General features: G+C 43.5%; 2 protein-coding genes and 1 non-coding gene across 3 annotated transcripts; 2 read left to right on the top strand and 1 right to left on the bottom strand.

Annotated features, from left to right (window-relative positions):
• Positions 1-9,302: 9,302 nt before the first annotated feature.
• Positions 9,303-18,228, bottom strand: LOC122674196 (pregnancy-associated glycoprotein 2-like). The gene is made up of 9 exons (XM_043872355.1): positions 18,176-18,228; positions 17,437-17,587; positions 16,491-16,608; positions 16,280-16,401; positions 14,853-15,052; positions 13,809-13,925; positions 11,360-11,504; positions 11,174-11,272; positions 9,303-9,455 (listed from the first exon to the last, which is right to left on the bottom strand). The coding sequence occupies exons 1-9, from the start codon at positions 18,226-18,228 to the stop codon at positions 9,303-9,305; spliced, it is 1,158 nt and encodes a 385-aa protein (XP_043728290.1).
• A 19,673-nt stretch (positions 18,229-37,901) lies between these two features.
• On the top strand, positions 37,902-38,625 carry LOC122674294 (small integral membrane protein 15). The gene has a single exon (XM_043872513.1). It carries the CDS (start codon positions 37,994-37,996, stop codon positions 38,216-38,218), a length of 225 nt encoding a protein of 74 aa, XP_043728448.1. The 5' UTR covers positions 37,902-37,993; the 3' UTR covers positions 38,219-38,625.
• Positions 38,626-39,966: 1,341 nt separating this feature from the next.
• LOC122677540 lies at positions 39,967-40,073 on the top strand. The gene has a single exon (XR_006335827.1). It is a non-coding gene; the product is annotated as a U6 spliceosomal RNA (small nuclear RNA).
• Positions 40,074-72,089: the final 32,016 nt, after the last annotated feature.

Consider the following 72,089-nt stretch of genomic DNA (forward strand, 5'->3'; position numbering starts at 1 on the left):
GTAGATGGCTAGCGCCCATGGCAAGTGCATCTGCCATTAGTGACTGTAATAGTGTCACTCTAGATATGGGAAGATACAACAAGAGGGAATTTTTTCCTGGACCATAACAGACCCCGTGTGGTCTAGAGCCCCTTGGTTACTGTTGATAGACTTAGTCCAGTAACAGCACATTGAGTGGCCTACTGGCAAAGTCTTTGCCTGACCTCGAAATGAAACTTCCTAGCACCATGCGATGAAATGGTCATGAAATGCCTCCCAAAGTATGGTCAAATTTATGACCATGTGGGGCTTCCCTGGTAGCTCAGCTGGTAAACAATCAGCCTGCAAAGCGGGAGGCCTGGGTTTGATCCCTGGTTTGGGAAGATTCCTTGGAGGAGAGCATGGCAACCCACTCAGTAGTCTTGCCTAGAGAATCCCCATGGACAGAGGAGCCTGACATGCTGCAGTCCATGGGGTAGCAAAGAGTCAGACCCAACTGAGTGGCTAAGCACACATGCATGGGGCTCAATCTACAAATTGGCAGTTCCCACAGCGCTTGCCATATACCTCTTCCAGGAAGAAATACTGCAGCAGCAGCTGGTGATTTTCAACCTCCCCTGAAAGGAGTTGAGGGTAGAGAGCAGAAATGAGGCACTCTGGGCTCAGGAAAAAGGGGGCAGAACAGATCTTCAAATAGATACCCTGAGGAGGCAATTTTATGAGACCAATTCATAGAGATAGAATGAAAAATGATGGTTGGCAAGGACTTGGGGAAGGGAGGAATGGGAGTTAATGTTTAAAGGGTACGATGTTTCACTTGGACGATGAACGAATTCTGGAGGTTGATGGTAATGATGCTTGTACAACAGTGTGAATGTACTTAATGTCATAAAATTATACACTTTAAATGTTTAAAATGGTAAATGGTAGCTCAGTCAGTAAAGAGTTCACCTGCAATGCAGGACACTGGGATTGGATCCCTGGGTTAGGAATCACCTGGAGAAGGAAATGGCAACCCACTCCAGTATTCTTGCCTGAAAAAATCCCATGGATGGAGGAGCCTGGTGGGCTATAGTCCATGGGTTTGCAAGACCTGGACATGACTTAGTGACTAAACCACCGCCACAGTGTTTTACCATAATTAAAGGGTATCTCTTACGTATTTTTTACTTTTGAAGTATTTGTGTCTGTATATTTAGAGTGGATTTCTTGTTGGCAGCAGTAGATGAGCTTTGTATTTTTTAAAATCCAATTTAAAAATTTCTGCCTTTTAAGGGATATGACTATTACTGTAGTTGGATTTAGTTCTCAAGGCTCTTCTAGTCCACTTTCATGCTTCCCCAGTGGCTCAGATGGTAAAGAATCTGCTTGCAATGCAGGAGAACTGGGTTTGATTCCTGGGCCCCTCTGATCCCCTGGAGAAGAGAATGGCAACCCGATCCAGTATTGTTGCCTGGAGATTTCCATGGGCAGAGGTGCCTGCTGGGCTACAGTCCATGGGGTGAGAAAGAGTTGGACATGGCTGAGTGACTAACACATACATGTATTCCACTTTCACCCTCCAGATCATAGATTTTAATTTAACCTGACGATGTCAGCTAGGGCATTTTCCTTGCAATTCCCTCTGACAGGTGTGCTGTGACTCAAGGTTGTGCTCTGTGTCTACATGTTGGGCAGACATCTTGCCTGAACCTGCTTGCTAGGGTGCAGTTACAGTTGCCTGATGGTCATGCCTAGAGTCTGAGGCACATGGGACACTGGGTGATGGGGACCAGTGGGCAATATGTCTTTTTTCCTTCTGGCAATTTTTATTGTTACTTGTTTGAATCAATGTATTTATGATGTGCCTTGGTATAGTTTTCATATTTCTTGTGTTTGGGTTAATTGATTTTTTGTATCTGTGGTCTTAAAGGTTCCATCACATTTGGAAATTTTACATTGAGTTATTCTTCAGGAATTTTCTCTGTCTCTTATCTCTTGCTTCTTTGGAACTCTAGTTATACATTTTAGTATTCTTAAAGTTGTTTCAAATCTCCCTGTTGCTCAATTTTTTTTTGCCTGTATTTTAAAACTTTGTGTTTCCTTTTGTGTCAATTCTGTTGCTGTTTCTTCAAGTATACTGACCATTTCTTCTGTTGTGTCTAATCTGCTGTAATTTTCGTTCTGTATACTTCATTCCCAGAATTTTGATGGATCTTTTTAATATTTTCCATGTCTCTGCTTAAAATGTTCAATCTTCTTTAGCTTCTTGAATGTATGGAATATGATTGTAGTAACCATTTTAATGTCCTTCCCTGCTAATTCAGTTATCTGTATTTTTGAGTGTGTTTCTACTGATTAATTTTCCCCCTCTTTATGGATCATATTTCTCACTTCATTACACTTCATGTAAATTCTTGATTGGATGTTGGATGTTAGGAATTTTATGCTTTTGGGTGCTGGATTTTTTATTTTTAAAAATATTTCTGGCACTGTTTGGGGGACACTGTTAATATCCTGGAAATAGTTTATTTTTTTTTTTACAGGCATGCTGTTCAGCTTTGTCAGCTGAGAGGAGACCAGTCTTTAGACCAGGGTTACTTTTCCCCACACTCAAGGCAATATCCTCTTCAGCGCCCTCCTGATGTCCTGTGAATTATGAACTATTTCCACTGTGTTAGGTGGTGACACAAATTAGCTGTGGCTCAAGTTGAGGCTCAAGGATTGTTTCCTCTAATCCTGACCAGTACTATCAACGCTCAGCTGAAAACAGGAGTGGCGTCTCGAGCAGATTTCCAGGGTTCTCTCTGTGTAGCTCTCTCCTGTGAACTCTGGCTACCTAGAGCCCCAAATCTCTCTTCCCAGCTTGAGGAGACTGCCTGGATATATGCTTCCCATTCCAGGCTTGGAAACAGTATCTGGATTTGGCTCAATGTAGAGCTCATTCCCTTTGCACATCCCTCTGAAGAATCTGTCCTCTGCCGCCAGGTGTCCAATGTCTGAAAACTGTTGTTTCGTTTAATATGTCTGCTTGGGTGTTGTTTGAGGTAGGAGAGTAAATCTGGTTGCCTGCTCCTGTTTTTTCTTTTGTTGTTCTGTTGCTAAATCATGTCCAACTCTTTATGACCCCATGGACTGTAGCACACCAGGCTTCCCTGGCCTCCATCATCTCTCAGAGTTTGCTCCTGTTCGTGTTCATTGAGTTAGTGATGCTATCTAGCCCTCTCATCCTCTGCTGTCCTCTTCTCCTGTTCTCAATCTCTCCCCACATCAGGGTCTTTTCCAAAGAGTTGGCTCTTCAAATCAGGTGGCCAAAGTTTTGTAGCTTCAGCTTCAGCGTCAGTCTTTCCAATGAATATTCGGAGTTGACTTCCTTTAGGATTGCTTGACTTGATCTCCCTGCAGTCCAAGGGACTCTCAAGAGTTTTTTCAAGCACCATGATTCAAATGCATCAATTCTTTTGTGCTCAGTCTTCTTTTTGGTCCAACTCTCACAGTCATACTTGACTACTGGAAAAACGACAGCTATGACTATACAGACTTTTGTTGGCAATGTGTTGTCTCTGCTTTGTAATATGCTATCTAAGCAAGAGTCTTTTAATTTCATGGCTACAATCGCTGTCTTCAGTGATTTTGGAGCCCAGGAAAATGAAGTCTCTCACTGTTTCCATTTTTTCCACTTCTGTTTCCCTTGAGGTGATGGGACTGCCTAGCAGAGCAGAAGAGGCAGAATAATGAATATTTATTCCAGACTCAGGAGTCCATAAAGCTCTCTCAGGGACCCTCGCTCATCCCAGGCACACATGCCATCCCCATGGTGGGGTTATCATCTTGCTACCCGTTTTGCTGATGAGGAAACTGAAGTTATGAGACTTGATCAAGGTCACACAGGTAAAGTGCTGAGGAGCCAAAATGCAAACCCAAGACATCAGTCCCCATGTTGTCTGTTTCCGCTCTGCACCCAGAGTTTGGGGGAAGTGAAGAGCTGGCACTAATTATTTATGCTAAAGAAAGAGGGGAAGGGGTACCGCCCCCTATCTCTAGGTCTGCATACCTTATTCTAATCTGAGTGTCCTCATGCTTAGAAAATGCTTTGCTTTGCATTCAGTCTTTCCTTTTTCTCCCCTGAGTTTATGTTTATAGGATCTGATATCAGGTGAAACTATTTGTTGTTGAGCTGAACAGTCCCAGGGTAGATCGTTGTTGAGCAAGAGCCATCAATACCTTGCCTTTTTACCCTATTGACATCAGATCTGGAGAGTTATCCTGATCGAAGCCCTCACCAGCATCTCTTCCCCACTGGTACTTTCTGCAGCCTCCCCTTTGCAGGTAGTGACCAGAGGCATCACACTGGCCTCCATCTACCAGGTATTGTGTAGCTGCATGTGGGCCTTACTATCATCCAATAGATTGAGTTCCCAGCGTTTGAGGTACATGAACTGGATTTTGTAAAGATAGAAAGTAGCGGGAAGAAGTTGAAGGCAAGATTGCAAGCAGCACGACCAGTATCTGGAGACTTCATGACCCCTCCCCATGGTGAGAGGTTTAGCAAGGCCCAAGGTGTGCACAGAAAAGCATCTACTTCTGCTTCACTGACTATGCCAAAGCCTTGACTGTGTGGATCACAATAAATTGTAGAAAATTCTTCAAGAGGTTGGAATACTAGACCATCTTACCTGCCTCCTGAAAAATCTGTATGCAGGTGAAGAAGCAATAGTTAGGCTGGACATAGAACAACAGTTCAAAACTGGGAAAGGAGTGCATCAAGGCTGTATATTGTCACCCTGTTCATTTAACTTATATGCAGAGTACATCATGAGAAATCCTGGGCTGGATGAAGCACAAGTTGGAATCAAGATTGCTGGGAGAAATATCAATAACCTCAGATATGCAGATGACACCACCCTTATGGCAGAAAATGAAGAGAACCTAAACAGCCTCTTTTTGAAAGTGAAAGAGGAGAGTAAAAAAGCTGGCCTAAAACTCAACATTCAGAAAACAAAGATCATGGCATCTGGTCCCATCACTTCATGGCAAATAGATGGGAAAACAATGGAAGCAGTGAGCTCTGTGGGGGTGAAAGCTCAGAGGAGACAAAAGAAGGAAAGGAAGGAAGGAAGGAAGGAAAGAAGGAGGAGAGAAAGGAAAAGAGGAAGTTTCTTTCTCAGGGTTTGTTAGTGAGGAAACAGTGATACGTTTTCTCTTCTCGGTAACACAGATCAGCACCTTTTCCTTTCCTGCTTGGGTCCCAGTCCGATCTCCTTAGAGTGGGAGGTACCATCCCCTAAAGAGCTGTTGTCTCTGTACCTGTGGATGCTGTGTGACTTCCTCCCCACTTCCCAGCTGTCCCCACCCTGTCTTGGGCCTCATGCATCTTCAGTTGCTCCCATGGTGGCCTTGCTGTCACCTCTGTCGGTTCAACCCTCTGACTCCTGCCCTGGGATTTGAACCCAGGCAGAAAAGCTCCAGAATGTCCATGCCTGGCAAGGAGGCTGCACTGTGTTCCAACTGCTCTGCAAACCTGGGATCATGCTGTTTTGTATTCTGTTCTTTTCTTTCAATGTCCTATTGGAATGACTTCCCATAACATTAAATACAATTTTCAGGCAGTTGCCTGTGTGATCGTCTGTCTATGCTGTGGACACTCTATGTTGAACTGACCTCGGGATGTTCCAGATATTCTCTTTTGTAGGAGACTCTGAGGACTTCATTCTTGCTCATTTATGTTGGTGGCTGCTTTTGACCATCGCTTTAGTATAATTGTTAGTAGCAAAATTGCCGGGACAAAGGCCATATGTATATTCAGAACAAAACATCTCCAGAAAGATTGAGCAAAGTTACACTCTTAAAGAAGTGTTCCAGACCTATCTTTTTGCTATTTTTTTCCACTGTTTCTCTCACCTAAGGTATACATCTCTTTGATCTACAATTTGTAAAGGATAGAAGTGGAGAATGGGGTAAGATTATTGCTTTGAAGATCAGAATTTATCCTCATATTGGTGGCACAGGCTACAAACATAGAGCCTCAAGAACAGGAGGGGCTTCCCTGGTAGCTCAGCTGGTAAAGAATCTGCCTGCAATGTAGGAGACCTAGCTTCAATCCCTGGGCTGGGAAGATCCCCTGTAGAATGGAACAGCTGCCCACTCCAGTATTCTGGGCCAGAGAATTCCATGGGTGTATAGTCCATGGGGTTGCAAAGAGTCGGACCCAACTAAATGATTTTCACTTTCATTTTTCAAGAACAGGAGGCTCCTTAACAGACACCAGCTCCAGCCCCAGCTTTAGGAGAGCCCCAGCTTATCAGTCCCAGCTGATCTAGAGGGGCAAATCCTGACCTTCTCCAGTTCATATTATGGCAGTAGCTGTGCTGAGACCATGCGTGTCTCCCAACATGGATGCACCAATGTGTTCTATTGGAAGTATCTATAAATGTACCCATTCATTTAGTCAGCATGTATTACTTGTGGGATTATTATGTGTCTGTCTCCAATATGGATGAAAGAAGATCGGAGGAGACATCTTCCATCTGTACAATGGGGGACATGCCTTGCCAGGCTTGTGTGGAGACAGCAAGATCGCATATGTAATTGACCAGAGCTGTGCTTCTTACACTTATTGGTGATTTCTTACCAACAGAATCATGGCTTATGGTTCTATGAAGACTACTTGGAAAATGAGTTTGAGAGACTGTTCACTTGAGTCTCCATTTCGCTCAGTTTGTGATATTTACTGTCAAGGGGATCATAATCCAGTGTCACCTAAAGGGGCCAGGCACAGGCAACCTTGGACACAGGGCTGTTCTGCATAGAGATGGCAACCGCAAGGTAGACGGGTGTGTTTCAGGGTTCAATGACAAGCCTGAAGTCAATGACCCTCCACTTGCCCTCTGCCAGCCTTTCCATGTCTCCCTGAAAGGAAGCTCTCCTTGGCCTCTTACCCACAGCTCTGCCGTTTTCTCCATCTGGCCCTCTCCAGTGAGAGTTGTCTCTTTATCTGTCTCCATGACTTGGTGGTGGGTTCCAACCCATCCCTCTCCCCTGGGGTCCACCGCAGCACCTGGCACATATAGCTGCTCAGTAAACTTGTAGTGAATGAGATGAGGAAGAGATGAGGAATACATCTCTTTGACTGATGCTTGTCTTGTAGAGGAAAGGCCCATACTGAGAGGGTAACAGGTAGGAAGGCCAGAGGACCCCAAGTGGCAGAAGGAAATCATAAACTGCAAGTGGCAGATGTTTTTCCCTTCTCCGCACAAAATTCAAAGAGTCTTCTTTAAATTCTGTGTTGATGACGCCTGGTTCTACCTTGAACTAACCAAGTGTTTTTCTTATGGAAGTATTTTTTCCCCAAGCTGTGTTAATGAAACTATGTATTTACTTTGGAATCTGTCTTTCTTCAAAATGGTTTACATCTAAGACTAATTTTCTTTTTCTTTTCTCAAACCTTGGGCTGTAAATGGCTCATCCAACTAGTATTCCTGTTAATTGCTTTATGGCCAAAGGATGTCTCAAAAATGCGTGTTGTGGGAGAGGGGCATGTGAAACTCCCTCAGCGCTGAGGTGTCTGTTATCTGGTTAATAGCTTTCTAACAGACATAAAACACCTCGTTAAAAACTAGCAAGGGGGCACTCTTTCTGTCCCCTTCTGATGTCTATGTCAGAAGCTTTCCTTATCCCTATTATGCTTTAATAAAACTTTGCTACACAAAAAGCTCCAAGTAATTAAGCCATGTCTCTGAGCCCAGATCAAAATCCTCTCCTCCAGAGGTCACAAATCCCAGGGTAACACACAGCTCACAGCAGCAACCTTTCAATACTATGCATTGAGTTGGGTCTGTTTTCCACGTTACTTATTTTTTTGTTGTTTGTTTTTTCTCTCATCTTTTCTCTGCCTCTGACCCTGGTGTCCCCATCAGGGCCTCTGCCTCAGGTCTCCAGGTGAGAGAAAGTGATGCTTCCACTCTTATAGTGTCAATCCATGGCAACTCGAACCAAATGGTTTAGAGCTCTACCCTTGAAGGAAGTCAGAAAGGCTGACGGCTCTGTGCACCTTGGGTCCCCCATTATATGAGTGGCATCCTCCCCAGCAGCACTGGAGGCCAATGGAGGACCCCAGAGGAGGGGAATGGCTCAGAGATCCACACAGGCCTGAAACTTGGGAAGTGGGACTGGAAAGGACACAGCAGGTATGGGTTGTAGAGAGCTGGTGACTGGGGTGGGAGGAGGAAAGGAAACCATCTCAACTTGAAGGACTTCACCGAGATCCCCCTGGAGCAGAAAGCTACTGCCAGTGTTCCTCTGAGATGGGGAGGATAGAAGCTATTTTTTTTTTACCCCTTACCATCCCTCTGAAAGGGGGCTTCCCAGATGGCTCAGAGTTAAGAATCTTGCTTCCAGTGCAGGAGGCTTGAGTTCAATCCCTGGGCTGGGAAGTTCCCCTGAGAAGGAAATGGCTACCCACTCCAGTATTCTTGCCTGAAATCCTATGGACTGAGGAGCCTGGGGGCTACAGTCCATGGGGTCGTACAGAGTCAGATATGACTGAGTGTGCAGGCACTGTAACCCTATCCATCTGGATGGGAAGTGGTGGAGTTGGTGTTGTGGTCGTAAACTCTTCACTTCTTTGGGGCTGTCTTTCCCCAGTTTCAACTATGTGGTTCTGGAGGAACCAGTCAAGCACACATAACCATCACAGGCAGGGCCAGGTGATGAATTAAACCAGCTATAGGACTCCATGCCCCTGCCAGGATGCTTGGTCCAGGACTGGACACGTGATCAGATGTGGTCCCTTCAAAGCACTCCCTTGAACCCTGATGTCTTCTGAGCTTCTTTCCTTACTGGTTAGCTGCCTTAGAGAGATAAAGGCGTGAGACAGGCAGCTTGAAACTCTCACTAGGTGTAGAAACCTGAGGGAAGAAAGCTGTCAGGCTAAGAGAAGCAAAGAAGAGAGAAGGGGAAGTGTGAGGGTGTCAAAGTGTGAGCTGATGGCTTCTGATTTCTTGGGTACAGTCCCTGAGATCTTTGGATCTGCTCCAGTTCCTGCATCCCAGACCCCCTGTGTCTTTTCAATAAGTCTCTCCTTTCTTGAAGCCAGTTGGAGTTGGGATCCTTTTACTTGTGGTTCAGACTTGATTCTAGATCCTTCCCAATTTTGATGCACCTCCCCAACCCAAACAGAAGCAGCCATTTGTATTAGCTCTATTGAGATGAAATCCTTTATTCTTTTCTGAGGACAGGGCTTGCATAGCACCAAACACAGTTCACCAGCATCCCTGGGCGGGAGTGCCCTAGGTGTGAAGGTGTCTTTGGAATGAGCCTGAGTGATTCCTGAAGCAGCCCAGCATTTACACTGAGCGAGCCAGGCCAATCCTATTGTTTCCCCGATCAAAAACTGTGAAATATGCTCTCAGGAAGATGTCACCCAGGACCCAGGTCTCTGAGGGGCTTATGTTTTCTGTGCCCCCATTAAAGGTTATAAAGCAGATGTCTTCAGAAATCTGGGGGAGACAAAAATGCACATCAGTCAGCATGAGCACTTACCTGCCACCCCCCTCAATATCCAGAGCAGAGAGCTTTTCCATTTTTTCCCCTTTTTTTGGGAAGAATCAAGTGGCTCTCACAGCAGCTGCAGAAGTGAGGGTATAGGAACAAGAAGGGCCAAAACATGTGGTTGCCATGACAGAGGGGTATGGGGAGGGGAGGATTAGGAGTTTGGGATTATCAGATGCAAACTAATATATAGAGACTGTAAAACAACAAAGTCCTACTGTATAGCACAGGTAACTGTATTCAGTATCCTGTGATAAACTGTAATGGGAAAGAATACAAAAACGAGTAGGTATACATTTTCATATATATATAAAAAAATGAATGACTTAGGTTTAGAGCAGAAATTAACACATTGTAAGTCAGCTCTACTTCAAAGTACTTTTTTTTTTTTTAAAAGAAAAAGAATGGCCCATAGCTCCCCATCACACTCTGCTGTTTCTTTCCTTCTGACTCCTGCCCTCTTTTTTCCTCCACAGGGAATACCTATTCTTCTCCCCATTGCCCACAACCCATTCTTTTCCTAAAAAAATTTTAAATTTTGTATTGAAGGATAGCCAATTAACAGTATTGTGATAGTTTTAGGTGGACAGCAGTGGGACTCAGCCACACATATACATGTCCCCACTCTCCCCCAAACTCCCCTCCCGTCCAGGCTGCCACATAACACTGAGCAGAGCTCCTTGTGCTACATAGTAGGTTGTTGCTGGTTACCCGTTGTAAATAATATTGTCACAACGCATTCTTTATGCTGCACTCAGGCCGTCTAGGAAAACTTTCTGGTCCTACACTCACATCATTTGGCCACTCCAGGCTGGGTTGGGTGACTTACCCTGGTGCTCCCTTGGTCTGTAGCCCTCCTCACCCCTAATCTGCCCCTGGACCCCCTTGCACAGCCCCCGTGAATCCATTATACCATAGAATAGAATCCATTATAGATTTGCCTCAACCCAAGCAGGCTTCCTCATTCCTCCATGAGGCTGGGGGTTTAGAATTACTGCAATTCCCTTTCTTCAAAGCCTCCTTTGAGCCCATCAGCCTGCTCTGAACTCCCACGGGGAGCTGACATGAAGCCTCCACCCTGTGCCAGGGTGAGCAGCCACTGTGCTCCTTTATTCACCTTAGCATCCAACCTCCCCACAGAGGGGTCGGTACCACAACTCGCAGAGTGCGACGTTGTAGCCGAGTTCTAGCATAAGCACGTAATTTATGATCTCAATCTGGACACTTCTGTGTTGGGAAGGGGAGACTGTTAACCCCTATGGTTGGTCAGCACAACAGGACTGTCCTCAGCCAACCCACCTCCTCACTTGTATTTCAGGGATTGCTAGAGCTGACTTTCCGTGTTCATGCATCTGAGGTCTCTGGTTGAACTGAAGCTCTGGGAAACCTGAGGCCCTCAGTGTTCCCCTCTGCTTGTGACTCCCACCGCGCCAGCACGGGGTGGTGTCTCCACGGTTATTGCAGGAGGAGGGATGTCCCAGACTGCCCTTCACTCTCACGTGGTTGGTTTTGTGGGAGGCGCTGGCCCCGCCACAGGGGCTCAGCAGCATCTGAGGTGCAGCAATGATGTGACCAGGCCTGCAGAGGGCGCCCTCCTCCCAGCAGGAGCCCAAGGGTTCCTGTGAGTCTGAGATTTGGGAACCAGCCCCCAGGGTTGTCCCCTCACCTTCTGGATGTAGTATCTACGGGACACTGGCAAGTCCATGCCATTGATGGTGAAGATAACAGGAGGCAGGGTCATGGTACGGTTACACAAAATCAATCGCTGTAAAAGAAAGCAGGAGAGAGGTTGATCCAGGTGTTCCTTGGTGTGTGGGGAGCCCAAGAATGACTCTGTGGCATGACCCTTCACCTGCTCATTCTGGAGGGGGCTGGGGTTGATGCTCCTCTGGATGCTTCTGACTATGTCAGTTGGGCCAAACAAATATGGGCTCCCGACATCCAAAATGGCCTGACATCCGCCGGAACAAGCAATCACTTTTCTATTCATGGAGATGCTGAAAGACGGAGCGACAAAGCAGGCACTAGGATCACTCTGGAGACCCCCGTATCACTATCCCTTCCCTGACTCTTTCCTGAAGAGCTCTTTGGCTCTTGCCCTGACTCTGTTTTTCTTTTCTCTGGTCACATCATCTTTTTAACTTCCTTTCAGTTCTTACAGGCACCAGGCTCAGGGCCTGGGCTTGTGCTGGCGAGCTTCCTAGAACCTCATCCCCTTTGTTTAGCAAATTTCTCCTTATCTTCCAGGTTAATTGTCACTATGTCAGGAAAGTCTTCCCCGCTAGAGTAGATAAGGCTCCTGTCATTCTCAGACTCTGTAGACTCTTCCTCATGTCTAGCATGTACCAAGGTGGTAATTCACTGTGTGTGAACTTCATTTCATGTTGTTTCATGTACGTCTGCCTCACTAGATGTGAGGGCAAGTTGGATCCTCAGTGCCTCCCTCAAGTGCCCAGCACACAAGCGATGCACAATGTATGATTGTTGAATGAATGAATGAGCGGTAGTGGGGGAGACATAGGCTGCCTTGGGAGAGTTTGTCTCCCAGCACTGCCCCCTCACCCGGCTCAGACCCTGAGGTCCCTGCCAGGGGAGCATGAGCAGACCCAGGGGCCTCCAAAGAGCAGGTGAGCTTTGGCCTGAAGCTATCACAGAGAATCCCATCAATTCTCGCCCCTTGTTCTCAGGCCACGCCTGGATCCCAGCTTCCTGATCAGGCACAGCCCCTGCCCCACTGTGTGCCCGGCTTGGGCCACAAGTATCACTGGTTAGGTGGGGTGTCTCTTTTTATGCATTGCTCTCAGGTCTCAAGACTGCAGCCAAACTTGCTCCACTGTTGTGTAACTTCTCTCTGAGGAGACCAGTTTTCCCAGTTTTTCAGGACTTTCTCAGCTTTTCAGCTGGCAATTCTGTGTCCTGAGAACACCCTAGGTCCTGGGTGGCCCTGGTCAGTAGGTCATCTTAACACAATCCTGTTCAGGTTGGTGAAATTCCCCCTGATCCTCTTTTCACCACACTATAGAGTCCTCTAACCAGGCTCCCCACCTCACAGCACAGGAATGCAGCTCTCCCCCAGCTGCCCAGGCCTCTCTGGACCCTTTCAGGACCCTGGTCAGAGACCTGGACAGCAGCTCTGGGGCAATTATGAACCCATGGGTGGTGTGTGTTCCTGTGTGCATGTTTGCATGCATTTGTGTGTCTCTGTGTGTTTATATGTTTGCCTCTGTATGTGTTTATATGTGTCTCTGTATCTGTTTTTACGTGTGTGTGTGGAGCATATGTCTGTGTGTGACTGTGTGTGCATTTGTGTGTGTACCAAAAGGAGTACGTCAAGGCTGTATATTGTCACCCTGCTTATTTAACTTATATGCAGAGTACATCATGAGAAACGCTGGGCTGGAAGAAGCACAAATTGGAATCAAGATTGCTGGGAGAAATATCAATCACCTCAGATATGCAGATGATACCACCCTTATGGCAGAAAATGAAGAACTAAAGAGCCTCTTGATGAAAGTGAAAGAGGAGAGTGAAAAAGTTGGCTTAAAACTCAACATTCAGAAAACTAAGATCATGGCATCTGGTCCCATCACTTTATGGCAAATGGATGGGGAAACATTGGAAACAGTGAGAGACTTTATTTTCTTGGGCTCCAAAATCACTGCAGATGGTGACTGCAGCCATGAAATTAAGAGATGCTTACTCCTTGGAAGGAAAGTTATGACCAACCTAGATAGCATATTAAGAAGCAGAGACATTACTTTGCTGACAAAGGTCCGTCTAGTCAAGGCTATGGTTTTTCCAGTAGTCATGTATGGATGTGAGAGTTGGACTATAAAGAAAGCTGAGCACCGAAGAATAGATGCTTTTGAACTGTGGTGTTGGAGGAGACTCTTGAGAATCCCTTGGACTGCAAGGAGATCCAACCAGTCCATCCTAAAGGAGATCAGTCCTGGGTGTTCACTGGAAGGACTGATGTTGAAGCTGAAACTAACTCCAATACTTTGGCCACCTGATGTGAAGAGCTGACTCATTTGAAAAGACCCTGATGCTGGGAAAGATTGAGGGCAGGAGGAGAAGGGGACGACAGAGGATGAGATGGTTGGATGGCATCACAAACTCAATGGACATTAGTTTGGGTAAACTCTGGGAGTTGGTGATGGACAGGGAGGCCTGGCATGCTGCGATTCATGGGGTTGCAAAGAGTCAGACACGACTGAGCAACTGAACTGAACTGAATTGTATGTGTCCATGTGCATGTGTGGCAGCATCATTTCGGGTGGCCCTCAGAGGGGCAGGCTTACCGGTCCACAGTTATCTGCCATAAGCCGGCTTGGGTCACCGGTACCCACTTGAGAGCTCCCTTGTGGTAGGCATGTTCCACCCCACCAAGCATCAGCAAGCTGCTCTTCTGCGGCCAGCTGAAGAGAGAAGGAAGAAGGGGCTTGTTGGAGGAGGGTAACACCAGCCACTGTCTGAGCGCTGCACTTCTTCACCTGTCAGAGGCACTACTATGGTCTCCATTTTACACATGCAGAAACGGATGCTTGGAGAGCTTGCGTACCTGACCAGGGTCGGTCCCCATCTAATAAGTGTCACAGAAGAGGTTCGAAGCTGGGCAGCCTGGCTCCAACCAGGCCTGGCTCCGACCACCCATCCTTCTGATGAGGGCCTGGACTTTTCCAGCCACCTGGATGCTCAGATATACCCTCAGAGGACTTTATGCTGGAGGGGTCTGGCTTCCTCCTTGTCTAGCCTGTCATTTTTCAGGAAAGCTGATGTCTGAGGGAGCTAAGAACATGGGTTCAGTCTCACCTAGGGTTGGCTCTTCTTGCCTGTGACCTGTGCTGTCCATGGGACTTCAAGCTGAGCAGGCCACCCACCTCCACTCTCCCTGTCTTGAAATCCCTAATGTGTTTCGAACAAGGGGTTTCACATTTTCATTTTGTGCTGGCTCTTGCAAATTCTGTAGCTCGTCCTGGGTTCCCAGTGAAATGTTAGTGAGGAAGGAAACATTCCAGGCATCCTTCTCCTTCCATCCTTATAAAATTCATTAGCAAATCCTGTTGCCTTTTCCTCCAATATCCTGACACCTTCTATTGCTTTCCTTATTACCTCCACCTCCCTGGACAAAACTGCACCCTTGGACCCATGAGCATGGTTGTGTTCCAATGAAACTGTATTGATAAATACCCAGTGACGGGGCCAGTTGTGATCCTGGGGCCATAGTTCTCCTAGGCTAGACCATCTCACTGGAATATTCTGGATGAGGTAGTCTTTAATTTTTCATGCAATTGAAAGCATCTTCTAGTTAATTTGGAGAGAGGACTTGTCCAGCTCAGACTTACCTGCTTATGAAAAAGGCAAAGACAGGCTCAGAAATGATTCCGTTTTTATTCAGGGTGTCGAAGATGGGGGTGGTCCCTTGGATGGCGAGGCTGGGGTAGGCTAAGCCCATGATGCCATCAAAAGGTGCATGTTCCAAGGCCCCACTGAGCTGGTTCATGCTGAGGACAAATGTCTGTGACTTGGCAATAAGTCGCCCAATCTGTGAGACAGGAGAGTGTGCCCACGTAAAATATGGGAAGTGGGACTAGAACTGGGCATTGGGACTGTAGATGCCATTAGCACTCTAGAGAACTGAATCATCAGTTGATCTCAGATGGGGACATCAAGCTGGGACAGGAATTTGGGTTCCGTTTGTGTGGGGCCATGCATCTTAGCAATGCCTGCTTATCCTGCAAACACCATCTGAGTGAGTCAAATTGGTCTCATGTCTTCTGTACAGGTGGGGCAACCAAACTCAGGGCAGGACTGAATGGTTCCCCTCTGAGGATACAATGAATAGAGAGCAGAATAGTCTTCTCTTTGGCATCACTATGATCTGATGACAAACATGAACTGAATTCATTGCAGTGCATTGTGGATCCTGCGTCTGCACAGGAAGACAGAAGCCCATTATACAATATCTTTGGCTGGGTTCTAATGAACATTCTTCCTGGATATCAGGCTTTTGGGGATGTGCACACTTGTGTGTGAGTGCCTGTGTGCGTGTGAGACAGAGGGAGACAGAGGCCCAGACAGAGAAACACAGGGAGAGCATACTCAGGCACTGTGTGTGTGTGGGGGGGGGGGGGGGGGGCGGGGGCAGGACATAGTTTTTATTAGTCTCAAAGGCCCCCTAGAGTGAGAACCCTTTTATCAGTCCCATCTTACACCTGTGACCCCTGATTTCCCTGCCTGGATACCTGAATTGCCTGTGCTGCCCCAGGGGCCCCAGATCAGCTTTATCGTTTCCCCAAATCCCACACTTACTTGCGTCTTGAAGGACAGTCAAGCTCCAACTTAAAAAATACATGAGCTGGGCAAGGCCCTCACTCTCTACACCTCATGTCCCTCGTCTTTATCCTGAGCTAATAATAGTACCTCCTGCCTGGGGATGTTGCAGGATAAAACAAGTTATTACCATGAAAGTGCCCTGTAGAGCCTGTGAATATAAAAGGGGGTGCTTCATTCCCCCTTCTTCCTACTCCAGCAAAATGCACCTTGGGTCATGGAGATGCGGGTCCACACCCCAAGCCTCTCTCTGGGGTTCATTGTTTTGGGAGTTTGTGTGTCTGCAGGGGCACTGTCTCCCCAGGGACAGGGCCCTGCTGGGCATGTGGCCAGCCATGAGGGGACTTTCAGAAAGACAGTCCCTCCCAGCTGCATCTATTTTACAGGCAATGGTTGCTCCCAGGACCAGACCTGACTGAGCCCCTGGTTCCCACATTACCCGAACCGTGTCAGTGGCAAGAACTCCCGTTATGCTTCCAGATCCATAACTGAGTTTGATGGGTTTCCCCTCGTCAGATTGGAAGCTGCTGGACGTCTTAGGGTTGTATCTCAAGTGTTTAGCTGCCGACACAATCGATGGGTATCAGTCAGGTGCCGGGAATGGAGGAGGGGGAGGGGGAGGACAAGATGGGTGGGGGGCTGGTACTCACAGCAGGAGGGAGCTTGGCAGTGGATGAAGGAAACCCACAAGTCAGACGAGCTGGTGTCAATGATGACACTGAACTCTTGAGGCGGTGTTCCAATGGTGATGTTGATGATGTAGGCCATCTACAGGGGTCAGGGAGGGAGGTTAGGGCAGACTTGGCTGCCTGGCTACCCTCTGTTCATAGCGTTCTGCCTCCCTCTGGGCATCCCAAGACCTGAAATCACTTTCCAATCGCCCTTCCTCACAGCCTCTGCTCAGAGGTCCCTTCATCTGAGAAGCTCTCCAGTCTCTTCTTTAAGGCCAACCTTATCACCTTCTTCTCCAGGTGGCCCTCCTAGTTCACCCCAGGCCACTCCTGCTAATCTCAGAGCATGCCCTGTCAACAACATGAGGGTGGCCCTTTTCTTGATATGTATTCAATTTTTTACTCTCTCTGGCTTGCCTATGCATTCTTGAACAAGAGATAAGCATCTCCCCCTCCTTTAAAAACTAAACAAAGCAGTAGCTATAGTGTTAGACCTTTATGGAGTCACATGCATTAGGGGCTCAGTAAATTAGTGTCTTTTCTGGATCTGTGGAGGGTGAACTTTCTCTGCCTGGGGATTCACACTTGATTTGCAGTCGGCGTTATCTTTTGTTTGGCATGTCTCACCATTCATCTTTTATCAGTGGCTCACTTAGTTCAGAAAGAATAATCTCCCTGAAACTAATGCCACCTTTTTGACCCATAAATGGATGTTTACCTACCAGCTGGTCATTGCTGGGCCCAGTCACCACAGACCAAGATTTGAGGACGAGACTGCCTTCTCCTCTGGGAATGGGTTCCTGTTCCCCACTGCTTCTGCCTCCTGCAGGAGCCCCAGCCTCAACATCCCACCTGCACCTCCAGATGAGCCCCAGTGCTAGACCAGAGCCTCAGCTGTGGAGCACCATCCTCCCAACACACTCACATTCAAGAAGTTCCTCAGGGGGTGAGATGAGAAGTTGTGGTCAAGAGTAGTGTCCTGGGGCAGGCTATAAGATTGTTCCTCCAGGAAATGTTTTGCCATAATTTCTTCCAAGACTGTTTCTTGAAATGTCTTCATCTTTGTCATAGGGATTCTTTCACCGAGCATGGGGAAAAGGAAACAAAGAAATGTCAGTAACCAGGTATGACTGTTGTATCTGGCATTGTAATGGCGTTGTGTATTTTCCAAGCATTTTTATGAGTGTCACCTTTTATCAGAATGCCATGCAAAGACATGTCAAAGACCTAAGTCTGCATACAGGTTCTGTTGTGTAATCTTGGGTAAACCAGATGACCATTTGGAGCCTACACAGATGAAGACCCTGACACATACACACAGCAGAGGAGAGAGAGCAGAGAGAAGACCTAAAAGCAAATGCAGGAGAAATGCTTTTCTGTAGCACCACACCGACAGCTGCACAGGTCATGCACTGAACAATTCCCAGGAGTGCCATTTTTATATGGGTCATGATGTGACTGGTACTCCCAGAGTTATGCAACTCTGTAGGCCTGCCCCATGAATGAGGCCCATGACAATATTCTCATCAATAAGTGAGAGCTGAAATTTAAGACTGCCAGAGAATGATTACTTTCTCTTCTAACCCTGATGGATGGAAGAATAAGAGGACGAAAAGAGAAATCCCAGAAAGAGAGATGATGCCACTTACAGTCCCCATACTTACATGACTATGCACTCTGAGAGGGCCACCAGCCCGAGGAGCACAGGCCACTTCATGCTTCTTTCCTGGGTCCTAGTATTCAGGGAAGTTCAGGTTCTTAGCATACAATGGTGGCCAAGAGCTCCTAGCTATATATGTTCTGACCTGAGATAATTGTCCCCTTTAGGCTACTAATGGATCTGATAAAGAATACCAAACTCTTGATAAAATCTTTATCTCTATCATTTTCTGTGGACATTGGATTAGACAATGTTGGGGTCCTTTAATGGGCCAGAACCTTGTGGTACGGAGTCAATGATAAGAAAGTAAAAGAGAGAAAGAGAGAGAGAGAAAAAAAAAAAGACCCGGGGACCTAAGCTCTGATGGAGCAAAGGTACTTTAATGATTTTAAAGAAACTTCTTTCGGGAATGATAGAGATCAGAAAACCGAACATACATCAACCGTTACCAAGGGAACAAGGGGTAATGTTAGTCACAAGGTCAGGAGGCAATCCATATCTCAAGAAAGGGGAACGGGACTAAGCAGTTTTGTCCTAAAGAGAATGTTTACTAAAGGAGACCCAAGCCTGCCTCACACAATGACCTCAGTCCCTGGGAGCAGTGTGCTGTTCTACTTGAAGAGGGACAAAGGACTCATGAGAGACAGCACGTAGAAATCCTCCCGTCAAACATTCCCTGACAATTCCCCCTTATTTATTTATAATATTTGTAAGAAGAGTTCTGACCATCAGAGTTTATTCAGTTTTGACAATCTTTGCATGAAGGCAACAGTAGACAACAAATATAATTGTTAAGACAATCACCAAAATTATAGTTCTAGACCCAATGCTATGAGTAAGGCTTTGAAACCATCTATGTGGGTCTAGCCCAGATAATTGATCAGCCAATTATTTAGCTAAAGTTCCACTTCCTACAAAGAGATGTTTTGACAAAAGCAAAAAACAAAAACCAAACAAACAAAAAAAGAAGTTTTGAAACATTAAAGGACACGTCCCCTCCTTTGCCCATCTGATATCAAGACGGGTTAACTAATCAATGGAAATCTAAGAAACTAATCTTACAGGGAAAAGATATGCTTCTATTTCTCCAGATGGATCCAACGAGCTCACATGACTTCCTCTTCAGAAGACTCAACCTAAGGGGGCCCCCAGCATTCAGACTAGAGATGAAACAGCAAAAAACCCAGGAAGAAAGAATTCCAATATAAGCCATGGCGACATTAAAAATTTCCAAAAAACGCTGCACCCGACATCATCAACCTTATGATCTCCCTACTTGGGGACAGATAAATACCCTTACTAATTAAACTGAAAATCTGATTTCTCAACAGGGAATGCCTCAGAATCCTGAAAATATTTTTCTTCACTATGCTTGCTTTGCTTGCTTTTGCTTCCCCCTCTCAGGCTGACCTGATTGATCACACTTACTGGGCTTATATACCTAACCCCGCTTTTTTATTGTAGGTTGTAAAATGGACAGATATAGAACCAATCATATCCACTAATGAGTCAACACATATGCCCCCTCCTTGGAACTTGGAGGGGCCCTCTTATCCTGAAGAAAAAGAAAAACTAATTAATATCGTTCTAGGTTATGAAATCCTTCCTTTGTGTATGGGCACAACAGAATTATGCATAAACATTAGCCGACAAACTTAGGCCTTCCCCTGCCTCCAAAAGAGGACTTTCTGATGCTTCTTGGATTACTTACTGCCCTTTCTTTGTCCATGAATCATGTTTATACTACTAAAACTTTAGGAAAAGAATTAAAGAAAAAACAAAGAACACTATGCAAAGGGTTTACAAATAAGAACTTTAAATATATTCCTGTTCATTGGGACAAATGTCAGGCCAAATCAGGAAAATTAATGTTTATAGCTAATCATACAGTTGTCAATTGGGGATCTCATAGTATGTGGTTATTGAACTGCTCAGATGATATTAACAATACTATGTATGATTATATTACTCAAGTAACATGGAAGGTTATTAATACTACAATGGAACATTACCATGACAGAGGACTTCTTGGCTAGCTTGACGATGGAATGGCCCCCACCTCATCCTCGAATCATCCTTGATAAACAGATTGGGCCTAAACAATGGGACATCTGAAAACTTGTTGCAAATACCGAAGAACTTGGGACTTGGACCAGACATTTCACAGGGACCAATCATAGCTATAGCAATTATTTCTTTTGCTATAATCAATCATATTTTATACAAGCCTATGTTCCACTTCCTTTTGTTGTAGCTATAGTATATTGTTAATGATATATTCATGAGGGAATTGCTGTCACATAGGAAGTAAAGCCTTGGCTACAAAATTTTGACAAATACTAGGACTGTTATGGAGACGGCAATGGCACCCTATTTCAGTACTCTTGTCTGGAGCATCCCAGGGACAGGGGAGCCTGGTGGGCTGACATCTATGGGGTCACATAGAGTAAGACACGACTGAAGTGACTTAGCAGCAGCGGTAGCAGGACTTTTAAGCATATCTTGAGGTAACACAGTCTACTGAAATCTTTTATGAGGCCCGATATGATTAGGATAAGGGAGAAAGAAAGTGAATTTCTCCCGGTCTAAAGGGTGTAAAGGTATATTAAAAAAGCAATCTTGTGAATCAGTAATAATAATGTGCCAATTTTGAGGAATAGTAATAGGTGATGGGATCTCTGGTTGCAATGCACCCATAGGTTTCATAAAAGAATTAACTTTTTTAAACTCTGTTAAGAGACACCATTTGTTATATTTCCTTTTTATAACAAAAATAGGAGAGTTCCAAAAAGAGCAAGATTCTTCAATATGTTTCAATTTTAATTGTGTGTTTATAAGTTCTTTAGTAGCTTGTAATTTTTCTTTCATAAGGGGCCATTGCTTTGTCCAAATAGGCTCATAATTTTTCTCAGTTATTTTAATAATTGTTTTGTTTGTTAAATGAGCAGTGGCCCCTAGGAAAAATGTGGAATGTATATCTGAGTTTGCCATTGCATAAGTAAGTCCCTTCCTATTAGATTAAGGGGTGCATCTATCACGTAAGGTCTTAATGTTGTAGGTTGGCCTTTTGGTCTATCATATGGGTAGATTTGAATATTTTGATAAATTTCTTGTACTTTGGTTTGAGAAATTCCTGCAATTTTGCAAGAGACCTTTTGTATAGGTCAGGGTTTGGGCCACAAGTGTTTGGAAATAATAATAATATTAGATCCAGTGCCGAGGAGACCAGAAAATCTTTTACTATTAATTTTGATATTTATATTTGGTCCGACATATTTAAATACCAATGATGTCCATAAGGATTGTTTTTGATCTGTATTGCCAAATATGCCTGTCCGTACATTATTAGAGGAGTTAATAGAAATGTAAGGCAAAAGAAGTAATTGAGCAATTTTGTCCCCCCTTTTGAATTGCCATAGAATCTGAGCTGACATCATAATTTGAATTTCTCCTTTATAATTTGAATCAATTATTCCAGGGTGAACAGTAATTCCTTTAGAAGCCAAATTAGATCAGCCAAGTAAAAGACTGAAGGTTTGTGGGGGCAGGGGTCCAAAAAGTCCAGTAGGTACTCTAGAAGGGACTGCTTAAGGGTAAAGGAAAAAATCTTTTAGGGCTGGTATATTAATGGCAGCACTGCTGGATATTGAGGGTTTGAGGGAAAAGATAGAATTTGCCCCTGGTTTTTGTTGTAGGGGACCTGGGAGGTCCCCTGTTTGGAGTTTCCTGGAATAGGTTTTCTTTCAATATCAAATTTAAATTTACTGTCTTTGGCCAGTGCATTTCTCTATGGCAGCAAGGGCAAATTTTTGGAGGTTTTTTATTAGCCTTCTTAGAGCAGTCCCTTTTTAAACAGTTTTTATCTCCACATGTAAAGCATCCTTCATTTCCCTTTTTAAAAGGTAGTAGCCATTGTTTCAGCTAGTATTTGCATCTTTTAAGTTTTTGATCCTAGATTGTGACAAGCCTTCAAATAATCAATAATAGTCCTAGTCTCACAAATTGCAGCTATAGCTCTTTGACATTTCTGATTTGCATTCTCATAAGCAAGTAATTTCTCTAGCTGTTTTTTGGTTTCTTCTCTGATTACAATATGGGGAATAGCAGCTTCTAATCTAGTTTAAAAATTAGCGTAACTTTTCATTAGGTTCCAACAAAGCAGAGACTTTTGGAGTTGCGACTGTTGGCAGAGGAGAAGCATTTGGAGCAGCCAGGGCAGGGCTAGTAAGAAAATTTTGAGATATTTTGTATTGTTTTAATTGGGCCTTTTGTAAAGTTTAATCATTTAATTTATATTTATGTAATAAGTGTTCTGTCTGTTGCTGAATATTGGAAGGGCTAGAATGTACCTTGAAATGGCAGAATTACAGCTTTAATAAGAGCCCATAGGGGCTAGAGATCAATTGGAATATTTTTTCCTTGTTTGGCTGCTCATTTGACATTTTCTTTGACCCGGAGCCATATTTCTAAATCAAAACTGCATTTATCAGGAAACTAAGGATTATGTTCAACTACTGTTTGAAGGCAAGCCTCTATTCATTGGCATGAAACCAGAAGTCCCTGAAATTTAAACAAATGGTGAAGTAAAGTAGAAAAATAATGGGGCTGGCCAGCCGTTTAACCCATGCCTTAGTACTTACCGACCTCAATAGGTCCCTGAGTCACTCCGCCTGATATGCCACGTACACCAGTGTCCCTATTCGGGCGCCATTTGTTGGGGTCCTTTAATGGACCAGAACCTTGTGGTATGGAGTAAATGATAAGAAAGTAAAAGAGAGAGAGAGAGGAAAAAAAAGACCCAGGGACTTAAGCTCTGATGGGGCAAAGGTGCTTTAATGATTTTCCTATGAGTATATATAGGCTGTGGCACAAGAAACTTCTTTCAGGAATGATAGAGATCAGAAAACCGAACGTACATCAACCGTTACCAAGGGAACAAGGGGTAATGTTAGTCACAAGGTCAGGAGGCAATCCATATCTCAAGAAAGGGGAACGGGACTAAGCAGTTTTGTCCTAAAGAGAATGTTTACTAAAGGAGACCCAAGCCTGCCTCACACAATGACCTCAGTCCCTGGGAGCAGTGTGCTGTTCTGCTTGAAGAGGGACAAAGGACTCATGAGAGACAGCACGTAGGAATCCTCCCGTCAAACATTCCCTGACAGACAATTCTCAGAATACAGAGATTTCTACTGTAACTTGTTCTTTGAGGCTTGAATGAAAAATTAAACTAAACAAAGAATGAGGAGATAAGCTGCTGCCAGCTTGGAGATAAAACACTGATAATAATATGATAAAAGTAAATGCTGGGGCCCATGCTAGACATTCATGATCTCATGTGATATTCCTAAGATGTATGTGGCTGTCCTCAGTTGGAGAGGGGATTGCTAAAAGGAAAAGAAGTCACTAGCAAAGTGAAGACTTTAGGGGCAGCCCAGTGACATATGAGTGGCTTTAGGTAGTGGGACATTGGCACAGATCAGGGGCACCTTTGATGCCAGTCTGTATCAAAGATCTAGGCTGGAGTAGTACTGCAATTGCATGGTTTCAGTATTGGAAGAAATGTGATGCAGGCATCCACCAGATTCTTTATATCATCCAACAAACATTTAAGGGGAACCTTGTGTGCTGGGGTCTGGGTAGGATGTTGGAAAGTCAAAGTCGAGTAACACACAGGTGTTCATTATCCTAAGGAGCTAGCAGTCTAAGTCATTTCTCACAAACCCCTGGCCCAAGAGAAATGAATGATAATGTTCAGTGGGCATCCTGGATACCTGGCATGACAGGCCTTTCTACTGGGAGCTGCCTCTCCTCCGCTCCAACCAGCAGCTTCCAGGCTGGAAAGCAGGGTGATTGGCTCCGTTTAGATTGACTACATTCAGAGAAGTCTAGATATTTGTGTACTATCTCCTGACTCAAATACGGACAATCTTATCTCTATCTCTTTTTTATTTTGGTTTTCAAAAACAAAACGAGGTAGCTACAGTTGGCCTCTGGGCCAGATACCTGATGGTTGTCAAGTGGAGTAAAATTGAGCTTTTGTTCTCACCCAGACTGTTCAAGGACAAAGCTAGTGGGAAAGCTGAGCTCTACTAAAACAAGGAGATAAGGTGCCCACTCCTGAGGTCAAGGAAGATTTACCTGTCTGCACATGCACAAGAAGGCTTCTTGGGTGGAAAAGAGAGGAGACCTCACCCCATAATAAGTGTGGACATGCACCCATAGGCCTGTGCAGTGGGATCCATCTTAGCAAAAAGTCGTGAATGCATCTTGGGGAGGGTCCATGGACCAGTTAGGTGTGAAGAAAGAAAGAAGAAAACTGGCCAAGGGTAAACAAAGGCCCAGAAGGACTGTCCTATGTAAATGATTTCCTTCACCTCCATACGGCACTCCTTCTCACTCAGGACACCCACACTCCTCTTTGGGTATCGTCTCTGCCTAGTTTTTGACGCACTGCACTCCTCTTCATTAGAGAAGATGCCCATGTCCTTTCCCTCTCTGTGGGTTTCTCTGACTGCTTCTGAGGCGAATGGAACAACTGTTTTCCCACGGGCCCTTCATACATTGTGTCATGTCTCTGATAATAAAATTTGTACCTGATTTTACAGTTTTTGCCTCTTTGAAACATTCTTGCTTTCTAACAGGGATAAGAGCCAGGACCACATTGCTTCTAACCTCTAGCTCCTGGTGGCCTAGTGGCTAGGACTCTTGGTGTTTCTTCCATTACCCAGGTTTAATTCTTGGGCGGGGAACAAAGTTCTCTCTTCAGGACCGCTCACTACTCTTCCTCTGAGATCAACAGTGGGAGCCAAATGTCAAACAACTGTGTGCTGAATTCAGACTGCATGCTATGCAGGTTTTTATTTCTGCCCTAGAGGTGGGAGTAGTGAGGGGACAGAGAGGGGATTCAATTCAAGTTGGTTGACTGAATAAGAGACTGGATGCATATTACCTTTGTTAATTTTCCTTCCATTTGTAAAGAAGGATCAGCAGGGTGATGTAAACCAATAAATTTAATAATATCCATTTGTTGGGGACAAATGGATAGAATTCTACTTCCCTAATAGGTTCCATGTGAAATGAGCACAATTGTGCGGTAGTTTGAACATTCTTTGACATTGCCCTTCTTTGGCATTGCAGTGAAAACTGACTCTTTCCAGTCCTGTGACCACTGCTGAGTTTTCCTAATTTGCTGGCATATTGAGTGCAGCACTTTCACAGCACCATGTTTTAGGATTTGAAATAGCTCAGCTGGAATTCCATCACTTCCGCTAGCTTTGTTCATAGTGATGCTTCCTAAAGCTCACTTGACTTCACACTCCAGCATGTCTGGCTCTAGGTGAGTGATCACACCATTGAGGTTATCTGGGTCATTAAGATCTTTTTTTATAGTTCTTCTGTGTATTCTTGCCACCTCTTCTTAATATCTTCTGCTTCTGTTAGGTCCTTGCCATTTCTGTCCTTTATTGTGCCCATCTTTGCATGAAATGTTCCCTTGGTATCTCTCATTTTCTTGAAGAGATCTCTAATTTTTCCCATTCTATTGTTTTCTCCTATTTCTTTGAATTGTTCACTTAAGGCCGCTTTCTTATTTCTCCTGGCTCTTCTTTGGGACTCTGCATTCAGATGGGTAAATCTTTCCTTTTCTCCTTTGCCTTTCACTTCTCTTCTTTTCTCAGCTATTTGTACAGTCTCCTCAGACAATCAATTTACCTTGTTGCATTTCTTTTTTTCCTGGGGATAGTTTTGGTCATCACCTCCTGTACAATGTTACAAACCTCTCTCTGTAATTCTTCAGGCACTCTGTCTATAACATCTAATCCCTGGACTCTATTAGTCACTTAAACTGTATAATCATAAAGGATTTGATTTAAGTCACATCTGAATGGCCTAATTGTTTTCCCTTCCTTCTTCAATTTAAGTCTGAATTTGCCAACAAAGAGCTCATGATCTGAGCCAAGTCAGCTCCTGGTCTTGTTTTTGCTGACTGTATACAGCCTCTCCACCTTTGTATGCAAAAAATATAATCAATATGATTTTGATATTGACTACACAATTGTCCTCATTTCCCATACTAGCAAGGTAATGCTCAAAATCCTTCAAATTAGGCTTCAAAAATACATGAACCAAGAACTTCCAGATGTACAAGCTGGATTTAGAAATGGCAGAGGAACCGAGATCAAATTGCCAACATCCATTGGATCATAGAAAAAGCAAGGGAGTTCCAGAAAAACATCTACTTCTGCTTTATTGACTTGCTAAATTCTTTGACTGTGTGAGTCACAACAAACTGTGGAAAATTCATAAAGAGTTGGGAATACCAGATCACCTTACTTAGCTACTGAGAAACCCATATGCAGGTCAAGAAGCAACAGTCAGAACTGGGTATGGAACAATGGACTGGTTAAAATTGGGAAAGGAGTACATCAAGGCTGTATACTGTCAAACTGCATATTTAACTTATATGTAGACTACATCAAGGGAAATGCTGGGATGGATGAAGCACAAACTGGAGTTAAGATTACTGGAAGAAATATCAACAAACTCAGATACACATATGACACTTACCTTAATGGCAAAAAGCACAGATGAGCTAAAGAGTCTCTTGATGAAAGTCAAAGAAAAGAGTGAAAACCTGGCTTAAAATTCAACATTCAAAAAGCTAAGATCATGGCATCTGGTCCCATCACTTCAAGGCAAATAGATGGAGAAATAATGGAAACAGTGACAGATTTAATTTTCTTGGTCTCCAAAATCATTGTGGACAGTGACTGCAGCTATGAAATTAAAAGATGCTTGCTCCTTGGACGAAAAGCGATAACAAACCTAGACAGTATATTACAAAGCAGAGACATCACTTTGCCAACAAAGGTCCGTATAGTCAAAACTATGGTTTTTCCAGTAGTCAAGTACACATGTGAGAGTTGGCCCATAAAGAAGGCTGAGTGCTGAAGAATTAATGCTTTTGAATTGTGGTGCTGGGAAAGACTCTTGAGAGTCCTTTTTACATCAAGGAGACCAAAACAGTCAATTCTGAAGGAAATCTTTGGATATTCATTGGAAGGACTGATGCTGAAGCTGAAGTTCCAATAATTTGCCCATCTGATGTGAAGAACTAACTCATTGGAAAAGACCTGATGCTGGAAAAAATTGAGGGCAGGAGGAAAAGAGGGCAAAAGAGGATGAGATGATTGTATGCCATCACTGACTCCATAGACACGAGTTTGAGCAGACTCCAGGAGACAGTGGAGGACAGGGAAGCCTGGTGTGCTGCATTCATGGGGTTATGAAGAGTCATACATGACGAGTGACTGAACAGCAGCAATAGGATTCAGGCCTTGCAACTTTTTGTCTGCCAAATCAAACCCAGAAAGAGAAAACTGCAAAGTGTCTAATCAATCAAAGAACACACAAACAAAATACAAACCACTCAGAGCTCCTGCTCAGCCTGAGATGAACAGGGTTACCTCTTAGACTGTTATTCCATGCAAAGTAAAGGCGATGGTGCTTCATGGTTCCTTCTACCACTCCCGGGGCCTGGGTGTTTCTATGTGAGATCTGTCCAAGCCTGTCCTCTGCATAGAATATTGGGAGGCTCTCTGGTCACTAGGTTTGTATAGATGGGGCGCTGGGTCTTATCCCTCATTTTTGCACATTGTTAACATTCAGCTTTGGTGGTTCAGTCCCTACAGAGGGGATTTGATAGTGTCTAACACATGACACACACATATGCCCTTTAACTTAGCAATTCTACTTCTAGGGATCTATCCCAAAAATACACTGGCAAAAATACAAGTACCATATGCACAAGCTCTTCACTACAACACTGTTTGTAAAAGCAAAATATTATAAATATACCCAAACTGACCTTCCACTGGGGAGTATGGAGTAAGGCACAGGGCATCCCAGCACCTGGGTATGATGTGGATGGAGGGAGGAGTGGGATGCGTGAGACCCTCAGGGTACCCTGTTTTTAGTTTTTTGAAAAAGAGGTACCAGAAAAGTGCTTACAGTTGTTGCTTTTACATACACATATATGTCTATTTTCAATAAGAAAAAGGGGAAGAATAAGCCTAAACCTACTGAAAATATAATATATGGATGAGGGCCAGGGACAGAAGTGATTTTTCTTGTTTTATAGTTTGACTTTGCAACCAAGAAAACGCGTTACAGGATCAAAAATAAGTAAATACATCTGTAGAAGTTGAGAACAATTGACAGCAAATTAGCCTTAGTGTATCAAGTTGGTGACGACTGCACAGAACAAAATGTTATTTCAGTTCAGTTCAGTCGCTCAGTTGTGTCCGACTCTGCAACCCCATGAACCGCAGCACGCCAGGCCCCCCTGTCCATCACAAACTCCCGGAGTTTACTCAGACACATGCCCATCGAGTTGGTGATGCCATCCAGCCATCTCATCCTCTGTCGTCCCTTTCTCCCCCTGCCCCCAATCCCTCCAAGCATCAGGGTCTTTTCCAATGAGTCAACTCTTTGCATGAGGTGGCCAAAGTACTGGAGTTTCAGCTTCAGCATCAGTCCTTCCAATGAACACCCGGGACTTATCTCCTTCAGGATGGACTGGTTGGATCTTCTTGCAGGCCAAGGGACTCTCAAGAGTCTTCTCCAACACCACAGTTCAAAAGCATAAATTTTTCGGCACTCAGCTTTCTTCACAGTCCAACTCTCACATCCATACATGACCACTGGAAAAACCATAGCCTTGACCAGACAGACCTTTGTGGGCAAAGTAATGTCTCTGCTTTTTAATATGCTATCTAGGTTGGTCATAACTTTCCTTCCAAGGAGTAAGCATCTTTTAATTTCATGGCTGCAATCACCATCTGCAGTGATTTTGGAGCCCCCAAAATGAAGTCTGACACTGTTTCCACTGTCTCCCCATCTATTTCCCATGAGGTGATGGGACCAGATGCCATGATCTTAGTTTTCTGAATGTTAAGCTTTAAGCCAACTTTTTCACTCTCCTCTTTCACTTTCATCAAGAGGCTTTTTAGTTCCTCTTCACTTTCTGCCATAAGGGTGGTGTCATCTGCATATCTGAGGTTATTGGTATTTCTCCTGGCAATCTTGATTCCAGCTTGTGCTTCTTCCAGCCTAGCATTTCTCGTGATGTACTCTGCATATAAGTTAAATAAGCAGGGTGACAATATACAGCCTTGACGTACTCCTTTTCCTATTTGGAACCAGTCTGTTGTTACACATGGACATCACCAGATGGTCAACACTGAAATCAGATTGATTATATTCTTTGCAGCCAAAGATGGAGAAGCTCTATACAGTCAGCAGAAAGAAGACCAGGAGCTGACTGTGGCTCAGATCATGAACTCCTTATTGCCAAATTCAGACTTAAACTGAAGAAAGTAGGGAAAACCACTAGACCATTCAGGTATGACCTAAATCAAATCCCTTATGACTATACAGTGGAAGTGAGAAATAGATCTAAGGGACTAGATCTGATAGACAGAGTGCCTGATGAACTATGGATGGAGGTTTGTGGCATTGTACAGGAGACAGGGATCAAGGCCATCCCCAAGGAAAAGAAATGCAAAAAGGCAAAATGGTTGTCTGAGGAGGCATTACAAATAGCTGTGAAAAGAAGAGAAGCAAAAAGCAAAGGAGAAAAGGAAAGATATTCCCATTTGAATGCACAGTTCCAAAGAATAGCCAGGAGAGATATGAAAGCCTTCCTCAGCGATCAATGCAAAGAAACATTATTTAAGTGGCTCTAAAACACAGAATTTGACTCTACATTCACAGTGGAATGTCTTCTAATGGCAAAGACAATAAAAAAATACTCTCTCACATCCAAAAGAAAACCAAAAACAAAAAAGCAAAATATTTGAGACTATCCACCACCTTATTGTTGGTGATGTTGCTTTTGTTATTGTGAAAATATCATATATGTGTTATTGGTTAAAGCAAGTCAGTAATTAGTGCTAATGTTCTGAAGCAAGATTTTCAGTGGATAGAAAAAAGTTTCAAGTCTAAAATGCAAAATGTTAAGTAAGGGCCCTATAGCCTAAAACTTGATAACATAAGTTTGTACCATTTAATTATTTTCCTTATTTTTCTTTTCTTTAAAGAAATCTGTACTTCCTGGCTCTGACGACTGAAAAGCCTAAGAAGGGATGGCGACTTGGTTACAGTGACTATCCAGAGGTCTATCATGGGGCCTCTAAATTCCATTTCCCACCTGAGGGTCCATGGAGTTTTGAAGAGATGACTGATTTCAGGACTGGGCCGGGGATTACAGTGACTATCCAGAGGTCTATCATGGGGCCTCTAAATTCCATTTCCCACCTGAGGGTCCACGGAGTTTTGAAGAGATGACCAATTTCAGGACTGGGCCGGGGAATGAACAAGATAAGCCTGAGAATCTTGAAGGACCAGAAATTTGAGGGCCTTCAAAGATTAGCAAGAGTTGAATAAAAAGTTTAGGAATCCAAAAGTGAGACAATTTTAGCATCAGATCAAATCGATGTTAAAAATATTAAATATTAATTTAAACAATTAAATTAAATGTATAAAATTAAACATATTAAATATATAAAATTAAAATATAAAGCAAATTAAATATATAAAACAAATTAAATATATAAAAATCCAACATTTCCAAGTGTTAAAAGATAATATCTAATTTGTCACTGTGTCAGATTGCTAAGAGTACCAACTCACTATTCTGGGCACTGGTTTTCCAGTGCTATCTTTGTTTGTGTGAAGCATATTTCATATAACTACAAAGATTTGAAAGAATGTTCTTATTCATTGAAGGAATCCAGGAATTAAATTCTGGATTGGTAGAAAAAAGAAACCTCTGTTTTGCAACATCCTCATGAACCAGTGGGTCTTGGCCAAGATCATCCATGGATGATAAAACCATAAGTGAAAGTGAAAGTTGTTTCTGAATCTCTGCAACCCCATTAACTTTAAAGTCCATGAAGTTCTCCAGGTCAGAGTATTGGAGTGGGTAGCTTTCCCTTCTCCAGGGGATCTACTGAACCCAGCGATCGAACCCAGGTCTCCCACATTGCAGGCGAATTCTTTATCAGATGAGCTACCTGGAAAGCCACAGAATACTGGAGTGGGTAGCCTATCCCATCTCCAGCAGATCTTCCCAACCCAGGAATCAAATCAGGGTCCCTTGAATTGCAGGCAGATTCTTTACCAGCTGAGCTACCAGAGAAGCCCATAAGCCCATAAGACCAAACCATAAGATGAAAGGTCAAAGGGGAAGTATAATGCATGCATGAGGTTGGCAACATCAGGACCCTCTCTATCTCAGCACACATCAAAGTGAGGCAACTAGCAATTATGTCTTTTGAAGTGATGCCACAAGTAATGTATGGAACTACAAATCTTCCAATACAAATATTCCAGTTGGAACTACAAATATTCCAATAAAATTTGTTGAACTCAAGTCTGCATCTAACTACCAGTTTTTAAGAATTACAACTGGAGAAGGCAATGGTACCCCACTCCAGTATTCTTGCCTGGAAAATCCCATGGATGGAGGAACCTGGTAGGCTGCAGTCCATGGGGTCACTAAGAGTCAGACATGATTGAGCGACTTCACTTTCACTTTTTATTTTCATGCATTGGAGAAGGACATGGCAACCCACTCCAGTGTTCTTGCCTAGAGAATCCCAGGGACGGGGGAGCCTGGTGGGCTGCCGCCTATGGGGTCGCACAGATTCGGACACGACTGAAGCAACTTAGCAGCAGCAGCAAATAAAGGAACAGAGAAGCAGTCCTCTAAATCAGCAGTCCCCTAAATCAGCAGTCCCCAGCTCTTTCAGCACTAGGGACTGGTTTCCTGGAAGACAATTTTTCTAGAGACCTGGGTGCAGGGGGTAATTTCTGGATGATTCAAGGTTATTATATTTCTTTTGAATTTTATTTCTATTTTTGTTATGTTGTGATATATAATGAAATAATTATTCAACTCATCATAATGCAGAATCAGTGGGAGCCATGAGCTTGTTATCCTGGAATGAGACTGCCCCATCTGGGGGTGATGGGAGAGCAATGGGAGCAGCTGTAAATACAGATAAAGCCTCACTCACTGGCCTGCTGCTCACCTCCTGCTTTGTGGCCTGGGTCCTAATAGATCAAGGACTGGTACTGGTCCTGGTATTGGTGTTGTGGACTCCTGCTCTCAACACAAGACATAGGACTTTCTATGAGACAAACCACCTAACTCCTCCCACATTTTAAACAAATAAATGGTTTAAAAAGGAAGGAGGAGACTTTCATTTATTGAAAGTCCTAGAACAACCAAATATAACGTACAAATGTTCATCCTCTAGATCTAGATTCGAATAAATAAACTGCTAAAGATTTTTTTTAGAAGATTGGAGAAGTTTGTGGTTTTCATTCTGTCTGCCTTCTGACGGATAAGGATAAAAGGAAGCATCACTATGAACAAAGCTAGTGGAGGTGATGGAATTCCAACTGAGCTATTTCAAATCCTAAAAGATGATGCTGTGAAAGTGCTGCACTCACTATGCCAGCAAATTAGGAAAACCCAGCAGTGTCCATAGGACCTGAAAAGGTCAGTTTTCATTCCAATCTCAAAGAAGGGCAATGCCAAAGAGCGTTCAAACTAAAGCATAATTGCACTCATCTCACATGCTAGCAAAGTAATGCTCAAACTTCTTCAAGCTAGGCTTCAACAGTATGTGACTGAGAACTTCCAGATGTTCAAGCTAGATTTAGGAAAGTCAGAGGAACCAGAGATCAAATTGCCAACATCCGCTGGATCATTGGAAAAGCTAGAGAATTCCAGAAAAACATCTACTTCTGCTTCATTGACTACAGTAAAGCCTTGGCTGTGTGGATCACAATAAACTGTGGAAAATTCTGAAAGAGATGGTGCTGGGAGCCAACACACGAGACCCTACCCCTAACAAGGCCATAAGGGAGAAAACCTGACGGGCAAGGCGGATCAGGTTTTCAGGGATTTCGAAAAGCTGCCCCCGGCACTCACCTTAAAGATGATCTGTCTTTCTGATGCCTGCCTCAATAGACTACGCCCTAATTTCTGTGACACAGGCAGGAAGGCCTTCCCTGATCTCTTCCCAAATAAGAATCAATTTAGAACTTTAATCAATAAGTTTCCCAGGTGGTGGTATTTTATGAGATTATTCAGGGTGAAAGGAGTGTTTTAATTTAAACTCCTTTGCTGGTAGTTTGTTAGCCAAATGCATTTATGCTCTTGGTACTAATATGCATGATTGCTTATAATATCCTAATCATAAAATAGCATAAAGAAGCTGATTATATAAAAGCCCTAATAGACATAGAGCCTTTTTAAGGGGTAAAGGAGTCCTATTAGAAAACATAAGGAAAATTATTCTATAGGTGGTTATTGGGTTGAGATTTGCTTGCTGTGTTTTGCTTTTAATGTGCTAAGGTAGTGTTATAGAAACCATTGTTAATATAGTTTAAGATCTAGAGAAATAAGGACTTAGCCCTAGTGTGGTAACAATGAGATTGTTGTTAATTGTCAGCCAGGAGTGCTAGGCAGAGGCTGCCTCACTGAAGCCGCAAAGTCTGTATGGGGTAAACTTCTTAGATAAATGCAACTGACAACTTTTGCAGAAGGGTTAATTTTTGTGTTAGCAAGGATATAATTCTACTCTGTACTATTTCCCTATAAGACTGCTACCATTCAGTTAAGGTCACCATAAAAACGGAAAACAGGTTTACATTCACCTGACCTGCATAAAATGTTAATGGCCCCAAGGCCAGAAGATCATGTGCTAAGAATTACTATAGAATTAGAAAGCAAAAAATCCTACTTTTCCTAAAAAACAAAATTATGTAATGCTAATCCTGTGTAATCATGAGTAAGCATCTTGTACCTTGAAACCATTCTGTGAAAGGGTATAAAACCGGTTGTCAAAAAGTAAAACACAGACTTGGCCCTATCAAGGCTAGTCTCACGTGTCTTCTCTCTCTCTCGCCTATGCCGTTCATCCTGAGGGTACCCCCTGGATCCTGCTGAGGCTGGACCCCGGCAAGTGGCGCCACGAACAGGGAACCCGAAGGTAAGCCCCCCACTTTTCAGTTTTCGGGATGGCTAGGACCTCACTAGGGCGCTGCAGGCCCCCCTGCATAAGATAGGTAGGGTGAGGAAAGTGGGTACGTTTCAGTTTCCTTCTTCCCTACAGATCCTTTCCTTTTTCTTCTTCTAATTACTAACAAAAATGGGTAACAGTGAGTCAAAAGAAAGGCAACTTTTTATTGGAGTGATATTGCAACTATTGAACAAGAGAGGTATTAAAGTGAAAAAGGCCAACATTCAATCCTTTTTCACATTTGTACAGGAACAATGCCCTTGGTTCCCAGAAGAGGGCACCGTTAACTTAGATACATGGGAAAAGGTGGGAAAACAGTTAAGAGATTATTATACTTTAAATGGACCGGAGAAGGTGCCCACCGATACCTTCTCCCTGTGGGGCATGATTAGAGATGCCTTAGATCTGACTCACGAATCCGAAAAAGTAAAAGTTAAGGGAAATGAAGACGATGATGGGTCCCAACCGAACTATCAACAGTTAAGACAGATGTTAGCTGCTATGAACACTGATAGTCATCCAGAAGGTAGGGATGAAGAAGAAAAACAACTTTCACCCCAAGATGAGGGAGATTTAGAAAAAGCAGAAACTCGTTATCATTCTGATAAGGATTGGCCTTTTTCTGCCCAAGACGCTCCTAAAAGTTTAAGAGATAATCTCCAACTAGGCCTTCTGTAAAATCCAATTCTAAAAACCCTAAAGTATCCGTAGAACGGGATAAAAGAGGCATAGAGCGATTTCGACCCCCCATGCCTCCCCTTCCATATAGGGGTAAAGACCTTTCCTTAGGTTTTTCACAAAGAAGGGTGCTTTCAAGGCCTGAGGATGATTTTGACCCCTATCTTGAGGCTTGCTTTCCTGTATTATATGATACAGATGAAGAAAGCCCCACTTGGGAACCCCTTCCAATTAAACTGATTAAGGAACTCAAACAGGCTTGCTCCTTATATGGAACTACAGCCCCATATACCTTAACATTATTAGATGCTTTGGCAGCTAGATGGATGACCCCATATGATTGGAGGGCAGTTGCTAAGGCTTGTTTATCTGGAGGACAGTATCTACTTTAGAGAACTGAATATGAAGATTTGGCCCATAAGCTAGCTAGGGATAACTATAAATATGGTCCAAAATATATTGTGCAAGAAATGCGGGCAGGAATTAATGAATTTCAATCAGTTAGAGATCAAATGAATTTAGATAGAAAAGCTCTAGAACAAGTGACAGCTTGTGCTCTCTGGCATTCCTTGCCTCAAGGAAAAGAATTAACCTCTTCCCTATCTGACATAAAACAGAAACCAGAAGAGCCATATGAAGATTTTATATCTAGACTTATTGAAGGAATCCACAGGGTCACTCCTAGCGATGGAGCAGCTGAGATCTTAATAAAACAGCTAGCATTTGATAATGCAAATTCTATCTGCCAGACCTTACTTCACCCTATAAGAAAGTCTGGAGATATAGGAGAGTATATTAAGCAGTGCGCAGATGTAGGGCCAGCAATGATGCAGGGCGTAGCCATAGCTGCAGCTATAAAGGGTAGCTCTTATCAACAAGCAATACATTCCTTCTTTGCCGGCAAGGACAATCCTCACAAGGGCCACTCAAATAGTCAGGGACAAAATACTAATCGAAATAAAACCTGTTTTTCCTGTGGTCAGATGGGACATTTCAGCCGTGCCTGCCCTCAAAAGGCCACCAATACTCCTTTGCTAAATTCTACCTCCACAGTTATGGCCCCCAATCTTCCTAGGGCCCCCTGCCCTCGCTGCCAGAGGGGATACCACTGGGCCAAGGACTGTAGATCCAAGTTCCCTAAAAACGGAACCTTGTTAGTTTCTGGCCAACAGTCGGGAAACAGATTGAGGGGCCAGCCTCAGGCCCCGACAACTATTGGGGCAACGACATTAAACCCATTCATACCCTTCGTCCCATCACAGAACTCATCAGAGCAACCCTAGGGAGTGCAGGACTGGACCTCTATTCCACCGCCACAACAATACTAACCCTGACTCCCCTGCTGTGAAAATTCCCACTGGTGTTCATGGCCCTTTGCCTAGAGAAACGATGGGACTGTTAATAGGCAGGAGCTCCACGTCCTTACATGGGATCACAGTGATTCCAGAAGTCATAGACTCAGACTATACTGGTGAAATTCAAATAATGGTGTCTCCCCCCACTAAGACTATTCAAATCTATAAAGGACAGAGAATAGCTCAGTTGCTGATGCTACCTTGTCATGCTGACATAAGAAAAGCAGCTTCAGCTGCCAAGCGTCAAGACGGGGGATCTGATTCAAGTGATTATGCCTTTTGGGTTACACAAGTTACTCTAAAAAGACCTATGAAAACAATCCTAGTTAATGGTAAAAATGTGACTGGCCTGCTAGACACGGGAGCAGACGTTTCCTGTATTGTGGGCAATGACTGGCCTAGTGCTTGGCCAACTCAAACCACAACTAATGAGTTGGTCGGCATTGGGAGAGCACCTTCAGTGACAGAGCTCACAAATTTTACCTTTGTATGTAGATAAAGACTGCGAAGGACATTTTCAACCTTATGTGATTCCTTCATTACCTTTTACTCTTTGCGGGAGAGATATTCTTGCTCAGATGGGAGTTTTGCTGTATTGCCCAGATGAAAATGTGGCTGCACAGATGTTACAGATGAATTATAATCCTTTTATGGGTCTGGGTAAAGATCAAGAGGGACAAATTGAACCAGTTGTCCCAAAAATAAAAAGAGAGAGACAAGGCTTACTATATCCAAATTTATAGGAGAGGCCATTGTTCTCGCTGCTGACCCCATAGTCTGGAAATCTCCTGATCCGGTGTGGGTGGAACAATGGCCCTTAAATTCAGAAAAACTTTCAGCAGCATGACAATTAGTGGAAGAACAATTAAAGGCTGGACATATAGAGTCTTCAAATAGTCCATGGAACATGCCAATTTTTGTAATAAAAAAAAAAATCGGGGAAATGGAGACTCTTGCAAGATCTAAGAGCAATAAATGCCACTATGGAAGATATGGGAGCCTTACAGCCTGGCCTTCCCTCGCCTGTGGCTGTTCCCCAAGGTTACAATGTTATAGTGATTGATCTTCAAGATTGCTTCTTTACTATTCCCTTAGACCCTCAAGATAAAAAAAGGTTTGGGGGGTCTGAACCCGTCGTCCCTGGCGAGATGTAGGGGAGGCGGGTGGTGGTCGGTGCCGCGGTTTTGCCCCGGTGCTCAGCGGAGGTGGCCACGGTGCCGGCGGCCCAGGGTGTAGCGGGGATGACCTCTGATTCCCGGGGACCGCCGGCTCTTCGAGCCCCACCGGGCCCGCGCTCGCCGAGGCGGAGGGTCGGGGAAGCGTGGCCCCCGCCGCGGGCCACCAGGTAGGGTGAGGAAGGGTGAGCGAGGGGAAAACACAGGAAAGGACAGTGCGGATGGCTGTGAGGTGCCCTCACCTTCAGGCGCCTTGCGGGTCTGATCCGAAGATCATGCCTGGTGGATCCTTTTCGGAAGGAAGAAGAATAATATTTATTCCTTAAAGTGTGGAGGGCGCTTGCACCTAGAGTCCGAAATTGAGGTGCACGGGAGTATATAGAATTTAAGCCTTCTCTCAGAAGTGTGTTGGTAGAGTTAAAAAAGAAGACAGCTAACCAAAAGTCATCTGAAATTGTGACTGGCTGATAATCCCAGGACAAAATTAGAGATCACTACTCAAGCATAAGCCTCCACGAAGATGTTTGATTTAAAGGCTTGGGCTGAGTATGTTGTGGAATGGGCTGCAAAGGACCCATATGGCTTCCTTACAACAGTTATTTTGGCTCTGACTCCATTGTTTCTAGCAAGTGCTGTGCTGTCTTGGAAATTGGCCAAGATGATTGAGGCCAGGGAAAAGGAGCAAAAGAAGAAACAAAAACGTCAAGAAAATATTGCAAAAGCTAAACGACTAAAAAAGGATTGAAGGAATGAACAGGCTGTGTGTCCAGAGGAAAATTGTTCAGAAAATTATGCATCTTTGAAAGGACCCATTAAGGTTTCTGTTTGGATCTTATGACAGTATTACGAAACGAAGTCTGAGTCTATGGAAGAATCATGTCAGTTCTCACCTGTACTGTAGCAGCTTTTCGGCTTCAGTATAGAAGTCTGTTGACAGTTACTGTAAATTGGCATTTATTATGCTACAGATTCTTTTAACTGACTTTCATTTGCCTTTTTGCAGCTTATGTATGAATACTAAAATGAAAACATCCTGTGAAGAAAAGTGACTTTAGATTATGAACTCTATTCAAATAATGGCTTAAAATGTGGTCCTGTTCTGGACAGAGGAGATTAAGAATGTAAAAATCAAGAGCTGTTCTGAGCAGAAAAGCATGGTTTGGCTTAAAAGATACATGGTGTATTAATTACATCTCTTATCATTATTTCTTGGAATAGAATCATTTCTCATTTCCTCAAAGCAAAATAATATTATTCAATGAGTACTTCTCTATTTTCTGTATTTTTCTTACTTTAGCTTTTGAGATAATGGTAATTACCAGATAGTCTGCATTTTTAAAAATCTAATCTTATAAAGAATTTTCTTGTTATCTTAATTATGTAGAATACCACCTACCGGATATAATCATTTTTCTACTTATGAATACTGCCATTTTCTTAGAGATGACTTGAGTAGAGGAACAGTATGATTTAAAGCTTAAGAGCAAAAATGCCAAACCTGTAGTACCTTGGAACTAGTTTATTCTCACTTGTTGCTAAGTAGAAATGTGAAGTAGTTAACATGTCTTATCAGATAATTTGCTGATTATATAGATACCACTTTTGTTTTTTATTCTATTCTTTGTTTTAATTCATGTGGTGGTGATGTCCTTTACTTTTTGATCAGACAGGTTCATGGTGAAAATTAAAATTTCAACTTTCTTTTAAGGAACTTTTAAAGAGTTACAGTTATGTCATGTGTCATAAATGATAACAAAAGTCTTCACATTTGGAAAAATTTTGTTTGCATTGTATTAATTGTGTGAAAAAGGTGTAAATTATGTCAAAATGAGAATGTTCGAAATAAAGAGGTAAAGGATATTTCCTTCAGTTAAATAGTATAGTTGGAACTTTTTCCTCTTTAACATGGCTTTTTTAAATGCATGGTTGATAATTTTGTTTTCAATAATTAATATCTTATTAATGTTTTCCTCACCTCTGATAATGAATTTTAAATTGCAAAAAATTGTCCAGTAGCTTTAATTTAAAAATGAAACTAGATATTGAAATAAATTTGATACTTTTTTATAAAGAGAAAAAAAAAAAAAAAGGTTTGCCTTTAGTCTTCCCTCAGAAAATTTTAGACAACCTCATCAGAGATTTCAATGGAAGTTTCTTCCCCAGGGTATGAAAAATAGTCCCACGTTGTGTCAAAAGTTTGTGGACACTGCCCTACAAGGTATCAGGGAGAAACATCGGGATGTCTATCTAGTCCACTATATGGATGATATATTGCTAGCACACCTGGATAGGGTTTATTTACAGGAAGTTTTGATTAAATTACAAGAGACTTTGAATCGCTGGGGCCTAAAGGTGGCCCCTGAAAAAATCCAGGTGAATATGCCTATAACATATCTGGGAAGAATCCTAAATAATGAAACAGTTACTCATGTACCTTTGCAGCTTAGAAAAGATAATTTGGTTACTTTAAATGATTATCAAAAGTTGTTAGGGGTGCTCGCTTCGGCAGCACATATACTAAAATTGGAACGATACAGAGAAGATTAGCATGGCCCCTGCGCAAGGATGACACGCAAATTCGTGAAGCGTTCCATATTTTTTTGGGAGAAAATAATAGCAAATGAAGAAACAGACAAAGGATTAATCTCAAAAATATACAAGCAACTCCTGAAGCTCAATTCCAGAAAAATAAATGACCCAATCAAAAAATGGGCCAGAGAACTAAACAGACATTTCTCCAAAGAAGACATACAGATGGCTAACAAACACATGAAAAGGTGCTCAACATCACTCATTATTAGAGAAATGCAAATCAAAACCACAATGAGGTACCATTACACGCCAGTCAGGATGGCTGCTATCCAAAAGTCTACAAGCAATAAATGCTGGAGAGGGTGTGGAGAAAAGGGAAGCCTCTTACACAGTTGGTGGGAATGCAAACTAGTACAGCCACTATGGAAAACAGTGTGGAGATTCCTTAAAAAACTGGAAATAGAACTGCCATATGACCCAACAATCCCACTTCTGGGCATACACACTGAGGAAACCAGATCTGAAAGAGACACGTGCACCCCGATGTTCATCGCAGCATTGTTTATAATAGCCAGGACATGGAAGCAACCTAGATGCCCATCAGCAGATGAATGGATAAGGAAGCTGTGGTACATATACACCATGGAATATTACTCAGCCGTCAAAAAGAATTCATTTGAATCAGTCCTAATGAGATGGATGAAACTGGAGCCCATTATACAGAGTGAAGTAAGCCAGAAAGATAAAGAACATTACAGCATACTAACACATATATATGGAATTTAGAAAGATGGTAACAATAACCCTATATGCCAAACAGAAAAAGAGACACAGAAATACAGAACAGACTTTTGAACTCTGTGGGAGAAGGTGAGGGTGGGATGTTTCAAAAGAACAGCATGTATACTATCTATGGTGAAACAGATCACCAGCCCAGGTTGGATGCATGAGACAAGTGCTCGGGCCTGGTGCACTGGGAAGACCCAGAGGAATCGGGTGGAGAGGGAGGTGGGAGGGGGGATCGGGATGGGGAATACGTGTAAATCTATGGCTGATTCATATCAATGTATGACAAAACCCACTGAAATGTTGTGAAGTAATTAGCCTCCAACTAATAAAAAAATTAAAAAAAAAATAAAAATAAAAAAAAAAATTGAAAAAAAAAAGTTGTTAGGGGATATAAATTGGATTTGGCCCTTTTTAAAGTTGACTGCTTCTGATCTTATGCCTTTGTTTGACATTCTTCAAGGGGATCCAGACCCCACCTCTGCTAGAATGCTGACACCTGCAGCCAGGGAAGCCTTAATGAAGGTAGAAGAAGCTTTAGATAAAAATTATATTAAGAGACTAGATTATAGTATGGCATGGCAGTTTATAGTGTTGCCCACAGCTGTGGCCCCTACAGGGGTGCTATGGCAGGAGGGTCCCCTAGAATGGTTGCATTTACCTGTCACAGCCAAAAAGGTTGTGGCCTGTTATCCAGGATTAGTGGCTACTTTAATAATTAAAGGGAGACATAGAAGCATTGAAATGTTTGGAAAAGAACCATCTGAAATCATAGTGCCTTATAATAAAGAGCAACTAAATGCCCTTCTGTTATTAAATGAAGACTGGCAGATTGCCATTGGTAATTATCCGGGATAAATTTTACACCATTTACCTGCTAGTCCTTTATTAAATTTCCTCTCACGACATCCGGTAATATTTCAAGAAAGGTATCAAGTTTCCCCTATCGAGGGGGCAATGCTGGTGTTTACGGATGGGTCTTCTAATGGAAAGGCTGCTATTGTCACCCAGACTTCAAAAAGGGTCTTAAATACTGGGGAAATGTCAGCCCAGAAAGCAGAATTAACAGCCGTGATAGAGGCATTCAAAGAGTTTTCAGATCAGGCTTTTAATTTATTTTCTGACTCGCAGTATGTAGTTAGGTTGTTCCCTCAAATTGAAACGGCTGTTTTACCGGAAAATAAAACCACAATTTTTATATTGTTATCTACCCTTCGACAGCAAATTTGGAAAAGGTCAAAGCAATTCTATGTTGGACATATAAGAGCTCATTCTAATTTACCTGGACCCCTTCATACGTTTAACCAAGAGGCAGATTTGCTAACCCGAACCATAGTGACCAGTGCTTTTGAGGATGCTAAAGCCTCACATGCTATGCATCATCAAAATGCAACTGCCCTTCGATATCAATTCTATATTCCTAGGGAATCTGCACACGAAATTGTTAGGACATGTCAACTTTGCCCTACTTCAGTTCCCACTTTGCCTTTTGGGGTAAATCCCCGTGGCTTACTATGTAACGTGCTTTGGCAGATGGATGTAACACATGTTCCTTCTTTTGGAAAACTATCCTTTGTGCATGTTACTGTAGATACCTTCTCCCATGTCATTGTGGCTACTGCTAGAACGGGAAAAACCTATAAAGATGTAGTTCAACATCTTTTTGCCTGTTTTTCCTATTTAGAAATGCCAAAATCAATCAACAGACAATGCTCCAGCTTATACATCTAAGTCCTTTAAAAATTTCTGTGCCCAATTCGGTATATCCCACTCTACAGGAATTCCTTGCAATCCCCAGGGACAAGCAATTGTAGAAAGGGCACATCAGACACTCAAAACACAAATCTCTAAATTACAGGAAGGGCAGTTCAAATAGTTCTCCACTCCACATTTTGCAGCATGCCCTCTTTGTGCTCAATAACCTTAATGCTGATCAAGCCGGTTTAACAGCTGTTCCGTCCCTGGAACCCAGAACAAAAAGATATGAAACCTTTAGTAAAGTGAAAAGACCTCCTTTCCAGACTATGGAAGGGACCTGATCCCTTGCTAACCAGTGGGCGAGGGTATGCTTATATTTTCCCACAGGGTGCTGACTTGCCAATTTAGATCCCAGACAGACTGATTCGCCATGTCGCAGTCCCCCAGACCTCCGGTTCCCTCGAAGCCTCAACCATAAAGGAGGAAGAGCACTCCTCTGCCCTTGCCTCGGCCACTCACCTAGAAGGTCCAGCAGACTCTGAAACAACCGGCAATGGAGATCCCAGAACAAATGGAAACCACCAGGACATCCTGCGAGGGCAACTCAACAAGCCTCCATACCCACATGGGGGCAAATTAAGTCACTGTCATCAAGCACAGGGAATAGCTTCCCTGCAGGGATCTTCAGTCTCTCCCGAAAGGGTTTTTATTGCCATGATTGTTATTGTCTTGTCAGGCAAGCGCTATCTCTTCTACTTCAAAAAAAAAATACTGGGAATATTTCCCTGATCCCCCGACCTTCCAAGTAGTTACTTGGAACAGCGACCCTATACGGGTCAACACAGACCAGCCTCATCTCTTGGGAGGACCCTATACTTCTTATGATAAAGATCACTACCCCATCAATTTTAACTATACTTTTAGGGGATTAGCGGATGATCTTCCCCTTTGCTTTAACTTCCCCCATAGTCATACTAGTGATCTCATCACTCCCTCTAAGGAGTTGCCTCCAAGAAAGCAATTCTGACAGATTCTCCAGCATCAAAATTTTCAGAGAAAACAGGAGATCAGCTGGTTTGGATATTACAGGCCCATATGCCCGGGGTCCTTGACCCCTATAAATCCTTGTTCCTTAATGCTCCACCAAAATATCCAAATTGTATTGATGTTGCTCCATCAGATGTCATATGGAAAACTATAGACAACCGCCTTGGATATCCAGTATGGGAATCTTGTACTTATAATTCAAAAATAGATTATAGAATACCGGGAGGCAGAAACTATTTGGTACAAGACTGGAGCAATCCAAACCCAAGTCAGGATCTGGGATCTGTTTCTGACCATGTCAGTAGGTTTAGCAATTGGAAAAATGATTCCCTCCCTTGGCCATTGATGCCCAGCAGATGGCATTATAATCAATTTGTTCCCCCCATGTTGTCCTATACAACTGAGGGTAAAACTTTTTGGCAACCAGAAATTTGGAGAGCCCTTGCTGCCACCTCCCTTGTTACTCTATCTCGGCCAGAGAATGATTGCACCTATTCTGTGCTGGCTTCTTTACCCTCCTCTTACGTTTTTTTTTGTTTACTAATGATTCAAAAAGGCTTCATATACAGATGAATTATTCAGGTGGACCAAATAGAGTCTACTATGAACAATGCATGCTTTCATCCTGTTTATCCCCTCAATATAATATTTGTTCTTTTGTGGTGCTTCAACGTCCGCCCTACCTTATGGTGCCTGTCAGAGTGAACGCCTATTGGTATGACAATTACGGTTTAGCCATTCTGCAACAACTACAAGATTTAATGCGTTCCCGACAGTTTGTAGGACTACTTATTCTAGGGATTTCAGCTTTGATAACAGCAATTACCTTTGTCACTGTGGCAGTGATATCCTTGACTCAACAAGTACATACTGCTCAATATGTCAATGATATGTCAAAAAATGTTTCTTTAACTCTAGCTATGCAAGAGATTATAGATAGGAAATTAGAAGGAAAAATAGATGCCCTAGAAGAAGCAGTCATGCATATTGGAACTGAGTTGCAGGCTTTAAGGGTAAAGTTAGCATTATCCTGTCACGCCAACTATTGGTGGATCTGTGTAACACCCCTAAAAGTAAATGATATGGATTACAATTGGGAAAAGATTAAAAATCATATTTCAGGTGTATGGAATAGCTCCAGCATTAGTTTAGATCTTGGAAAGCTTCACGGTCAGATAAAAACCTTAGAACATTCCCGCCTGGACTTTACTGCTGCAGGAGCTGCTAATGATTTTTTTCATACCTTTTCTAACTTTATTGCTGGAAAAAATATCCTATCAACTATTTTCAGTTATGCTGCTGTAGCAGCCCTTGTTTTACTTTTCATTATAATCCTTCCTTGCATTGTCAGAACTTTCCGGCAGAGCACTCAGAAGCTTGCGACTGAGAGCCATCTGGCTGTCTTAAAAAGTAAAAAAAGGGAGAGATGCCAGGAGCCAACACACTAGACCCTACCCCTAACAAGGCCATAAGGGAGAAAACCTGACGGGCAAGGTAGATCAGGTTTTCAGGGATTTCGAAAAGCTGCCCCCGGCACTCACCTTAAAGATGATATCTGTCTTTCTGATGCCTGCCTCAATAGACTACGCCCTAATTTCTGTGACACAGGCAGGAAGGCCTTCCCTGATCTCTTCCCAAATAAGAATCAATTTAGAACTTTAATCAATAAGTTTCCCAGGTGGTGGTATTTTATGGGATTATTCAGGGTGAAAGGAGTGTTTTAATTTAAACTCCTTTGCTGGTAGTTTGTTAGCCAAATGCATTTATGCTCTTGGTACTAATATGCATGATTGCTTATAATATCCTAATCATAAAATAGCATAAAGAAGCTGATTATATAAAAGCCCCAATAGACATAGAGCCTTTTTAAGGGGTAAAGGAGTCCTATTAGAAAACATAAGGAAAATTATTCTATAGGTGGTTATTGGGTTGAGATTTGCTTGCTGTGTTTTGCTTTTAATGTGCTAAGGTAGTGTTATAGAAACCATTGTTAATATAGTTTAAGATCTAGAGAAATAAGGACTTAGCCCTAGTGTGGTAACAATGAGATTGTTGTTAATTGTCAGCCAGGAGTGCTAGGCAGAGGCTGCCTCACTGAAGCCGCAAAGTCTGTATGGGGTAAACTTCTTAGATAAACACAACTGACAACTTTTGCAGAAGGATTAATTTTTGTATTAACAAGGATATAATTCTACTCTGTACTATTTCCCTATGAGACTGCTACCATTCAGTTAAGGTCACCATAAAAACGGAAAACAGGTTTACATTCACCTGACCTGCATAAAATGTTAATGGCCCGAAGGCCAGAAGATCATGTGCTAAGAATTACTATAGAATTAGAAAGCAAAAAAATCCTGCTTTTCCTAAAACACAAAATGATGTAATACTAATCCTGTGTAATCATGAGTAAGCATCTTGTACCTTGAAAACGTTCTGTGAAAGGGTTTAAAACTGATTGTCAAAAAGTAAAACACAGACTTGGCCCTATCAAGGCTAGTCTCACGTGTCTTCTCTCTCTCTCGCCGACGCCATTCATCCTGAGGGTACCCCCTGGATCCTGCCGAGGCTGGACCCCAGCAAGATGGGAATACCAAACCACTTCATCTGCCTCGTGAAGAATCTGTATGCAGGTCAAGAAGCAACAGTTAGAACTGAACATGGAACAACAGACTGGTTCCAAATTGGGAAGGAGTACATCAAGGCTGTATATTGCCACCCTGCTTATTTAACTTATACGCAGAGTACATCATGTGAAATGCCAGGCTGGATGAAGCACAAGCTGGGATCAAGATTGCTGGGAGAAATATTAATAACCTCAGATATGCAGATGACACCACCTTTATGACAGAAAGTGAAGAGGAACTAAAGAGTCTCTTGATGAAAGTGAAAGAAGAGAGTGAAAAAGCTGGCTTAAAACTCAACATTCAAAAAAACTAAGATCATGGCATCTGGTCCCATCACTTCATGGTAAATAAATGGGGAAGAAATTGGAAACAGTGACAGACTTTATTTTCTTGGGCTCCAAAATCACTGCAGATGATGACTGCAGCCATGAAATTAAAAGATGCTTGCTCCTTGAAAGAAAGCTATAACAAGGCTAGATAGCATATTAAAAAGCAGAGACATTGCTTTACCAACAAGGTCCATATAGTCAAAGCTCTGGTTTTTCCAGTAGTCACATATGGAAAGTTAGACCATAAAGAAAGCAGAGCACCAAAGAATTGATGCTTTTGAACTGTGGTATTGGGAGAAGACTCTTGAAAGTCCCTTGGATTTCAAGATCAAACCAGTCCATCCTAAAGGAAATCAATCCTGAATATTCATTGAAAGGATTGATGCTGAAGTTGAAGCTCCAATACTTTGGCCATCTGCTGCGAAGAGCTGACTCATTAGAAAAGACCCTGATGTTGGGAAAGATTGAAGGCAGGAGGAGAAGGGGATAACAGAGGCAGAAACTATAAATGGAGGTACAAAGTTTGTTGTAAGAGACACAGCACAGCGGGTGGGAGAGCCCACAGAGAAATGGTTTGTACAGATGAGATAGAAGCAAGGCGCACCTGGAGAGAAAGGGTGTGGGCAAGTGCCTAGTGAGTAGGAGTGTGGCAAAGAGGGGGTTAAGTTATTTATATGGGTCATTTCTTCTCGGTCTTGGTCTTCCTTCAGGCCAATTACTTGATTTCTTTTTCCATACCTGACTCACCCTGGGAACCTCCCCTGGGTTTGCATGCACCCCTCAGCCAAGACGGATCTGGAAGTAAAGGCTTCTGGGAGGAGCAAGACTCAGCATTGTCATCGTTGTTAAGTCACTAAGTTGTGTCTGACTCTTTGCAACCCCATGAACTGCAGAACACCAGGCTTCCCTGTCTTTCAGTATCACCTGGATTTTGACAGGAGGATGTTGGAACCCACCAAAAAAAAAAAAAGATACCCCATGTCAAAGGACAAGGGAGAAGCCACAAGGAGATGTTAGGAGGGGCACAATCACATTGAAGTCAAATCCCATACCCACCTGGTGGGCAACACACAAACTGGAGAGTAATAATGCCAGAGAAGTTCTCACACTTTTGTGAAGCTCTAGGCCCCACATCAGACTTCCCAACCTGGGGATCTGACAAAGGGATTGGGAATCCCCAGGGAATCTGACTTTGAAGGTCAGTGGGATTTGATTATAAAAATTCCACAGGACTGGGTGAAACAGAGACTCTTGGAGGACACAAACAAATCCTTACATTCACCAGGACCCAGAGGAAAGGAGCAGTGACCTCCAAGAGACTGAGCCAGAGTCTGGAGTTTTGAGGGTCTCCTGTGGCAACCTGTGTCAGCAGTGGCCTGCCTTGTGCATAGGGTCACTGGTAGTAGCAGCCCTGGGAGGTGTGTGTTGGCGTAAGTTCTTTTGGACTGTACCTTTAACTGTACCATAGAGCCTGTAGACTCCAAGACTTGGCTGCCTCAGTTCAAACAACTAATAGGGAGGGAGAACAGCCCCACCCATCAGCAGAAAATAGGATTAAAGATTTACTGAGCATGGCCTTGCCCGCCAGAACAAGACCCAGTTTCCCCCAAGTCAGTCACTCCCATCAGGAAGTTTGCATAAGCTTCATATCCTCATTCATCAGAGTGTGGACAGAAGGAAGAACTACAATCTACAGCTTCCAGAGTGAAAACCACAAGTTTAGAAAACTAAGAAAAATAGTCACATGGATCACAGCTGTGTGTAATTCAACGAAGCTATGAGGCATGCCAAGCATCACAAATTGTCTGGGACTCTGATTGGAGACTTCTCCTGGGGACTCACACTGATGGAGTCTTCACCATCTGCAGTGTCACTGGTTGCAACAGCAGGGGGCCAGCCATGTGCCAATGTGTATACTGACTATTGTGAATGCCAGGTTAGTAAACAAATGCTGTACAGTCATCCAGCGATCACATCACATCACATCTGCTACCAATGGGTACTCGGGAAGGTATTCAGGATGGCAAAAGGATGCCCTCCATCAAGTCTCAGCTACAGAAGCCACCTTTCCCACACCCCACCAACTGTGTATCTAGGAAACTCATGATGATAAGAAGGTGGACACTTGCCCTAGATAGCTAAGGTGCATATCAAAGGAAAGATTCCAACATGTCCAGGCTTTTACATCTTCCCATACATTGAAAGACTATTAAATTCCTTGAGATATTTAACTTCTTTTAATGAATAGCAATTTTTAATGTTCCAATTATCTTTTGTGTTGCAAAACTCCCATATATCCTGGCTCTTCTTTTCCCTCTTCAGAGTGGTACCTTAGAGCTGAGAGGCTGCCCTTGGCTTGAAGTCCTCATACAGTTTGCCAAATTAAACAGAACTGTCAACTTTTAGTACGCGCATTTTTTCCAATGGACACTATCAAAGCATTTGCCAGGAGTGACCTGTATCACGGATACCTGTATCATGTTGGTATAAACAAGCCGTAGGACCACAATGAAATATGAGGGGATATGGATGTGTAATCCAGGTTGAGTTTAGGATGAAGATTTGAATATCTGTACAATGGCACTAATGATACACAGGACAATGTAGAAAATGGGAACCAACACCAGGTCCCAGGGTGGGTTGGGGTGGGGCCTGATGTTCAAATCCACATTCAAGAGTGTGGGATTTATCCTGGGGGTGATGGGGATCTTTGAGAAGGTGAGTGAGATGTTAGATTGTGATAATGGAGGAGAACAAGGGAAAATGAGGCTAAAACATAAGATGTATACAAGAGAGTAAAGATGTGAAGAGAAAGGAAGTACATTAAGAGAAACTGGAAGCTGTAGAGACGGGCCAAAGACCCTTTGAACAGTGAATGAAGGCCATGACCTCTAGCTTCCATTCTTTCCTTTCCTCGAGGAAGGTGACTGTGGACAGAAATGCTGGAGGATTGTTTACACGGGAAAATCAAGACGTAGGTAGAGGTACAAGGAACAACTGAAAGTCTCTAAAAGTTTTTCACACACACAAAAAAGGACTATGTTTATTCGGTGGTGAATTTTCTGAGTAGGATGAGGACAAACGTTAGATGGGAGGAAGGCAGATTTCACTTTAATTTGATAACAGCTTCTGTCATTAACTTACCCTTGTTATTCAAACTGTTTAGAAGGATCTTGAACAGATTGGGCTGTGTGTGTGGTATTCAAAAATGTTCACTTTCCTCCTGTTCTCAGACCCTAGGGAAGATGGCATGGAAAGGTAATACTTTAGGCTTAAGAATTGGGGTGGGAGTCAAGAGCTTTTGGTGTTCTACAACTGCATTGAAGAAAGCTCCCAGCTCCCACCCTTCCTTGTGGTTCGATGGCAAGTTAAATGAATTTAGAAGAGGAGAAATGCAAAAGGGTAATTGCTGGGGTGGAAAGGAGGAGGAAGATCTCTCTAGTGAAAGTGGGGTGGTCCACGCTGAGGCTGGTTCTTCTCCTCTCATGACTGCAGGAAGGGGCAGAACTTCTACCGGAGGCCGGTGGGTACTGTAGTCTGATCCCTGAGCATGTAGCCTTCAGAGGAATTGGTGTGATCCCCTAGGACTGACTGCTGCTCCGCCTGGACCTTGGGAGGGCAGCTCTGTGACCTTCTCAAATGCAGAGTCCAATGGCACACCACCATGTGGTTGGGGAAACTGGTATATGAGGGTGACCTCATGGTGTCTGCACAAACAACACCTTGTTTCATTTTCTTTCTGACACTGCAATAGTCTGGAAATCTCCAAGGATTCTATGGAGGAGGGAAAAGAGTGGGGTATAAATTTTCTCTGGCTTGAAGAGTGAGAAGATGGAACTTGAGTTATATAGATAAATGTGTATGACATCCTTCCAAAATGAGAGTGAGCAGAGCATAGCACTTAAGAACATAGTGCTGCAGCCAGACGAAAGAAAAGAAAGAAAGTGAAGTCGCTCAGTTGTCTCCAACTCTTTGCCACCACATGAACTTTAGCCCACCAGGGTCCTCTGTCCATGGGATTTTCCAGGCAAGAATACTGGAGTGGGTTGCCATTTCCTTCTCCAGGAGATCTTCCAGACCCAGGAATTGAACCCGGGTTTCCTGCATTTCAGGCAGACGCTTTACCATCTGAGCCACCAGGGAAGCCCAGATGTCCTGCGTTCAAATCCCAGCTTATTCATCTACTAGCTGTGTGTCCTTGGGCAAGTTTCTTAGCCTGCCTGTGCCTCAGGTTTTTCCATCTTTAAACAGTGGATGACAGAACCAATTGAGTTACTGTGTACAGTGCTTCACATCTTGGTAAGTGCTATATGAGTTTTAAATAAAATTGTCAAATAAATAAAATCACAATATGAGATTTGTGAGCTTAGTTTTGTTTGAGGCAAAGTGACAACTATAGCCTGTGACACAACCTTTCACATAGTCCTAAGGAACTTTCCAGATCACCTGACCTGCCTCTTGAGAAACCTGTATGCAGGTCAGGAAGCAACAGTTAGAACTGGACATGGAACAACAGACTGGTTCCAAATAGGAAAAAGAGTACTTCAAGGCTGTATATTGTCACCCTGCTTATTTAACTTATACGCAGAGTACATCATGAGGAACACTGGGCTGGAAGAAGCACAAGCTGGAATCAAGATTGCCGGGAGAAATATCAATAACCTCAGATATGCAGATGACACCACCCTTATGGCAGAAAGTGAAGAGGAAATAAAAAGCCTCTTGATGAAAGTGAAAGAGGAGAGTGAAAAAGTTGGCTTAAAGCTTAACATTCAGAAAACTAAGATCATGGCATCTGGTCCCATCACTTCATGGGAAATAGATGGGGAGACAGTGGAAACAGTGTCAGACTTCATTTTGGGGGCTCCAAAATCACTGCAGATGGTGATTGCAGCCATGAAATTAAAAGATGCTTACTCCTTGGAAGGAAAGTTATGACCAACCTAAATAGCATATTAAAAAGCAGAGACATTACTTTGCCAACAAAGGTCTGTCTGGTCAAGGCTATGGTTTTTCCAGTGGTCATGTATGGATGTGAGAGTTGGACTGTGAAGAAAGCTGAGTGCCAAAAAATTTATGCTTTTGAACTGTGGTGTTGGAGAAGACTCTTGAGAGTCCCTTGGCCTGCAAGAAGATCCAACCAGTCCATCCTGAAGGAGATAAGTCCTGACTGTTCATTGGAAGGACTGATGCTGAAGCTGAAACTCCAATACTTTGGCCACCTCATGCAAAGAGTTGACTCATTGGAAAAGACCCTGATGCTTGGAGGGATTGGGGGCAGGAGGAGAAGGGGGCGACAGAGGATGAGATGGCTGGATGGCATCACCAACTCAATGGGCATGAGTTTGAATAAACTCCGTGAGTTTGTGATGGACAGGGAGGCCTGGCGTGCTGTAATTCATGGGGTCACAAAGAGTCTGACACGACTGAGCGACTGAACTGAACTGAACTGAAGGAACTTCATTAAAGAGGTTTGTGTGTGGGAGAGGTCAGTGTGTACATGATCTGGTGAAGAGGGATGTGCAGTCAAGCACACATTTTGGCAGGGGCCACTGGTTGTTATGAGGAGCAGATGTCTCTGTTCATGATGTTAGTGCTTTTGTATATATGAGAATATACAATAAAATGGGCTCATAAAATCTTTTGAAAATATTTCTTTAAAGGCTTGTTCTGTCAGTTTTCCCAGAGCACCGATTGCCTCATTTCTGACCTCTGCCCTGACCTCCTTGCAGGGTGTGTTGAAAGTCAGTGATGTCAGTGGCTAATGACTCCATCCTGGTAGTGCCAGACGGTGAGGGACAATGTGAAGTTGGCAAAATTAATCAGGTGTGATGGAGTCAAATTCTTACCTGTTCCATCTGCTGTATGGGAGGAGCTTGTTGATGACTTGGGAGCTGCCTCAGGTCATGTCATAATTTCAGGGAGCATCTGGTCCCATCTCTGTCTTTGCAGTTGAGGAATCAAGGCCGAGAGAGCAGACAGGACTTGACCACGGTTGCTCTAGACCCAGGAAATTTTGTGGCAAACCTGGGACTGGAACTCGGGCAAGTTGGAGTCATGAGTCAGCCTCTCATGAGCTGTGTGATCGCTGTCAGGAGCTATCCAGCTCTAGAATGAAGGTGCTGCTTTGTGGGTCTCCAGGCCTGAGTGGGGCAAGTGGAGACTGACCTACAGCTGCTCTGGGGACTGCCTTGGACTGCCTGGAGAAGAGGCTGGTTTTTCCCTCTCACATCTAGCTGGTCTGAGGGCTTGGGGAGCTTTGTTTGACCTCCTGGAACCTTATCACAGCTGATGCCAACGTCAGTGGGAACGCAAGTGTGTGGGCCTGCAGTGGGATGCCAAAGGGGACCCAAACTGAAGACTGAGCCTGACCTGTTTGGCTGTGCAGTTTATCAGCAATCCCACTAGTTTCTTCATCTTGCTCCTAAAAGCATAGATTGTGTGTGTGTGTGTGTGTGTGTGTGTGTGTGTGTGTGTGTAGGTGAGAGGGCAGTATGAAAAGCTAGTGTGAAATGGTCTCCATTGTTGTGAAAAATATTCCTACCTCCAGCTGATGACTCATCCTGGTTCATCACAAATGGTTTCTTGACAACAGAAACAGAATTCAGATCCTTCAAAATCAATCTTATGGTTACCAAAGTGAAAAGGTGGGGAGAGAGGGATAAAGTGAGAATTTGGGATTAATGTATAAAATTGTCTATCTATAAAATGAATAATCAACTAGCACCTACTGTATAGCACAAGGAACTCTAATCAATATTTGGTAATAACCTGTATGGGAAAAGAATCTAAAAAAGCAAGGATTCATGAATATGTGTAATAGAATCACTTTCCCATACAGCTAAAACGGATATAGCCTTGTAAATCAACTATACTTCATTAGAAAAGAAAAATCAAATTTAAAAAGATTTCCTGTAGAGACCAGAAAGGGCTCTTGCCCTTCGTGGGATTCCTGATGTGACGCTGCAGAGGGCAGAGTGTGTATAGAACACCTTGACATTATCTGATGTTTCACTATCTGAGGTTGCATTTTCCTTCATGTTGGTTTCCTTTTGCTTCTTTTAATAGTTGGGCTTCCCTGTTGGCTCTGTCTGGAAAGAATCTACCTGCCATGCAGGAGAACCAAGTTTGATCCCTAGGTTGAGACATTTCCTTGGGGAAGGAAATGGCAACCCAGTTCAGAATTCTTGCTTGTAAAATCCCATGGACAGAAGATCCTGATGGTTATCTTTAACTTGTCTAAGGAGGATCAAAGGATTCATATGCAAGAGCTCTTATAAACTGGGTATGTTGAAAGCTCAGAGAACAAAGCCTTTCTCAGTTGATCTGGGCTGAACTGCTGGGCATAGTGTGGGAGCCAGGAGGAAGGATCAGGACTGAGAAATAGCTAGATGGATCTGACTTGTGTTCCAAACAAACAAACAAAAAAAAGTCTTCACTGGAGATCTCCTGAGCACTGAATTGGGGATTATACATACCACAACAACTAACTTCTTTTGAAAAGTTCTTTTCCAACTCAGGTCCCATATTTTTCTCAATACTTCAGCTTCTTAAATATTTCATCTTTGTTAACTCACATTCTGACATACCTGTCTCACCTTCCTTATTCCTGTTCACATCACTTCTCCATCTAGTCCACTAGCATAACAAGATCCAGAACTGAGGAGGTAAATGATACTTTCTAGAAGTGGGTAGAAACAGGATGACTATTCCTACTGCAGTATTGTTTTTCCTGATTAAGTTCGTCTGAAGGACTGAGTTGGCTAGAATATGGAGATCTCTTATTTCCTGTAAAATCCCAACTGAGAAAGTGACTTCCTTGAACCTGGGGATGGTGTGTTCAGTTTTGTACCCACAGGTCTTAGCAGTACAGGGATTCAGTGAATGTATTTGGAGTGAACTAACAAGAGAAGAAAGTAAGGAGCTGCCTTCTCTTCCTCTCCCATTTTTGCCTGTATCAGAGTCAGCCTGAATAGGAATGACATTGTGTTTAATCGAGGCATGGTGTATGAGGACATAGGAGCAAGTGATAGGACACAAGGCTCATAGAGGGTGGGGAGGCTGAAAATAGCCTGAAGTGGAAAATAGGAGGAAATGAGGTTGGAGGAGCACCCTTTTCTAATCTCATCTGCCTCTCATAAGTGGCCCGAGCCCCAGCTCCCAAGGCCTGGATATTGGAAGGGGGTCACATCCTGGTGGGAAGGTGGTGGTTGTGGTCCCTAGAGGTGTGGGCTTGGGTTGTGATTTAACTGGAGATAGCGGCGGTGGCAGCTGTGGAGTCCTGGGATTGGTTGGGACAAGGACTGGCAACCTCTTCTTGCATGGCCACTCCTGCACGCCTCACCTTGCAGAGGCTGGTGATTGGTTGTGTGGAGCATGTGAGTCCCAACAGGCTCAGACCCCCTGCAGTGGGAGTGTGGGTGTGGGAGCTCCACCTGAGCTCCCCACACAGGTCGTGCCACCCATCCCCTACACTCATCACCATCACATTTACCCTCCTCCCTGGGCTTGAGCATCTTGCTAGTTACAGTTCTGGTGATCCTAGAGCCAAGTTGCCCATTGTATAGATTTGGAAAGAAAGGTAAGAGTGGAGTCTGACTTACCAGCAAGAGTCTAGCAACTGAGTGGATTCCGAGGGATGCTCTGGTCTGCAACACTTTGAGCTGTGCACTTCCCCAGGGTAGTGAAGATGTGGCTTTTCAGCCGTGGGTCTGCTCCTGGCCTATATTCTTTTCCCAGCATCACTGACCAATCCCTAGTTCTTTGCCTGATCTCGGAAAGAAGCTTCCTAGCACCGTGGGATGAAATGGTCAGGAAATGCCTCCCAAGATATGGTCGATTTTATAACCCTGAGGGGCTCCATCCATTGCAAATTGGCACTTGCCATGGGCACTTGACATATACCTCTTCCAGGAATAAATCCTGCTGCAGCAGCTGATGATTTTCAACCCACCTGAAAGGAGTTCAGGGTGGAGAGCAGAAATGAGGCACTCTGGGCTCAGGGAGAAACTGGCAGAACAGATATTCAAATAGATATCCTTAAGAGCCAATTTTATGAGCCCATCCCATAGAAAGAGAAAGAAGAACTAGGGTTATCAAAGACTGGGGGAAGGGAGGAAAGGGAGTTTATGTTTAATGGGTACAAGGTTTCAGTTGGATAAGGAAAGAATTCTGGAGGTAGATGGTGATGATGCTTGTACAACAGTGTGAATGTATTTATACACTTTAAATATTTAGAATGGTAAGTGGTAGCTCAGTCAGTAAAGAATCCACCTGCAATGCAGGAAACCAGGGTTCAATACCTGGGTCAGGAAGATCCCCTGAAGAAGGAAATGGCAACCCACTCCTGTATTCTTGTCTGGAAAAATTCCATGGACGGAGGAGCCTGACAGGCTACAGTCCATGGGGTGGCAAGAGACATACTTGACTTAGTAACTAAACCACCATCACCATGTTTTACCATAATTGAATAAATGGACAGGCATTAAAAAATTAGTGCAGTGTATCTCTTATATATTTTTACTTTTGAAGTATTTGTGTCCATATATTTAAAGTGGATTTCGGGGAGAGGAGCCAAGATGGCGGAGGAGTAGGACGGGGAGACCACTTTCTCTCCTACAAATTCATCAAAAGAATAACTGAACGCAGAGCAAACTTTGCAAAACAACTTCTGATCGCTAGCTGAGGTCATCAGGTGCCCAGAAAAGCAGCCCATTGTCTTCGAAAAGAGGTAGGACAAAATATAAAAGACAAAAAGTGAGACAAAAGAGCTAAGGACGGACATCCGTCCCGGGAAGGGAGTCTTAGGCGGCATTGCTTGGGGTAGGGTCTGGGCCTGAGTGCCCTGAGGACAATCGGAGGGAGCTTCTGTGAGTTCCCAACTTGAACTGTGGGAGACCAAAAGAGAGAGAGTAAATTAACCGGCCCGAACTCACTGCCGGCCGTTTGCAGAACAAAGAGACCGAGAAAATCCAGAGAAGAGCTCGCAGGCTGCGGACCGGCCCAGCCCCGCCGGAGGCAGGAGGCAGGGGGGAGGGGAAGGTCGCGGAGAGACACAGGGCGCAGGCACCCAACCGGCGCGGGCGGGGACTGGGGCTGGGGATGCGGAGGGCAGATGGCGCAGGCACCCGATTGGCGCCAGAGGAAACTGAAACTGGGTCCATGGAAGGGAGTGGGCGCGCCACACCTGGGGAGAGTGCGCCCACCAAGCCCCTGGCTGCCTGGACCGCTCTGATGGGGAAGGCACAGACAGCAGGCGCAGCTTTTCCTTCCGCGCTTTTGTGGAACACCCGAGGGCTGGAACCTCGCGCAGCGTGGGGTGCGCGCCATATAGAACAGCCGGGAGCCTGAGCAGCGCAGACGGAGAAAGCGGCGTTGGCCCCTCCCGGCAGCGCCAGCCCGTCCCAGCGGCGCAAGTCCGTCCCCACAGCGCCAGCCCCTCCCTGCAGCGTCAGCCCCTCCCCTCAGAGCGACGGAACTAGCTACCTGAATAAGAGTCCACCTCCGCCAGCCTGTGTCAGGGCGGAAATGAGTCTCTGAAGAGACCGGCAAACAGAAGCCAAATAAACAAAGGGAACCGCTTCAGAAGGGACTGGTGCAACAGATTAAAATCCCTCTAGAAAACACCGACTACACCAGAAGGGGCCTGTAGATATCGAGAAGTGTAAGCTGGAACGAGGAGCTATCTGAAACTGAGCCGAACCCACACTGACCGCAACAGCTCCAGAGAAACTCCTAGATATAATTTTACTTTTTTCTCTTTTTTTTTATTTTTTTATTTTTTCTCTTTTATTTTCCTTTAAAATCCCCTATTACTCCCCCATTACTCCTTAACTTTCATTTCCATAGATTTTTACGATTTTTTTAATTAGGGAGAAAACAAAAATTTTTTTTTCTTTCTTTCTTTTTTTTTTCTTCTTTTTTTTTGTTTCCTTTTTCTTTTCTATTTTTCTTTTTCTCTTATTTCTTTTAAAGTCCTCTAGTACTCCTCCTCTACTACTCCTTAATTTTCATTTTCAATACACTATAACCTTACAAAAAAAAAAAAAAAGGAGAAGCCCTATTTTTAAACCGAAGATTATTCTCTCCCAATCTTGACTGTCTGTTTTCTACCTCAGAACACCTCTATTTCCTCCTTTCCCCTTCTCTTCCCAATCCAATTCTGTGAATCTTTGTAGGTGACTGGGCTACAGAGAACACTCTGGGAACAGACAGCTGTGTAGATCTGTCTCTCTCCTCTTGAGTCCCCCTTTTTCTCCTCCTGCTCATCTCTATCTCCCTCCTCCCTCTCCTCTTCTTCATGTAACTCTGTGAACCTCTCTGGGTGTCCCTAATGGGGGAGAATCTTTTCACCATTAACCTAGAAGTTTTCTTATTAGTGCTGTATAGTTGGAGAAGTCCTGAGACTACAGGAAGAATAAAACTGAAATCCAGAGGCAGGAGACTTAAGCCCAAAACCTGAGAACACCAGAAAACTCCTGACTACATGGAACTTTAAGTAATAAGTGACTGTCCAAAAGCCTCCATACCTACACTGAAACCAACCACCACCCAAGAGCCAATAAGTTTTAGAGCAAGACATACCACGCAAATTCTCCAGCAATGCAGGAACATAGCCCTGAACGTCAACATACAGGCTGCCCAAGGTCACACCTAACACATAGACCCATCTCAAAACTCATTACTGGGCACTCCATTGCTCTCCAAAGAGAAGAAATCAAATTCCACGCACCAGTACACTGACGCAAGCTTCCCTAACCAGGAAACCTTGACAAGCCAATTGTCTAACCCCACCCACTGGGTAAAACCTCCACAATAAAAAGGAACCACAGACCTCCAGAATACAGAAAGCCCAGTCCAGACACAGCAATCTAAACAAGATGAAAAGGCAAAGAAATACCCAACAGGTAAAGGAACATGAAAAATGCCCACCAAGTCAAACAAAAGAGGAGGAGATAGGGAATCTACCTGAAAAAGAATTTAGAATAATGATAATAAAAATGATCCAAAATCTTGAAAACAAAATGGAGTTACAGATAAATAGCCTGGAAACAAAGATTGAAAAGATACAAGAAATGTTTAATAAAGACCTAGAAGAAATAAAAAAGAGTCAATTAAAAATGAATAATGCAATGAATGAGATCAAAAACACTTTGGAGGGAACCAAGAGTAGAATAACGGAGGCAGAAGATAGGATAAGTGAGGTAGAAGATGAAATGGTGGAAATAAATGAAGCAGAGAGGAAAAAAGAAAAAAGGATCAAAAGAAATGAGGACAACCTCAGGGACCTCTGGGACAATGTGAAATGCCCCAACATTTGAATCATAGGAGTTCCAGAAGAAGACAAAAAGAAAGGCCATGAGAAAATACTCGAGGAGATAATAGCTGAAAACTTCCCTAAAATGGGGAAGGAAATAGCCACCCAAGTCCAAGAAACCCAGAGAGTCCCAAACAGGATAAACCCAAAGCGAAACACCCCAAGACACATATTAATCAAATTAACAAAGATCAAACACAAAGAACAATTATTAAAAGCAGCGAGGGAGAAACAACAAATAACACACAAAGGGATTCCCATAAGGATAACAGCTGATCTATCAATAGAAACCCTCCAGGCCAGAAGGGAATGGCAGGACGTACTGAAAGTAATGAAAGAGAATAACCTACAACCTAGATTACTGTATCCAGCAAGGATCTCATTCAGATATGAAGGAGAATTCAAAAGCTTTACAGACAAGCAAAAGCTGAGAGAATTCAGCACCACCAAACCAGCTCTTCAACAAATGCTAAAGGATCTTCTCTAGACAGGAAATGCAGAAAGGTTGTATAAACGTGAACCTAAAACAACAAAGTAAATGGCAACGGGACCACACCTATCAATAATTACCCTAAATGTAAATGGGTTGAATGCCCCAACCAAAAGACAAAGACTGGCTGAATGGATACAAAAACAAGACCCCTATATATGCTGTCTACAAGAGACCCACCTCAAAACAAGAGACACATACAGACTAAAAGTGAAGGGCTGGAAAAAAATATTTCACGCAAACGGAGACCGAAAGAAAGCAGGAGTCGCAATACTCATATCAGATAAAATAGACTTTCAAATAAAGGATGTGAAAAGAGACAAAGAAGGACACTACATAATGATCAAAGGATTAATGCAAGAAGAAGATATAACAATTATAAATATATATGCACCCAACATAGGAGCACCGCAATATGTATGGCAAACACTAACGAGTATGAAAGAGGAAATTAATAGTAACACAATAATAGTGGGAGACTTTAATACCCTACTCACAACTATGGATAGATCAACTAAACAGAAAATTAACAAGGAAACACAAACCTTAAATGACACAATGGACCAGCTAGACCTAATTGATATCTATAGGACATTTCACCCCAAAACAATCAACTTCACCTTTTTCTCAAGTGCACATGGAACCTTCTCCAGAATAGATCACATCCTGGGCCATAAATCTGGTCTTGGAAAATTAAAAAAAATTGAAATCATTCCAGTCACCTTTTCTGACCACAGTGCAGTAAGATTAGATCTCAATTACAGGAAAAAAATTGTTAAAAATTCAAACACGTGGAGGCTAAATAACACGCTTCTGAATAACCAAAAAATCATAGAAGAAATCAAAACAGAAATCAAAATATGTATAGAAATGAATGAAAATGAAAACACAACAACCCAAAACCTATGGGACACTGTAAAAGCAGTGCTAAGGGGAAGGTTCATAGCATTACAGACTTACCTCAAGAAACAAGAAAAAAGCCAAATAAATAACCTAACTCTACACCTAAAGCAATTAGAGAAGGAAGAAATGAAGAACCCCAGGGTTAGCAGAAGGAAAGAAATCTTAAAAATCAGGGCAGAAATAAATGCAAAAGAAACTAAAGAGACCATAGCAAAAATCAACAAAGCTAAAAGCTGGTTTTTTGAAAAAATAAAGAAAATTGACAAACCATTAGCAAGACTCATTAAGAAACAAAGAGAGAAAAACCAAATTAACAAAATTAGAAATGAAAATGGAGAGATCACAACAGACAACACTGAAATACAAAGGATCATCAGAGACTACTACCAGCAGCTCTATGCCAATAAAATGGACAACTTGGATGAAATGGACAAATTCTTAGAAAAGTATAACTTTCCAAAACTGAACCAGGAAGAAAGAGAAGATCTTAACAGACCCACCACAAGCAAGGAAATCGAAACTGTAATCAAAAATCTTCCAGCAAACAAAAGCCCAGGACCAGATGGCTTCACAGCTGAATTCTACCAAAAATTTAGAGAAGAGCTAACACCTATCTTACTCAAACTCTTCCAGAAAATTGCAGATGAAGGTAAGCTTCCAAACTCATTCTATGAGGCCACCATCACCCTAATTCCAGAACCAGACAAAGATGCCACAAAAAAGGAAAACTATAGGCCAATATCACTGATGAACATAGATGCAAAAATCCTTAACAAAATTCTAGCAAACAGAATCCAACAACATATTAAAAAAAATCATACACCATGACCAAGTGGGCTTTATCCCAGGAATGCAAGGATTCTTTAATACCTGCAAATCAATCAATGTAATACACCACATTAACAAATTGAAAGATAAAAACCATATGATTATCTCAATAGATGCAGAGAAAGCCTTTGACAAAATTCAACACTCATTTATGATTAAAACTCTCCAAAAAGCAGGAATAGAAGGAACATATCTCAACATAATAAAAGCTATATATGACAAACCCATAGCAAGCATCACCCTCAATGGTGAAAAATTGAAAGCATTTCCCCTGAAATCAGGAACAAGACAAGGGTGCCCACTCTCACCACTACTATTCAACATAGTGTTGGAAGTTTTTGCCATGGCAATCAGAGCAGAAAAAGAAGTAAAAGGAATCCAGATAGGAAAAGAAGAAGTGAAACTCTCACTGTTTGCAGATGACATGATCCTCTACATAGAAAACCCTAAAGACTCTACCAGAAAATTACTAGAGCTAATCAATGAATATAGTAAAGTTGCAGGATATAAAATTAACACACAGAAATCCCTTGCATTCCTATATACTAACAATGAAAAAACAGAAAGAGAAATTAAGGAAACAATACCATTCACCATTGCAACAAAAAGAATAAAATACTTAGGAGTATATCTACCTAAAGAAACAAAAGACCTATAGATAGAAAACTATAAAACACTGATGAAAGAAATCAAAGAGGACACAAACAGATCGAGAAACATACCGTGTTCATGGATTGGAAGAATCAATATTGTCAAAATGGCTATTCTACCCAAAGCAATCTATAGATTCAATGCAATCCCTTTCAAGCTACCAATGGTATTTTTCACAGAACTAGACCAAAGAATTTCACAATTTGTATGGAAATACAAAAAACCTCAAATAGCCAAAGTAATCTTGAGAAAGAAGAATGGAACTGGAGGAATCAACCTGCCTGACTTCAGACTCTACTACAAAGCCACAGTCATCAAGACAGTATGGTACTGGCACAAAGACAGAAATATAGATCAATGGAACAGAATAGAAAGCCCAGAGATAAATCCATGAACCTATGGACACCTTATCTTTGACAAAGGAGACAAGGATATACAATGGAAAAAAGACAACCTCTTTAACAAGTGGTGCTGGGAAAACTGGTCAACCACTTGTAAAAGAATGAAACTAGAACACTTTCTAACACCATACACAAAAATAAACTCAAAATGGATTAACGATCTAAATGTAAGACCAGAAACTATAAAACTCCTAGAGGAGAACATAGGCAAAACACTCTCCGACATAAATCACAGCAAGATCCTCTATGACCCACCTCCCAGAATATTGGAAATAAAAGCAAAAATAAACAAATGGGACCTAATGAAACTTAAAAGCTTTTGCACTACAAAGGAAACTATAAGTAAGGTGAAAAGACAGCCCTCAGATTGGGAGAAAATAATAGCAAATGAAGAAACAGACAAAGGATTAATCTCACAAGCAACTCCTGCAGCTCAATTCCAGAAAAATAAATGACCCAATCAAAAAATGGGCCAGAGAACTAAACAGACATTTCTCCAAGGAAGACATACAGATGGCTAACAAACACATGAAAAGATGCTCAACATCGCTCATTATTAGAGAAATGCAAATCAAAACCACAATGAGGTACCATTACACGCCAGTCAGGATGGCTGCTATCCAAAGGTCTACAAGCAATAAATGCTGGAGAGGGTGTGGAGAAAAGGGAACCCTCTTACACTGTTGGTGGGAATGCAAACTAGTACAGCCGCTATGGAAAACAGTGTGGAGATTTCTTAAAAAACTGGAAATAGACCTGCCATATGACCCAGCAATCCCACTTCTGGGCATACACACTGAGGAAACCAGATCAGAAAGAGACACGTGCACCCCAATGTTCATCGCAGCACTGTTTATAATAGCCAGGACATGGAAGCAACCTAGATGCCCATCAGCAGATGAATGGATAAGGAAGCTGTGGTACATATACACCATGGAATATTACTCAGCCGTCAAAAAGAATTCATTTGAATCAGTCCTAATGAGATGGATGAAACTGGAGCCCCTTATACAGAGTGAAGTAAGCCAGAAAGATAAAGAACATTACAGCATACTAACACATATATATGGAATTTAGAAAGATGGTAATGATAACCCTATATGCCAAACAGAAAAAGAGACACAGAAATACAGAACAGACTTTTGAACTCTGTGGGAGAATGTGAGGGTGGGATATTTCAAAAGAACAGCATGTATACTATCTATGGTGAAACAGATCACCAGCCCAGGTGGGATGCATGAGACAAGTGCTCGGGACTGGTGCACTGGGAAGACCCAGAGGAATCGGGTGGAGAGGGAGGTGGGAGGGGGGATCAGGATGGGGAATACATGTAAATCTATGGCTGATTCATATCAATGTATGACAAAACCCACTGAAATGTTGTGAAGTAATTAGCCTCCAACTAATAAAAAAAAAAAATCCACACAAATAAAGTGGATTTCTTACTGGCAGCATGTAGATGAGTTTTGCATTTTTTAAAATCCAATTTTACAGTTTCTGCCTTTTAAGGTGTGTTTAGACCACATACTTTTAATATAAATATTATTGTAGTTGAGTTTAATTCTCAAGTTTCTTCTACTCCACTTCTGGTCTTCCCTTGTGGCTCCAGTGGTAAAGAATCTGTTTCCAATGCAGGAGAAATGGGTTCGATTCCTGGGTCTCTCTGATCCCCTGGAGAAGGGAATGGCAACCCACTCCAGTATTGCTGCCTAGAGATTTCTATGGGCAGAGGTGCTAAGTTGTGTCCAACTCTTTATGACCCCATGGGCTGCATACAGCACACCAGGCTTCCCTGTCCTCCACTGTCTCTCAGAGTTTGCTCCAGTTCTTGTCCATTGAGTTGGTGATGCTATCCAAGCATCTCATCCTCTGATGTCCCCTTCTCCCTCTGCCTTCAATCTTTGCCAGCACAAGTATCTTTTCCAAAGAGTGGTCTCTTCACATTAGGTGGCCAACGTATTGGAGCTTCAGCTTCAGCAACAACCCTCCCAAAGAATATTCAGGGTTGATTTCCTTTAGGATGGATTGGTTCGATCTCCTTGCAGTCAAAGGGACTCTCAAGAGTCCAGCACCACAATTCAAAAGCATCAGTTCTTTGGTGCTCAGCCTGCTTTGTGGTCCAATTCTCACATCTGTACATGACTATTAGAAAAACCATAGCTTGGATGATCCAGACCTTTGTTGGTAGTGTGCTGTCTCTGCTTTGTAATAGCTGTCTAGGTCTGTCATAGCTTTTCTTACAAGGAGCAAGTGTCTTTTAATTTCATGGCTGAAGTCATGTGTGCAGTGATTTTGGAGCCCAAGAAAATAAAGTCTTGAGATTTATTTTAAATAAAATAAATAAAAAAGTGTTTCCATTTCCTCCCTTTCTATTTACCTTGAAATAATGGGACCAGATGCATAACAGAAACAGAAGAGGAAGAGTAATTAATATTTGTTCCAGACTTAGGAGTTCGCAAAGCCCTCTCAGGGACCCTTGCTTATCCCAGTAACACATGGGATCCCCATGGTGATCCCCATTGATCATCATGGTACATGTTTTGCAGATGAGGAACTTGAGGTTATGTTACTTGATCAAGGTCACCCAGGTAAAGTGCTGAGGAGCCAAAGTGCAAACCCAGCACATCAGTCCCCATGTTGTATGTTTCTGCTCTGCACCCGGCGTGGGGGGAGTGGAGAGCCAGCACTGGTTGTTTATGCTGAAGCAAGGGGGCAAGGGGCACCGTCAGCCACCTCTGGGGCTGCACACCTTACTCTAATCTGAGTGCCCTCATGCTTAGCAAATGCCTCAACCTTGCACAGGATCTGATATCAGTTGAAACTATTTGTTGTTGAGCTGAACGGTCACACGATAGATCCTCACTCAGCAAGAGCCATCAATACCTCACGTTTTTCACCCCACAGATGTGGGATCTTCAGAGTTATCCTGAGCTAGTCCTCGCCCACATCCCTTCCCCTCAGGGACATTCTTCAGACTCCCCTTTGGGGATGGTGACTGAGGGCACCAGTCTGGCCTCCATCCACCAGATGTTGTGTAGTCATCTCTGGGCCTCACTATCTTTCCATAGATTGAGTTTCCCGTGTTCGAGGTATGTGAGCTGGATCTCATCAAAATAGAAAGTAGTGGAAAGAAGTTGAGGGCAAGAACACAAACAGTGGGGCCAGTAGCTGGAGAGTTTGTGGCCCCTCCCCATGCTGTGGGAGCAAGGCCCAGGGTCTGTGCCTGGAAACTATGTTCTTGGTTCTGACACCTGTCCTGGGATCTGATCCCAGGCAGAAAAGCTCCAGGATGTACTTGCCTGGTGAGGATGCTCACAGTCTTCCATGTGTTCTGCAAACCTGGGATCATGCTGTTTTGTATTCTGTTCTTTTCTCTCAATGTCCTAGTGGAACAATTTCTCATAATGTTAAATATAATTTTCAGGTAGTTGGTTGCATGATGGCATGTGTGCTGTGGACATTTGAAGTTTATGATGTTGAAAGGCCTTGGGATGTTACCAATCTTCTCTTTATTTAGAGACTCTGAGGACTTCTTCCTTGCTGCTTATTTAAGTTTGTGGCTGCTTCTGATCATCGCTTTAGCAGAGAGTTAGAAGCAAATGGGACAAAGGTCATACATATATTTATGTCAAATCATCTCCAAAGAGATTGAACAAATTCACACACTTAGCAGAAGTGCTCAACACCTGGCATTTTCCTGTTTTTTCTACCTTTTCTCTCACTGAAGGCTATAATTTTTTAGAATTAGAATTTGTAAAGGATAACAGTGGAAGGCGGGGTAAGATTGTTGCTTTGAAGATCAGAATTCATCCTCATGTTGCTGGCACAGGCTACAAGTATGAAGCCTCTAGACCAGAGGGCTCATTAATGGACACCAGCTTTAGCCCCTGCTTTAGGCTGATCTACAGGAGTACGGCCTGACCTTCTCCAGGTTTTATTGTGGAAGCAGCATGCTGAGATCATGTATGTCTCCTGACATGGATGCACCTGTGTATTAGTGGAAGCACCTACTAATTCACACATTCATTTAGTCAGCATGTACTTCTTGGGGGGCTACTAGGTGCCTGTCACTAGTGGTGGAGCCAGAAGATCGGAGGAAAGCTTCACTCATCTGTACAAAGAAGGTCATTTTTTGCTGGGATTCATGGGGAGGCAGTGAGGTAGCATATGTAATTAATCAGAGCCATTATTCTTACTCTTGGTGGTGGTTTCTCACCAACAGAAACATTGCTTATGACTCTGTGAAGACCACTGTGAAAATGTGTTTGAGAAACTGTTCACTGAGTCTCCATTTAGCTCGCTTCATGATCAGTTCAGTTCAGTCACTCAGTCATGTCTGACTCTTTGCGACCCCATGGATGACAGCATGCCAGGCCTCCCTGTCCATCACAAACTCCCGGAACTTGCTCAGACTCATGTCCATCAAGTTGGTGATGCCATCCAACAATCTCATCCTCTGTCTTCCACTTCTCCTCCCGCCTTCAGTCTTTCTCAGGATCAGGGTCTTCTCAAAGGAGTGAGTCCTTTGCATCAGGTGGCCAAAGTACTGGAGCTTCAGCTTCATCATCAGTCCTTCCAATGAATATTCAGGACTGATCTCCTTTAGGATCGACTGGTTTGATCTCCTTGCAGTCCAAGGGACTCTCAAGAGTCTTCTCCAACATCACAGTTCAAAAGCATCAATTCTTTGGTGCTCAACTTTCTTTATAGTCCAGCTCTCACATCCATACATGACCACTGGAAAAACCATAGCTTTGACGGACGGACGTTTGTTGGCATGTACTGTTAAAAAGGAAAAGCAATTGGTTCTGCTCTCATATTTCTCCCCTTATCCGCTCAGCCACCGTCCACTTTCTCTCCTCAAACTGATCATAATTCAGGACCATCCAAAAGGGTCTAGGCACACATAGCTGTGGACATAAGGCCAATCTGCACACAGATGGTAATTGTAGGGTTTAGGGGTGTCTTTCACAGGGTTTGGGGTGGCAAGACTGAAGTCAGTGCCCTTCTCATCACCCTATGACAGACTTTCCCTGTCCCCTTGAAGAGGAAGCCCCTCACTCCTCTGGCCCCCCTCCCACATGTTTATTGTTTTCTCCATCTGACTCTGCCCCTTGGTGTGGTTTCTTTATCTGTCTCCATGACTTGGTGGTGGTTCCTAACCCAGCTCTCTATCCCTGGGGTCCTCCAGAGGACCTAGTACATAGTAGGTGCTCAGTAAATTTGTACTGTATGAAAGATGAGGAAGGAAGGGAGCGAGACATCACTTCTGCTGATGCTTGTCTTGCCTGAGTAAAGGTCCATATTATGTGTTGTCTTGGGGAGTGTTTCCCATTGCTGTTATTCCTTCTTGTTTCTTCTCCCTCTACTTCTGACACCTGCTCTTCCATAGCCTGGACTTTATATTAAGGTCTCCAGGTAAGAAGTGATGCTTCCACTCCATAAATGCCAAATCATGGCAGCTCGAATGAAATGGTTTGTAGCTCTGTCCCTGGAGGAAGCTCAGAAAGATGGAAATGCTCATTGCTTCATGGGTCCCCTGTTACATGAATAGCATCCTTCCCAGCAGCATTAGAGGTGAAGGGAAGGGGCGTGTTGGGCCCTGGAAGGACAGGGGATGGCTCAGGGATGCTCATGGGCCTGTCACTTGAGAAGTGGGACTGGAAAGGACACAGCAGGTGTGGGCAGCAGAGAGCTGGTGACTGTTGTGAGAATATAAAAGGGAACCGTCTTAGCTTGAAGGGCCTCACCTGGAACCTCCCTGGAACTGACGGCCACTAGCAGTGTTCCTCTGAGATGGGAAGAATACAATCTGTTTTTAACACCCCTTACCATCTGTCTGAATGAAGAGGTGGTGGACTTGGTGGGGTGTCATAAACTCCTCCATAATCTAGCACATCCCCCTGACAGTTCCTTTGGGACGGCTTCTCTCCACCTCCAGTCATATGTGGTTTTGGAGGAAACTGTTAATCTCATTTGCTGAAAGCAGGGGTGACAGGGCCATGTGACTACGTAAAGTCAATCATAGAACCTCATGCCCCTGACAGGATAGTTGGTCCAGGGCTGAACATATGATCTGAGTTGGGCCAATCATATCCATCCCAGGAATCTGATGCCCTCTGTGCTTCTTTCCATACTGGCTAGATGCTTTAGAGATATAAAGCCCTGGGACAGGCAGCTGCAGAGTCCTTCAGCAGGTGTAGAAGCCTGAGGGAAGAAAGCTGTCAGGCTAAGAGAAGCAAAAAATAGACAACGAATAGAGGGAAGGAGAGAAAGACTGACTGATCTAATTTCTCAGGTCAAGTCATTGAGATCTTTGGATCTACTCCGGTTCCTGTGTCCCAAATCCACAGTGTCCTTCCAACAAGTCTCCCCTTTCCTTGAAGCCAGTTGGAGTTGGGCTCCTCTCACTTATTCTTCAGGCTTGATTCTAGATCCTTCCCAATTATGATGCACCTCCCCGACCCAAAGAGAGGCAGCCATTTGTATTAGCTCCACTGAGATGAAACCCTTTTTCTTTACTGAAGATAGGGCTTGCAGAGCACCAAACATAGTACACCAGCATCCCTGGTGGGATGGCCCTGCATATGAGTGTGTTTGGAGTGGGCCTGATTGATTTCTGAAGCAGCCAGCATTTATACTGTGGGAGCCAGGCTGATCCTGTAGCTTCCCTGATTAAAAGCTGAGAAGTATGCCCTCAGGAAGACGGTATCCAGGAGCCAGGTCTCTGAGGGGCTCATGAGCTCTGTGCCCCCTTGAAAGCTGATAAAGCAGAGGTCCTGAGAAATCTGGGAAAGACAGAAATACACACCAGTCAGCCTGAGCATTACCTGTCACCACCTCAATACCCAGAGCAGGCAGCTTTTCCAATTTTTTCCCCTCCTTTGGAAAGAATCAAGTGGCTCTCTCAGCAGCTTCAGAGATGGGGATTATGAGAACAAGAAGGGACAAAACATGTGATTAGTATGACAGAGGGGGGTCGGTAGCAAGGATTGGGAGTTTTGGATTATCACATGGAAACTAATATATAGAGGATGTATAATCAACTAAGTCCTACTATATAATACTGGATTCTGTATTCAATGCCCTATGATAAAAGCTGTAATGGAAAAGAATATGAAAAAGAATATGTATACACACACACACACACACACACACACACACACATCTGGTCCCATGGCTTCCAGGGATCATGGCATCTGGTCCCATCACTTCATGGGAAAAAGATGGGAAGACAGTGGAAGCAGTGTCAGACTTTATTTTTTTGGGCTCCAAAATCACTGCAGATGATGGTTGCAGCCATGAAATTAAAAGACGCTTACTCCTTGGAAGGAAAGTTATGACCAACCTAGATAGCATATTAAAAAGCAGAGACATTACTTTGCCAACAAAAGTCTGTCTAGTCAAGGCTATGGTTTTTCCAGGGGTCATGTATGGACGTGAGAGTTGGACTGTGAAGACAGCCGAGCACCAAAAAATTGATACTTTTAACTGTGGCGTTGGAGAAGACCCTTGAGAGTCCCTTGGACTGCAAGGAGATCCAACCAGTCAATCCTAAGGGAAATCAGTCCTGACTATTCATTGGAAGGACTGATGTTGAAGCTGAAACTCCAATACTCTGGCCACCTGATGCGAAGAGCTGACTCATTTGAAAAGACCCTGATGCTAGGAAAGATTGAAGACGGGAGAAGGGGATGACAGAGGATGAGATGTTTGGATGGCATCACCAACTCAGTGGGCATGAGTTTGAGTACGCTCTGGGAGTTGGTGATGGACAGGGAGGCCTGGCGTGCTGCAGTCCGTGGGGACACAAAGAGTCAGACATGACTGGGCGACTGAACTGAACTGATACACACACACACATATATATAAAAAACTGAGTAAGAGTGTGAATTAGCATAATATTGTAAAGAAACAATACTTTAAAAAAATTTTTTAAAAAGAACAAGAATGGCCCATAGTTCCCCTCACACTCTGCTATTTCATTCCTTCTGACCCCAGCTGGCTCTTTTCTCTGCAGAGAATGCCTCTTCTTTTCCCCATTGCCTGCAGCCCTTTCTTTTTATTTTTTAAATTAATTTTGTATTGGAGTATAGCCAATTGACAGTATTGTGATAGTTTCAGGTGGACAGCAAATGAATTCAGCCATACACATACAGGTACCCATTCCTCCCCAAACTCCCCTCCCATCCAGACTGCCACGTAGCAGTGAGCAGAGTTCCCTGTGCTACGCAGTAGGTCATTGCTGATTGCCCATTTTAAATGTAGCAGTGTGCTCAGCCCATTGTTGATACTGTTCTCAGGCCTTTTGGGAAGTCTCCCTTAGCCTACACTCACCCTCTTTGGCCACTTCAGGCTGGGTTGAGCGACTTACCCTGGTTCTCCCTGATCTGCAGCCCTCATCACCCCTAATCTGTCCCTGTCCCCCTTTGCACAGCTCCCCCCTCCAAAAGGAGGCCATTTGCATAGAATCCAGTATAATTTGCCACAACCCAAGCAGGCTTCCTCATTCCTCCATGAGTCTGCAGGGTTAGAATTACTGCAATTCCCTCTCTTCCTCACAGCCTTCCTTGAGCCCATCAGCCTGCTCTGAACTCCCACAGGGAGCCGACATGAAGCCTCCACCCTGTGCTGGGGCTGAGTCACTGTGCTCCTTTATTCACCTTAGCATCCAGCCTCCCCACGGAGGGGTCGGTACCCCAACTCACAGAGTGCGAAGTTGCAGCAAAGTTCTAGGGTAAGCATGTAATTTATGATCCCAACCTGGACACCCTGGAGATAGCAAGGGAGACAGTTAAACTCTACCGTGGGACAGAACACTGGGACTGTCCCTGGTCACCCACTTGTCCCTTGTTCTATTTCAGGGATTGCTAGAGCTGATTTTCCATGTTTCTGCATCTGAGGGTTCTGGCTGAACTGAAGCCCTGTGAGGGCTGAGACCCTTAGTGTTCCCCTCTCCTTGTGACTCCCACCATGCTGGCACAGGATGGCGTCTCCATAGTTATTTCAGGAGGATGGATGTCCCAGCCTGCCCTTTACTCTCAAGAGGTTAGTTTTGCGGGAGGCACTGGCCCAGCCAATGCCTGTGCTCAGCCCGTACCCACCCTCATGGTCCCCCCAGCTATGGTTATCTTAGAGTTCCCCACTCCTATATTTTCTATTTTTAAGACCGGATGGATTCTGTAATATTATACTTTGGAACCTCTACCTTAGTAGTAAACAGAAGTCATCTTTCCATAAAAATTTCCACTCAATTATGTCCATACTGACTCGACTTCTACCTTTTCTGGAGGAATTTTACATTCTATATAGCAGCAGCTGCAATGATGTGACTGGACCTGCAGAGGGCTCCCTCCTCCCAGCAGCAGTCCAAAGGGTTCTTGCAAATTCCAGATTTGCGAACCAGCTCCTAGTGTTGTCCCCTCACCCCTTGGATGTAGTATTGAGGGGACACACTGGGTAGTCGATGCTGTAGGAGGCAGGGTCTTGGTATTGTTACATGAAATCATTTGCTGTAGAGAAAGAAGGAGGCTGGCCCAGGTGATCCTTGGTACGTGGGGAGCCGGGAATTACCCTGTGGCATGACCCTTCACCTGGTCGTCCTGGCTGGGCCTGGGGTTGATGCGCCTCTGAATGTTGCTGACCGGGTCACTAAGGCCAACCAGCAATGGGCTCCTGGTATCCACAAAGGCCTGGCATCCATCAGAACAAGCAGAAACCGTTTCATTCATTATTTATTTATGGAGATGCTGAGGGAAAATGGGAAAAATGAGCACCAGGGTCACTTTGAAGTCTCCCCTGTGGCTGCCCCCTCCCTGCATGTCTCCTGAGCAGCCCTTCAGCTCTTGCCCTGACTCCGTTTTCCTTTTCTCTGGTCACATCACCTTTTTGACTTCCTTTCAGTTCTTGGATGCATACTGTATTATACCTCAGGGCCTGGGCTGGTGCTGGCGCCCTTCCTAGGAGACCCCTCAACCCCTTTTGTCTAGCTAATTTCTCCTCATCTTCCAG

This window comes from Cervus elaphus, chromosome 2, assembly GCF_910594005.1.
Source record: "Cervus elaphus chromosome 2, mCerEla1.1, whole genome shotgun sequence".
In the NCBI taxonomy this organism is placed as follows: domain Eukaryota; kingdom Metazoa; phylum Chordata; class Mammalia; order Artiodactyla; family Cervidae; genus Cervus; species Cervus elaphus.

Coding starts and splice junctions, on each gene's coding strand:
- LOC122674294 (XM_043872513.1), top strand. CDS start 37,994: ATGTTTGATTTAAAGGCTTGGGCTGAGTATGTTGTGGAATGGGCTGCA.
- LOC122674196 (XM_043872355.1), bottom strand. CDS start 18,228: ATGAAGTGGCCTGTGCTCCTCGGGCTGGTGGCCCTCTCAGAGTGCATA. Junction 11,505..13,808: donor TGGCAGATAACTGTGGACCG/GTAAGCCTGCCC, acceptor TCCGTCTTTCAG/CATCTCCATGAATAGAAAAG. Junction 9,456..11,173: donor GTAGATACTACATCCAGAAG/GTGAGGGGACAA, acceptor TGTCTCCCCCAG/ATTTCTGAAGACATCTGCTT.